Raw genomic sequence first — 72,089 nt, forward strand, 5'->3', positions numbered from 1 at the left:
CATTAGGCTCTGCTACTACAGTAATGTTAAGGTTCTTTTTTTACATCGAAGGTGAAGACTTAATTATGTATGTGGACCTTTGTATGGTTTTAATCAGTGAACTCTATTAGTTAACTGGCTCTCAGCTCACACAAGGGCATAGACTTCTTTGAATAATATAGCCATCTTACTGTAATCCTGAATGATTACTAAAGTAAGTCAGTGTCCTTAGGGAGGGAAATGCCAAAGTGGGAAATGCCAAATAGACAGATCAGCTATTGAATATTTTTAAGGCAAATTTACTTAGCTTTCTGTTTTCCAATGTAAGGAAGCAGGATTCCCTTATGGTTGTTAAAGTTTAATTACTTTAAATGAGTGGTCTTTACTTTCACGTGAAGATGTAAATGGGGTTTGTCCCAATCCAAGTGTATGCATGTCTTGTGGCTGAAGTTCCCTCTAATATAGGTAGGTGGTGAAGAAGGTAGGCATGTTAGTTATCTTGGATTTCACTTATAGCAGAGGTTATGGGGGGTTGCCAGGGGGTATAAAATGGCTTTTTTTTTGGCCAATGAAAAAAGCCTTGTTGTAAAAACAGACTGTAGTGGGAGTAGACTAGGGACCCAGATATGTGAAGATTAGCTAGAAGTAGTCTACAATCTATGTCTAGTTTATCTAGGAACAAAAAATAGAGTTATTTTTCAGAGCAGCATGTTGATTCAACAAGTAGTAAAGAAGGATAATACTCTAATGTGGGGGATATAAAAGTTGTAAACGGAAAAAAAATGCACACAAATAAGAATAAAATGTGTACTTTGCAATGTAATATTGTTCATTAGACAATTATTGCATTGAGAATTGAAATTGCGCATTGCAAACTTTTTAAGGCTTGTAGATGACCTAATCTCTTGGAGCAAATGTAACTTTTTCATTAGGTTATAATTACACAAGTTTTATTACATACACTGCGCACTGTCGCAATCAATAACATTCACAAACTTTCTTCCATTGTCAGAAGTGGTCACAAAGCCCATATTAAATTCATGCAAAGGTTAATTTGTTCGCACAAAGGCATACATTTTCCCATTGTGAATAATTTTTCCATTACAGACTTTTATTAGACTCCCACCTAGGTGTATTGATGATACAAGTTTCAACTAACATTTTCAGTGTGGGGATTATATATATTCCAGAGTGTATTTTTAAAAACTGTGAGGGGACCATTTACTAACTGTCCGAATCAGATTGTTTTTCTTTCTGATTCACATTTTTCACGCTAAAAGTCGCGGAAAAAAAGTTTAAACTTTTTTCAAGATTAACCATCAGTTCAGACGGCTAAAAATCTGAATCTGACACTTCGCCAGCTAACTGTATTTTTTCTCTTTCTCAAAAATACTACAGGCTGAACTGGATATTTAATAATTTAGCTTATTCTCTTATGAATTTTTGCATAACACAGGAATTATACTGGAGGTCTCTGAGCAATGACCAGCGTTTACATTTAATTATAAATTGAGTCAGTCTTCTTAAAGCAAATGTTGATATATTTTTCCATTTGTACCTGTAACAAAAAGCTTTGCATGTGTTTCTTTATACCGTCTTATTCAAGAGCTAAATATATTTTGACTTCACTTAGTTCACAAAATGTAACAAAGATAAGCACCTAAAGCTCCTAAAATGAATTGTTTAGATTAAACGCTTATTTATAAAAGTCGGAAACAGAGATGTCAAACACTTCTCGTTAAAAAGCATTTGTAGATATGAGACTTAAATGTTTCTGGTACATTGCTAGTCACTCTAAGGTGTGTATATTACATTTAACAGAGCACCACTGTAAAACACATAAACACGTCAATGTTAAGGCAGTCGCAGTATGGCACCAATTACATATCAGGAAATTCCACCCTTTTGGAAAACCTCAATATTTATTAGGGTGAAAATATTAACATATGACTTGATATATTATGAAAAGAACACTTAAAAAAAACTTGCATAAATACATATATTACACAAAGCCAGAAACATAGACAAACTCTATACAGATTCTTTTCTTTTGAAAGTTCCTGCTAGCAGTTCTGTTGCAGGATTTCAGCACTATAACTGTCTCCACTTTACACCAACCAAATCCATCAAGATACACTTTTCCTCCAGCTATTTGTTTGGGTGAAACAGTGTGAGAGTTAAAGAGGGTGACATTTGCAACTTTTAAGTGGAGCTGAAAAAGCAAAGGCAACATTTAAGGTTATACCCATGTCAAATTTATTTGTAAATGATTAATACAAAGGCTATCAACTGTTTTTCATCTTTGGTTGTGCTTTATGGTTTTTAAGGTTGAATACAAATATTAAAAAAGAAAATTACATAGATTTGTGCCTCCAAAATAAACTCACTGTCTGCTTTTCCCATAGAATAACTGGATTGGTAAAGGAAAACTATGTCTGAACAATGTAGGTCTCTATAAAAATATGTTGCAAAAAACAGCTCATATGTAAAACCCTGCTTCATCTAAATAAATCGTTTTCATAAAAATTATATATTATATATAGTAGTATGTGCCATTGGGTATTCCTAAATGGAAAATTGGCATTTTGAGTACTAAAGGCTGCCCACTGGGATGATAGGATTCACGGTGCACTCTAATATTTTTCATTTCTCAAAGTAGCAGAAAAGTATCGTAAGTGCAAAATTTTGAATTGTCACACTGAAACCTCTACTTTTTGTAGAGGTCACACAAAAACCAACATCAAAAATTTAAAAACCTCTAAAGTTTCAAAGCAAAGAAGGATCCTCTAGGGAAGGGACATCTGCCATTGACTTTTACCTGACCTGGACAGATTTTAGCTGGTGAATAGTCTGATTCATATTTTTAGTTGTTCTGTTGCATAGTAATTCTCTAAAAAGTCTAAACTTTTATTACTAAAAAATCCAAAAAGGAAAAAAAACCCGACCAATAGTAAATGGTCCCCTAAATATATTTATGATGTCTTGAAAGGAATTTGTAGCTTTTTTTACAAAAAAAATTAGTAACTTTCTCCTAAAGGAAGCAGTGTGTCATTTGTTAGGGTTTAAAGTCTTTCTATCAAGAAAAAAACATGTCATTCAAATTATTAAATACAATACAGAAAAACTCCCTACTTACCTTATTGGGGAAAACATGGAACCTCTAGGCTGAATTGGCTGATGGACTGGTGGTGGCCAAAGTGTTTGCTTTGTTTAGCGTACTTTAAATCAATTACAAGCTGAAACTAGCACTGAGGGCAAAGACAGAGTATTTCCTCTAGCTTCCTAATCTCAAAGTTTAAACTCAAGCTTAGGAGTTGTATTGTGCATTAGAACTATTACAGAATACAGATACATGTGTCAGGTATGACCAACCACAAAAAAGGGTTTGTTTCTAAATGATCATGTAATTTTTATGTTACATTGCCTCTTTTGTAATGTTTTGTAAACAATCAACAGGCAAAATCCACTTTTCAACTGTCTGAAAGCCAAAATCTCACTGTTGCTATAGGTAACTAGACCTATCATAAAAGTTGTAGCTTTTATTACATGACCTAACAAATGATTGTCTGAATCCTGTACATGAATGATAACAGACTTTCCTTTCCCATGTTCTTTTTAGACTGAAATACAATGCAATCTTGTTGCCATGATCACTGACTCTAGAAACCAAGAACTGGTTCCTTATAAGACTACATTTTTATCATTAATATTAAGAATACATCTCTGTTGAATCTTACTGCTATCTTCCATTCCAACCTCCAAACCACTTGCTTTTTGCCAAGAAATATTAAGCCCTAGCAGCTAGATAGCTTTTTAAAAATGTTACTATCATCACAAATTTACCCTCTTTTTTGAAAATGCCATTTCATTTTCCCATAAACTTTAATAGTGCTGTGAAATTTTCTGTCACATTAGCAAACTGTGTAAAATGATTTACAATAAACAGCTTTATAAATATGCCAGATTTTACAAAGCGATTTGTGGTGTTGTATTTTTTTTAAGATTTAATATATTTACTTAGTTTGAATATTATTTGATTATGAATATATGTATGTTTTAATGTAGCTCAGCTAAATATTATTATTTCTTTAAACGCTCATTGTTAAATCAGCCATAAGCATCTCTAAGGGGCAACACAGCAAATGTTGTGAGTTCAGCCATTTTGCTGTCAGCCTTAATTGGTAGCCCAAACATGCAGGACTAAAACACCTCAAATCACTTTACTCTCTGTAACAATATAGTAACACGATGTATTTAAATAATTTTAGACTCTTGTCATCTGAATTACCTGACTAAAGACTGAAGATGATTAGCAGAACAATTGGAAGGTAGCAAGATAGCAGCTCCCAGTAGATATCAGAATAGCACTTAATAGTAAGAAATCCAAGTCCAGCTTGGGACTCTTCCAGTTACATGGGAGTAGGAGAAACAATAGGTTACCTGAAAGCAGTTCTAATGTGTAGTGCTGGCTCCTTCTGAAAGCACAATGCACTGAGATGGCTGCCTACACACCAATATTACAGCTAAAATAATATATTTGTTGGCTCAAGAATACATTTTCAAACAGCAGAGGGTATTATTTGCTATGTAAACAGTGTAATTTAGAAATAAGACGTACACCATGAAAATCATGACAGAATCCCTTTAAAGAGGACTTGTCACCTTATGAAAAAATTCCTACTGTTATTTTTAAGTTGTCTAGGCATTGGGAAGGGGATTTACAAAGCTGTACCCCACTGTAGCCAAAAAGAAAGCACATTGTACAGTACATTGGTGCAATAAAATCTTGCAGCCATGGGCAGATATCACACTATAATATAAATAAAGCCAAGATTACTGCAGTGAAAACTGTGATGGCCAACAGGCTTGTAATAGCACAGAGATTCTTAAGTAAACAAAGATCTTGAGGTATTCATTTTCATATTCGTTCCATGATTCATTCCATTTGTGCTTTTTATAATCGTATTTTTAATTAAATTAGGAGACCTTCCTGCGTTTTTTAAAAAGTGAGGTTAGTCCTGGTAGAAAAAAACCATAAAACTGACACAAATTCAAATTTTCATAAATATGCCCATAAATGTCAGCAAGGTGAGCAAAAGAAATGAATAAGTTCAACTGAGACAGGCTGCGTTGTTTGTTTATTTAACATGTCTCACATTGTTAAAATATCCAACATAAATCCACTGATTCTAATAATATATTTCTAACAACAAATCCCAGTACACACTAACAATGTTTCATGACAAAACTGGATTATGTTTTTGATCAAAGTTTTGGCCTCTCAGTAGCATAATCATGTACATAAAAAAGCCAAACTTTTAATCTGTAAAATATATCATCTTTTTCCCACCAAAATAAACAGGCTATATGAGAAGTGAGACCTATGTTTATTTTCTAGCTGCATATACTGCCAGTTCTAGAGTTATAAGTGAATTGTTTTAAGATCGTGTTCCTGTAGTTTCAATTGCCAAGGGATAGATAAAACTCAAGAGCGAGAGGGAGGAAAAAACAAAATCTATCCGTGCCATCGACTTTGAGTATCCTTGGTGCAGGAAGTCAGGCCCACTGAGGAATCCATTATTATGCCTGCCCAGAGCACAGACTGGAGCCAAGCAACTTGCCTGAGAAGCTAGTAAAATTGTAATGCACTCTGTAGAGCGGTCGTGTCATATTCAGTTATAGCAAATAATCCCAGATGCCTGCAGAGCTAAAATGGAGCTGTAATGTGCTTGCCTCCTAACCCAAGCTGACAGCAATGATGTACGACTACCATTAGTGGAAAATATCACTTCAACTAACCCATGATCCAGCGCCGCTAGGGGTCATATTATCCATGAGGAACAAATTACTCTTTGAAAGTAAATACAAATTTCTTACACAGAATTGGGTGCAAAGCAGGTAGGAAGTGATGTGTTACCTATGAAAATACATTGCCAAGTAATAGCTGATAAAAGACTAAATGAATCACAGGAGAACAGAGTGGTGAGGCCTAATCTTTCATGGTACCAGGCTGGTGAGCACACACTCAAGCCAATAAACACATCCAGTTCACCTGTAATTGACAAATGTATCTTGTTCATCAGGGATATGCTCCAGTACAATGTTATTATCCAAGACATTATTTTAAATGTACAGTTACACAATTCAGTCTTACAAGTATCCTACTGATCGAAAAACAGAAGGCACGAAGGGCTATTTACTTCAGCAAGTGCAGTATGCAAAGTAAATTTTTACCGCAATTTGTCATGCTCATTACCCACAATGCAGATAATTCCAGGATAACTACAACCACAAGGCAAAGTCAATGCTGGGGAGGGATCCTATATTTCCACCTCTTTATTTCTGTAGCATCCCATCGGGCTTTATTATTGTAATACCGGAGCTTTCTTTTGCTTCGTGCCACTTCTGCAGACAAGGGGCTTTATCTGCAGAGGCTGAATTGGCAACAAAGTAAATTCATATGCACTATTTTATTTTGGGGTCCCTACAGGCCACATACATTGCTCTATGTATATTGCCCATAAAACTTTTCAGAAGACCTCTGTTGCTCATAATCGGGGGGGGGGGGGGGGTTGTATGTAAAAGGCATTTTTTTTTTAAATTTAGGCAATTTTTAGAAATGTCATTAAAAAACCTCTTCCTTTAGCATTCCTTTGTAGCTTGACAGTTTTGAGAAGAAAGACATTCATACCAAAGTTAGATTCATCAGAATGTGTACTTTTCAAAAATATTTGGTTTTCTGGGGTCTTTGCACTGTTTGGTGGTTTTGTGACACACTCAATACACAAACAAGGTGCTGTGTTTGCAAAACTGAATTGCCAGCCAAGAAAAGTCATATGTACTTTTTCATTTTATGCTCCCTACAAGCCACATACTTTGATACATCTATGCATACTGAGCATCAAACTGTTCATTAGATAGAAGGAGCAAAATGGCTTTGCTTTAAAGAAGTTGGAACCAGAAAGTACTGGTGGGTGAGGCTTATTATAACAGTAGGTGTGGCTTTTTGTGGCACACTGTGCTACTCACAGCACACCTAGGGGCAGATTTATCAAAACACAAGTTCGAATCCCGAATGGGAAAAATTCGAATTGGAAACGAAAATTTCTGAAGATCGCAAATATCACGAAAATGCTTACGAAAATTTTTTATTAGTCACGATAATATCGTATTGGCAATCCGAAAGTCACGGAATTTTCTTACCGAACCATTGCAAACAGCGGCAGAGCCTTTCCGAATTTTTCGCGTGGGCGCGAAAAAATTGGCGAGAATACGCTCGGAGCGTTCAGGTCTTTGTAAATCTCCCCCCTAGCATCCCTTCACTTTTTCCACCCAAGTTCAAGCACTGGGCAACGCTGTGTCAATATATCACAACGTGCAATCATGTGGGCACCTTTTGATGATTTGGGGGCAATTGGGCTGAAACTCTTCAGGGACAGGACTACATATTTTCTGGTTCTCAGCATCAAAATAAAGTCTGCATGTGATCATGCTGTGTATATTGACAAAGCACACTCTGGGAATCCTGGAGCATTGTTCTCCTATGTTAGTAGGCAAACTTGCATGTGATTCAGGAACAGAAGCAAGATGAAAAAATTGTTGCATGCGTCATTTGTTTGACGCGCACAACAAATTTTTGGATGCTGGTGTCATGTTTTTGTTGCACAGCGAATCTTCCTGTGCCAAATTTTTCTGGGCATTTTGAAAAAAATCTGCCAATGACGAAATGTGGAAGTTTGCCGCAAATCCATGCCTGCTGAATTATTTTGCCCATCGCTAGTTGCAAGCCAGATTGCTCCCCTGCAAAAAAATCTTCTAAGAGAGAAATGGTGTGTACATTTCCTCCTGACCCCCCCAGCCTGCACTGCGCCGCTATGTTAAAGGCTGAAGTGGGGGAGGGAGGACTACAATACAGAAGACCCCACAGTCCAGGCCCTCCTGCTACCGTGGGGTCTGCTGTACAGGTAGTTATGCCACTGGTTCAATAACTGACTTATATGTTTGCAGTGGATGTAGGATAGATGGCAAAATATAAGCAGTTCTATGCCATTTTAAAGAATGGGTGCTTATAATACAGGTATATATTTATATTTATTGTTCTGTATAAAATTGTTTAAATTTCAGTTAATAAAAAAAGAAATACAATCTATTTTGTACTCAACTACATGAAACAGATTATTAATCAGCCCATATGATCTAGGAAGAAGTGGATGAAAAAAAAAGTTAAATTACAAAGGGACATAAAATTTCATTAAAATTAATTCCACTTTGGAGTTTGATTGACAGGAGGATGAGGCTAGTTGTTCAAGTGGCGTACTTTGATTTTTAATATGAGGAGAATATTTGTCCTTGTACTTTGTGAAATGCCAAAAGTCTATCCCTAAATGCACAGAAATATAAGAAGTATGCTTATAAAGATGCACCCGACACATACCCTGTGTGCAAATGTGACATTTAAAACCACTTCACCTTATTTCCTGCTGACCTATTCTTTGCATATCAGAACAAAGCACGGGTTGCTAATATTAGTCACTAATATTTTTGTTACAGTATATTGTTATTATTGTAATTTGTTTAGGAAAAGGTACATTGCATGAATTTGTGAAATAATCCATGTTATGCTCTTACTTATCAACACTTCTGAGAATACCCATTAGAAAGTTATTATGCTTTAGTGAAAGAGATGTGGAACACAACCTATAACAAATCTTTTTCAATGTTTAGCCATGACAGTGATATATATGGTTTGTGTCTTGCTTGTCTGGCTAATTTAAAATGAAACAAAAACATTCAAAAGTTAAGCCAATGCTTTCATTATTAAGAAAAAAACAAATCAGCACCTTTTCTCAGTAACTCAGTGACTCAGATTGCTTTATTCAGCAGCACTAATTGGGGCAAGCAAGGATCGGATTGGGGTGTGCAGGGCCCACCAGTGCTGCCATTCCAGGGGGGCACTCCTCCACCCACCCATGATAACAGTTTCCCACAAAGATAGTAGATGCTCCCTTCCCATTTTTAATTGGCAGTATCTTTTTCAGCTTGAGTGCCCCTTTGAGGTCTAACATTCGGTCAAGTAACTTCTAAGCCCACAGCACTGTTCCAGATATATGACAGAATTTCCCCATCAGCCATTAAGTCTTAATTCTTACTCTCACTAAGATTCTGGCTGGACTTTTAGGACTAGCTAAGAGAGTAAAATGCATTTTTGGCAAATCTGATCATAAATGACTTCACACTGGGCCCCCAGACATTACACCTAGTCCCACAGCTTTGCTGATTCGGATGCTCCATGCAGTTAAGAATGGTTCTGGACAGCTAGGCTGGAGTGCAATATGGGGTGATCAAGCTCTTCAAGAAGCAAATACGGTTCGGATCACTTCAGCTTGCACCCTAATGTGAGCAGTAACTCTCACACACACAATAATGATATTAGTTTATAAGAAGCTCTAGTCCAGTGCTGTTCAACTGGCAGCCCCCCTCTGTGTGGCCCCCCACCTGTCTGGCTGCTTTGATGGCTTACCTTTGTGTAAGCTTTAAATGGTATCAGTACTGGCCCCCTGCATGGTTAACACCTCAGATTCAGGCTGTAAACCCCCTGTATAGTTTAAAAATATAATCCCCTGTGTTGTTCACACCTTTTAATCCCTACATTGTTCACCCCCTGCAGTGTTCACACCTCAGACTCAGGCTCTAATCACCCACATTGTTCACCTGTTCACACCTCAAACAGACTGTAGGAGCAGTAGAAACCCACAAATAAACCCTACACACTATAAAAAGAACATATACTGTGGTGGTACTGCAATTAAAAAGTTTTCTAATATATAGTTATTGTGCAGACTGTAGGAGCAGTGCCAGCATTGTGTCACTGTAGGCTGCCTGTGTGTGCCATACTCTGCCTGCCCTACCCTGCCTGTGTGTGCCATACTCTGCCTGCCCTATGCTGCCTCTGTGTGCCATACTCTGCCTTCCCTACCCTACCTGTGTGTGCCATACTCTGCCTGTCCTATGCTGCCTGTGTGTATGGCACACACAGGAAGCATAGGGCAGGCAGAGTATGGCACACACAGGCAGGGTAGGGCAGGCAGAGTATGGCACACACAGGCAGGGTAGGGAAGGCAGAGTATGGCAAACACAGGCAGGGTAGGGAAGGCAGATTATGGCAGGTTTTTGCTGTACTACCACCATTAATATGGCTATGGTCATGCAATAACATGGGTGTGGTTTCAAGTGGGTGTGGTTTTAAAAAGGGGAGTGGTCAAAACTAGCTTCCATTTTCGGCCCTCCACCACGGAGGCCGGAAAAATTCTGGCCTTCGGTACCACAGAAGTTGGACAACACTGCTCTAGTCTGTTAGGCCGTAGCCTACAGTGTGGTGACACCTAACGAGGTGATGCCATTTCCTTGTAACTCAGCCACCCAGAACCCCAGCAAGTTAATGTGGATGGGATGATAACGCATGACCTGGCACAAAATTAAAATAAATAGATCTCACATCCTGCATTCTTAAAATAGTCCAACCTTTTGTTGTGGGGCCTACACCCTCAGTTTCATGCTGATTTAAAATTTTTCATTAATGACCTTTAAAGGGAAACGAAAGTCAAAGTCACTTGGGGGTGCCAAAATGTTAGGCACCCCCAAGTGACTTTAACCGCTTACCTCGTACCCCGGGCTGGTGCCCCTGTTAGGAGAAAACAGCACCAGCCCGGGGCACCTGGAGCGCAGCGCTTCCGTCTTCCTCGCTTCCTTTTCCTGAGTGCCAGCGGTGGGCGCATGCGCAGTAGAGTGAAAAGCCGACTTTAACATTTAAAGTTCGGCTTTTCACTCTACTGCGCATGCGCGCGCAGCGAATCAGGAAAAGGAAGCGCCGGCAGCTACCCCGGGCTGGTGCTGTTCCTTCCTCACAGGGGCACCAGCCCGGGGTAAAAGGTAGGCGGTCAAAGTCACTTGGGGGTGCCTAACATTTTGGCACCCCCAAGTGACTTTGACTTTATTTTTCCTTTAAATTGGGCTGAATGATGTGACATTGGCACTAAAGAAGTAAAAATCTTACAGGTGCTTTTTGACTTTTCTAGGGATGGAATCTATGATATAGAATACTTTAGGGCCTGGGCTTTATTGCATAAGAGAGTCTCTTATTAAACTAAAAAAAAACAATTGCCAATTAAAACCTCAATAGGTCTGTTTAACTGTCAACATGTATTGTAACTTTGGGAAAAAGTAATGTAATATTTTGGAACTTTATGGATAACTTTAATGGCTTTACCTTGAGTATGCAGTGCAGTTTTGGACTCCAGTCCTTAAAGGGGAAGGAAAGGCTAAGTCACTTGGGTTGCTAAAATGTTAAGCACCCCCAAGTGACTTGAATCGCTTACCTTGTACCCCGGGCTGATGCCCCTGTTAGGAGAAAACCGCATCAGCCCGGGGCACCTGGGGCGATGCGCTTCCTCCTTCCACCTTCATTTCGCTGCGACTCCGAGTCCGGCGCATGCTCAGTAGAGTGAAAAAGCCGACTTCTCTGTTAAAGTTCGGCTATTCACTCTACTGTGCATGCGTGCAGCGAAGAAGGAAGGAGTAAGTGATCACTGCTACCCCGGGCTGGTGCTGTTCTCTCCATACAGGGGCACTAGCCCTGGGTAGAAGGTAAGCGATTCAAGTATGAGGTGAGACTGTTGAGGTTGGGGTTTTTGTTTTCTCTGGAAAAGAGGCGCTTGCGAGGGGACACAATTACTCCATAGAAGTACATTAGAAGGGGTTATAAGAAGATGGGGAAGCAGTGTAGGTGGTTTTTTACAGTGACGGCAGTGAGGTTGTGGAATGCCCTTCCTAGTGATGTGGTAATGGCAGATTCTGTTAATGCCTTTAAGAGGGGCCTGGATGAGTTCTTGATCAATCAGAATATCCAAGGCTATTGTGATACTAATATCTACAGTTAGTACTAGTGGTTGTATATATAGTTTATGTATGTGAGTGTATAGATTGGTAAGTATAGGTTGTGTGTGCTGGGTTTACTTGAAAGGGTTGAACTTGATGGACTCTGGTCTTTTTTCAACCCTATGTAACTATGTAACTTGTTTCCATGTAATACAGGTATGGGATCCCTTATCTGGAATCCAATTATCCACACTACTCCAAATTAATGGACAACCATCTCTCATAGAGTCAATTTAAAGCAAATCATTTTTTAAAATAATTTCCTTTTTCTCTGTAATAATACTTTGTACTTGATGGTAACTAAGCAGCATGAATCCATATTGGTGGTAAAACAATCCTATTGGGTTTATTTAATGTTTAAATGATTTTTAGCAGATTTAAAATATCGTGATCCATATTACAGAAAGATCTCTTATTCGTATAACCCCAGGTCCAGAGCATTCCAGATAATAGATCCTATGTCTGTGCCTAGCCTGTATTTCCATATTAAAAGACAGGTTTGGCCAAGAATTTTCATTTCATGAACCATGATTCATAATTATGAGCGATAGCAGTCTGAGCTCTCAGAACTAACATGCAAAGTTTCTAATGAGTTAGAGGGGATGATTTACTAATCCACGAATCCGAATGGGAAAAATTCGAATTGGAAATGAACATTTTGTGACTTTTTCGTATGTTTTGCGATGTTTTCGTAGCCGTTCGGACTTTTTTGTAAATTGCTGCAACTTTTTCGTAGCTGTTACAATTTGCGCGACTTTTTCGTATTGAGCGCTCATAACGGCGTGCAAAACTTTCAGACTTGATTTTGGAAGCCTCCCATAGGACTCAATGGCATTCTGCAGCTCCAACCTGGCCCAAGGAAAGTCATGATACTGAAGCTTGAATGAATCCGAAACTTTCATACTCGGCGCGATGGCTACGAAAAAGTCGCGACAATTCGTGCAAGTCGTAACGCCAAGAAAAAGTCGCGACAATTTACGAAAAAGTAGTAACGGCTACAAAAAAGTCACGACAGTTTACGTAAAAATCGCAAAATACCGATCGTTACGAAAAAAACGCATTCGGACACTTTTCGGACGTTCGTGGATTAGTAAATGTGCCCCTTAATATCACTCTATTTGAAACTCTCTTAACATGCAGAATAAAGCAGTAAATAGGAATTTACCATTTTTACCTCTGACTGCCATTCAGGTTATCCCTCTTTCCCCTTATTGAGGGTCAGCTACAAAGTCTGAAAATGTACTCCCTAAAAACAGCAGTATCAGGGCTATAAAAATAATAATTTTAGATGCCTTAGTTTTGCCTGAAATGTATAACCACTCATTGGTAATTAGTGCAAAATTAAATGCATATCTGATGAAACATATTGTGTACAATGTACCACTATACAACAAGCATATATTTCTCTGTGTATGAAATGAAGAGTTCAAATATTTCCTAAAGGATAGGGAAAAAACATTCTTCCACCCACACAAGCACACACTCTTTCTCTTAGCCTCTGTCTCCCTTTCTAGTCATTTATTTAGAATTAGTAGCACCATCTACAGAGAAAGTAAGATAATATTCTTAATTTATTATTGTCATTATTGATAATGTATGGCTGTAATGTAATTTCACTGCTATTTAATTTGGTCATTTGTAAAGTGCTATTTAAAAGTGCTTTTTTATATTCTTTTTTTATTGGATGCAGTGATATTTGTTTTATGACTTTCTTAATCTTACAGCAGAATAATAGCGCTCTGAAATGTTTACGGCAGAACTAAAAGTAACATAATGCTTCAACTGATGGCAATAAAATATAGAGATCTTGTGGAGTTTAACCTATTTTAAGGCACTGGTGGCGGCCGAGTCTTTAATAATCACTCAGCCATTCAACGGTGCTTATGTACATACACTAAAATGAAGCTGATTTCCAGGCAGTCAGTGTTATATGGGCAAGTCTCTTTATTAGCTGCAGTCCATACAGCCAGCATGTTGATATGTAAGTTCTAGAGTCTGGCATGGGGGTTAAATAAAACTATGCCAAAACACATCATCTGAAATCTAATTTGCACTTGAGCTGTACTGCAATAACTTTATCTTCTAAATGTCTCTCTTTTGAAGAGATTTTTAAACCCAAAATGTACAAAGTTTATGTTAAACTAGAACTTGAGTGGCTTCAACGGGTGGTTTGCCTTTAACTTACCTTATATTTTATATCATTTGCAATCCGTTTTCATTTTTTTATTTAGAATTTTGTTCATTAGCTCTCTAATTTGAAAATTAAAGGGGCAGTTCGCCTTTGGATTAACTTTTAGAATGATGTAAAGAGTAAACTCTTTGTGATTGGTCTTTCTTTATTTATTTTATTTTTTTAGTTATTTCATTTTTAATCCAGCAGCTCTCCAGTTTGGAGTTTCAGCAGCTATTTGGTTACTAAGTTCAAAGTTACAACCAGGGAGTGGTTTGGATGAGAGACTGGTATACGAATAGGCGAGGGCCTGAATAGTAAATAAAGTTACAAAAAGTAAGAATAACAATAAAACTGTAGACTCACCTAGCAATAGTTTTTTTGTCTTCTGGGGTCAGTGACCCCCATTTAAAAACTGCAAGGAGTTTAAAGAGGAAGGCAAATCATTTAAAAAAAACTATAAGTTATTGTAAAGGTGAAAAGTAACAGGGGCAGATTTATTAAAACTCTAACTTTTCTAATTTTTTCTTTTTAAAAATTTGAATAAACTCATTTCCACAAATGTCTGACATTTATTAAAAAGTCTGAACTGGAAAAGTATGTACAGGAAAAAGTCGCAGAAAAGTATTTTTTGAATTGTTGCAGTGAAACCTCTACTTTTTTCAAATTGTTGCACAAAAAAACAGTATCAAAAATATGACAACCTCTAAAGTTTCAAAGCAACGAATGGTTCTCCAGGGAAGGGAAGAGACATTTGCCATTGACTTCTACACGAGCTCAACAAATTTTAAGTATACTGTTTCCGCAACAAAATCGCATTTTGGTGCAAAAAATGTGAATCATAAAAAAAAAAAAGCAAAGCAATATGTTTTTGGTTGCTGGGGACAGTGACCCACATTTAAAAACTGCAAAGAGGTAGATAACAAATAGTTAAAAAAACAAACAAACTATAAAAGCTTAAACAGAAGACCAGTTGAAAAGTTGCTTAGAATAGGACATTCTATAAAACACTAAGGGGCACATTTATGAGCATTTGAGCTTTTGGGCTTGAGCATTGGTATTCAAAAACCATGTGACAGTTCACAAACTCTCACGTGGTTTATTCATCTGAATAGCCCGATTCGTGCAAATTGGGTTTTTCCTCTTCCTGCAGGCTAGAGCGTTTATAAATGTGCTCCTAAATGTTAACTTATAGGTAAGCATCCCCTTTTAAACACAGCATACATAATTATGAAACAACCAAAAATATTTTAATATACAAAATTAACTTTTTCCTTGACAAAAATGCATAACAAAAATCTCTAAGGGATATTGCCCACATTTAATGAACCCTGTTGTCTTATTACAAATAATGGCACATGAGTCAATATGTTAGTTTCCATAATTACAACTACATCGATGGAAAAAGCATCTTTTGAGCTGCTTCCTGTTTTGAGACTATTTAACCAATGTGTTTCAAGTTCAATGAGTAGTTAAATAGGACTTGGTGCAGAACTGGTCAGAAATGTCTCTATATGCAATAAAATATGATTGATCTTTATTATTTTTATTCAGTAAATTCTATAGTTTGTTGCTTGGGTATGTAAGTGGACGATATAGGATGAATATGCTCCATAGTTGCAGGGTCGTCTTATAAACATTCCTGCCAGGAGTGATGCAATGAGTTGTGAAAAAGAAAGAAAAGCTACTTATTTAAAATTCTATTCACACAACATGTTTTAAGTCATGGATTATTGCACATATATATAATCTAGTTCTCAGAGGCTTGTCAGATGGAGGTATTTGATAAAAAAAAGTCAAATATTTATTACATTGACCTAATAAATATTTGAATTTTTCATCTAATAACTATCTCTCACGCTCTCTCTCTGTAAATATACAGTAAATGTATATATAGTTTTAAAGCAAGAAAGTTGCAGGTAAAACTGAGTCCCTGTATAAAATGTATAATGAAGCAGTAGAATTTTTAATGAATCAGGGGAAAGTGAGTATAGGAGGTGGCATGGGGAAAACTTGGGCCGGGGAAACACATTTCTTAATGTACTGTTGACTGCACGTCTGCGTACTGTAATAAGAACACTGCTACAGACTGAGCAACCAACAAATGTTTTATTGCCCTTTGTTATCTAAAGAAAATAAAAACCTAAAAAAAAAAAAGAAAGAAAGAAAGTGAGTGTTGGATTGGTCAGACTCGGAATGACTTTGACGTAGTTGGCCAGCTTGAAGTATATGGCAATATATGGACAAATGTGTTATTGCTCTTTGTTATCTAAAGAAAATAAAACCCTTAAAAAAGTAATAAAAGTGACAGTAAGACTGGCCAGGGATGAATTTGACATAGTTGCAATATATGAAATATATGCACAAAAAATCTTAGGTTGGTTTGTTTGTTTGATTAAAGGAACAGTAACACTAAAAAATGAAAGAGCTTTAAAGTAATAAAAATATAATGCACTGTTGCCCTGCACTGGTAAAACTGGTGTGTTTACTACAGGAACACTACTATAATGTATATAATAAGCTGCTGTGCAGCCATGGGGGCAGCCATTCAAGCTGGACAAAGGAGAAAAGGCACAGGTTACATAGCAGATAACAGATAAGTTCTGTAGAATACAATAGTGTTTTATCTGTTATCTGCTATGTGCCTGTGCCTTTTCTCCTTTGAATGGCTGCCTCCATGGCTACATAGCAGCTTATTTATATAAATTATAGTAGACTTTCTGAAGTAAACCACACAACTTTTACCAGTGCAGGGCAGCAGCACATTATATTTTAGTTACTTTTATACACTTTCATTTTTTGGTGTTACTGTTCCTTTAATAATGGAAAAGTGTAGAGGACCCTCTACAACTTCACATTAGTGCTACAAATGAAGCTGCAGGCAAATTTCTTTAAACAAGGTTCATGTAAATCCATGACTAGCAAGATGCAAGCGAGGCAATATGCAGCTTTAACTGGCAAAAAAATGTCAGCTTTTGCTTGAACTTTATATCTGCAGGGAAACTATGGCACACATAATGAACTTAGAGAAATCTCCAAACTAAATAAGTATATATAACTTTGGTGCTGAAGTTATTTATTGATGAAGTGATTGAAGTATATATTTGAAGAAGGCTGATTTAGAATGAAATTGTATTGCCTACATGAAAGGTGTCGTACACAGAAATCCTGCAGTTGTTGACTATACAACAGATAACATAAAGGCCACAAGCAATAATAAAAATTCTATACTTTATCGATCCCTTTCTTACCATATCCCTTACACTTTAGCTGTAAAATATATCCCTAGGTCTTGCATTTTGAGTCTCTCATAAATACATTCATTCTCATTTCCAGCTTTAAGAAGTCAATCAGGATTGCACTATAGGATCTGACAATCCCTTCGTCTGCAGGAAGGAAGTTCCTAGTTGTCAGTTAAACAAAAGAATAATACACAGCCTCCTTTTATAAGTGTATACTTTACCTGTCATCCAACATCCCATTATCATGTCACAGCAGAGTGCACTTTTCCACAGGTCACTTTGTTTAAAATGACACGGATAATGCACATGTCAGCGAGATGACAGTTCTGACCGTCCTTCAGAGATAAAAATGCTAGATGAGCGCCTGTTCTTATCTATGCTACATGCCTCGGTCTATCATCTAAGTGAGGCAGAACATGATTTCTCCAGAGAGCACTTTTTTCATTTCCTGATTTTAAGGAAATCAAATAAGCACCATTTGTCTTCATCTGAATATGCTTGACCTGCTCAAATGATGATGTCTCGCATTTTATAACAGGCTACATATGCTGCATCCTGATTAGGTGCATTTAACATGCCTTACATCTCCTGTCTTTTGACAAAGCAGTGTAACTGGGTGAGGGATCCCTGGCTTCAGGAGATAAACACAACTGCCACATTATCTTTAGAAATGCTATGAATGACATTTATAGAAACTGACAAGGCTGAGTATGTGTGTTGGGGGATATCCTGCCTAACTGTTACAAAACAAGGAATATACCAATTAAAAGCATGGCATTTCAATATTGGTTAATATTTTGTAAACAGCAATTATTTTGCTATTTCTGAATAATTTTTGTATTCTGCATGTTCATAAACTTGGCATTTAGTAGATTGTATGGTAGAATGTGGTTGCAAATCCAGACTAATGTTGATCATGTGTATTTTTTTGTGTGTATTTTATTCCCAAATCTTTTTGAAATTATTTAAGTGAATTATATAAGAAATTATATAGTAGTAGTCCCACCCATTAACTGCCAGATTATTATTTCCCATAATAACAATGCTGTTGTTTCCACAGCATTAGGAGCTGTCTGGGGCTGATATATTTCTTTATGTCAAAGGGGTGGCATTCCATCCTCATGACCCCATGTTAGAGATAACTTTGCACTGTAATGTTTGCAGAAAATCGCATTGTTAACTGGGAGATGTGGTGGTTATTTTTTAAAAAAAGCTGCTTCCAAATCATGTATTGGCTGCAGGGATTTAGGGGTCGATAATAAAGTCTGTATACAGCACATGATCCCAGTCCATGGTGATACAATGTGCACACGATCAGGCCAAGCCAAAAGCCAGTTGGGGGAGGTGGGGTAGTGGGGTTAGGTGTCTAACAAGGAAACATTAAACATCACATTTAATGAGATCAGATTGGGAGCCTGAAATCCCTGCCAAAAGAAGCTGTGAGTATAGGGAGTTTCATTTATTGATTATGCCTTTTCTAATTACCGTACATCTCTGTAGATGTTTACTTCTAAAATATTCACCTCTTCATTCATGACTGCACTGATTTGTAGGGTTACTGCTTTGCTTTGCTAACTAGTTATTTGAAGTACTGATTAGGTGCCCAGAAGGTAATTCTTTTTGGGAAAAGTGAGGGGGGGGTTGCAAACCTTTACTGTTACTTTTACCGAAAACTGTTACTGTGTCTCATCCAACTGCATTAAAATTGGCGGTATATTCTCAGGCATATGTATGATTTTCCATTATGATTTGTCCACTGTCTGTTCTCTCTCCTCCAATGCACACTTGGGGAAGTGGTGGCCCCGGTGGACCCTGCATAGGCCAGACCAAACCTGCATCAAGATGAACTCTACTAGCCCCCTTTGTGTCTCTTAAGGTGAGGGGGTCAGTCTTACAGTTTAAGAAACTCAAGGAAGTTACCACATGAGCCAATGGGCAATCTCTGTCTTGCACAGGAACCCAGAACTTATGCATGTCTTTCACATGCCTGTCTGTAACACTAGTGGGGCATAATCCATCCTACTCTTTCCACGGGTACACATAAGAAAGTAAGACCGGATGCACAGTGATCACTTCTAAATAAGTAAATTACAGAATCTTCTATATCTATATCCTAAGATTGAAAATATTCAATTCAGACATCAAAAACCTGTCATCACTATATTACAAAGTATAGTTTGCATGATGTATAATGGAACAGAGGAACTTGTTTATTCTCAGAAACCGGGCTGTAATGCAAAAGTTATCTATATTTCTAGTCTAGTCTAGTTAGAACAATATTATCTTTTTTTCACTTACCTTGCAAAGTCAAAGAAGTTCAGTGCATCAAACATTCACATTGCAGCATCCAGAGCTCCCACCTTGAGGGATTTTGTACTCACCATATGGTGCCTGTTGTCTTCCATATTGCCAAAAGCATAATATAACTTATAATAAAAACTAATACATGAAAAAGACTGTGAATGGAATGCAGTATTTTATCTGCATCTATCCCATCAGTTCAAGTACGATAAATTGCTATATGGGGACATCCCATTTATATTGTATTTTGCAACTTGCTCTTTTTTGCAACATAGTAGAAAACAACAGTTTAATTGGTTATTGACACATTATTCGTCAAGCTACCATTTTTAGTAATATGAAATATGACTAAAATCCATAAATAGTACAATACACACAGCTTAATAAATTAGAAAAACCATATTATGTAAATCATTACAAACTCATAAGAATAAACACGCAGCCGATAAGAGTATAAAGACAACTTGTTGCACACTCATTAAATATACAGTATACATGTTACTCAAAAAAATAGAGCATAACTCTGTGCAAAAAATAAAGAAAAATACATAGTATGCCTCTCTGTGTGAAGTTGTAGGAATGTGAGTTTGGAATACAGAATCACTTCACAAATATCAGAAAGTTGCACATTGTCTAGTTTTGCTAATCCACCATAGGCAGGCAGCAAGTAGTCTGAACCATGTGACCACTGGAACTCCTTAGCTTGGGTGAGCTAGCTAGGGAACAGAATAGGGGTTGTCCATCTGCTACCTTCATCTTTCCCCTCATGAATACAGCCCCCAGAATAACATCCCATTCTCCCAGCATTCATTCCCATACAGAGTCTGTATCACAAGTAGAGATGTAGCGAACCTCACAAAAAAAGTTCGCGAACCCGTTCGCGAACTTCTGCCAAAAAAGTGCGAACTTTTGCGAACTTTGCGAACCCCATAGACTTCAATGGGAAGGCGAACTTTAAAACCTAGAAAAGCCATTTCTGGCCAGAAAACTGATTTTAAAGTTGTTTAAAGGGTGCCACGACCTGGACAGTGGCATGCAGGAGGGGGATCAAGGGCAAAAATTTCTCTGAAAAATACGTTGTTGACACAACGTTGCGTTTTGTGCTGTAAAGGGCAGAAATCACACTACATTTCTAAACTTGTGTAATAAACTGCTTTTACAAGGACTATTGGGTTACAGCAGATGAGATCAGCAGGACAGCTGTCCCTAGCAACTACATACAGAGCAGTAGAAAGTAGATTACTAGTCAGCAAAGCTACCTAAACTGCCCCTCAAACCCCTGCACAGCTCTCTCCCTATGCTAACTCATCAAGCACACACAGGCAGAATGTAAAATGGCTGCTGGGCTTCGGTTTATATATGGAAGGGAGTGGTCCGGGGGTGGTCCAGGAGGGAGAGCTGCCTGATTGGCTGCCATGTATCTGCTGGCTCTGGGGTGAGAGGTCAAAATTTGGCTCCAGCTAAGGTGAACCCAAAATTGCGAACATCACTAAAAGTTCGCGAACTTGCGAACACCCGATTTTCGTGCGAATTAGTTCTCCGGCGAACAGTTCGCTACATCTCTAATCACAAGCAGTTCAACTTCAGGTCTCTCAGCTACTTCCTCATCTAATGTTAAGTTCTGCCCCCTTTTTCTTTGCTGAGTTCTCCCTCTCTCTCTGACAGCGAAGATGAGAGGTGTTGCCTCTGCTCTAATGGAAATCAATCAGGCATGCACACCTCTTTGACCATCTTTACAGTCTGAGAGAGAAGGAGAGGTCTGCAAAGAAAGGGGGCGGAGCTTCACGCTAGACTAGGAAGTAACAAGAAAGCTGCTTGTGGTGCTTGTGGTACAGAATCTGTATGAGACTGAGTGCAGGAAGATAGGTATGCTATTGTGGGGGCTGTATAGAGTAATTTTAGAATGATTCTAGAAAAAAAAAAGGTTTACTTATTCTTTAAAGAATAAAAAGGGGAAGAAGCAAAAAATTACAAAATTAAACAAATATAAAACAGAATAATAAAAATAATAATTCTGAATCAAAATTTCAATATCCATATTACAGTTCAGATGGATTGATCTAGGCCATTCAAGCTCTGGATAGACAGGTATTTCTATATTATGTACTCAAGATAAAACAAAAACTTTGCTAAAATTCTCAGACAAAAACCTATATTGAATAATAGATGCTGGGTCTTTATGTCCATAATCCATAATGAATTATACATTACTGGAATAATCCCATAAAGAACTGCAATGCTGAGAATATTGGTCTATCCCTGTGGCATATTCTCAAATAGTTAGTATTTTATCAAGTGAATTATTATGCCAAAGTCAGGATATCAGAATAGATAAGGTCAAACGTCCAAAGCAAATCCATGTTGTGAATTGATATCAGAAAATGCTTTCATTTAATTTAAAAAATTCCGGAGACAGTTTTGATGAATGATAGAAATAAAAAAAACCCTCACCTTGTAGATCTTTTCATGGCAAGAAAATGATTATAACAAAAAACACGTAGAATATCATTTTTGCAAGGATTTCATAACAGATGAACAACCAACAAGAAGGCGCTTACCTTTTCCTCCTGATCACTGTCACTGTCACACTATGGGAAGAGAAAAACAAATGGACAAAATCAGCACTTTTTCTATGTTAGATTAAAAGAATTCAAAGCGCCAACATGATATAATAGTGACAAATGAGGGTACCTATTAAACCTGTCCACTCTTTCAATCTTAAAACAATATATACATATTCAGTAAAAATACTTCTTGCTGAATTATGATGAGTGGTAAGGTAACCTGCCTTGATAACACTATTACAAGACAAAGAGCATTGGACCTCAGCCAAATAGGCTTTAAATGTGCCATGAAAATGATGTCATGTTTTTCTTTTCCACAATATCTTGAATTCTTGCGGCCCTTTTGAATTAACACTAATAGACCAAAGAAGGAACTGTTGTTGGAAAACTGATTATGGTTATCTGCGCTCCATTAACTTAAGCTTTGAATTGTCAAACATTGGCTCTCTAGAGCAGTGCTGTCCAACTGGCGGCCCGCGGGCCGCATGCGGCCCGCGACCCCCCTCTGTGTGGCCCCCCACCTGTCTGGCTGCTTTGATGGCTTACTCTTGTGTAAGCTTTAAATTGTAACAGTACTGTGATTAACTGCCCCCCCTGCATGGTTCTCACCTCAGATTCAGGCTGTAATCAGGCTGTATTGTTTAAAAATGTTTTGTTCACACCTTTTAATCTCTGCATTGTTCACCCCCTGCAGTGTTCACACCTCAGGCTCAGGCTGTAATCACCCCCATTGTTCCCCTGTTCACACCTCAGGAGCAGTAGAAACCCACAAATAATCCCTGCATACTACAAAAAGAACATATACTGAGGTGGTACTGCAATTAAAAAGTTTTTTTAATATATAGTTATTGTGCAGACTGTAGGAGCAGTGCCAACATTGTGTCACTGTAGGCTGCCTGTGTGTGCCATACACACAGGCAGCATAGGGCAAGCAAAGTATGGCACACACAGGCAGAGTAGGGCAGGCAGAGTATGGCACACACAGGCCAAGTTTGGCACAAACCAGCCAAGAATGGCACACACAGTGAAAGTATGGCACACGCAGGCAGGGTAGGGAAGGCAGAATATGGCACACACAGGCAGGGTAGGGAAGGCAGAGTATGGCACACACAGGCAGGGTAGGGCAGGCAGAGTATGGCACACACAAAGGCAGGGTAGGGCAGGCAGAGTATGGCACACACACAGGCAGGGTAGGGCGGCAGAGTATGGCAGGTTTTTGCTGTATTACAACCATTAATATGGGTATGGTCATGTGATAACATGGGTGTGGTTTTAAGTGGGTGCGGTTTCAAAAAGGGGAGTGGTCAAAACTGGCTTCCATTATCGGCCCTCCACCACGTAGGTCGGAAAAATTCCGGCCCTCGGTACAACAGAAGTTGGACAGCACTGCTCTAGAGTAACAAAATATTATCATGCAAATTTTACATGTAATAGATGTTAGTAAATCAAGCTATAAGTGTACACTACACATTTACTGGTGATTGTGTGTGAGCCCTATGTGCCTCAGTCTTGACAGATCACTATGTTATCCCACTGCAAAATACTTTACTACTTTTGAGATGGCAGTAGGACTGCTCTTTCACAGAGGCTGTTAAATCCCCAAAGAGTAATTATCAGTTTTAATCATTAAACTATATATACAAGAGCATCAGTCATGAAATCAATGATTTTTCTCCCTAAATGCTTTCTACTACTACATTTCCTAACTTATCTATGCATACGCAACTATCTTTGTAATGGCCACCATACAGTAAGCATACAATAATACAGTTGCCCAATTTGTTAAAAAATTATTTGTTAAAAAAATAAAATGATCATTTAATGTAAACAAATGTACAAACATTCATTACTAACTTGCTTATTCCAATTTAAAAAAAAGACCTAACAAAAACTATATTTTTTATAAAGAAATGTGATCAAGGATAAAAATAATAGCAATAGTATCTGTTAAGTCTTTATTTTGTATTGTTTATCATTATATTTATGTCCATGCCATAGTAAATATATGGAATATATACTTTAAAGTAGTAATTAGTGAAAGTGTTATCATTACTAATCCTTAAGAAAAAAAACTGAGTACTCTGGTTTTACATTTCAAAAATGTACAGGCAGGTTAATTGGCTCCTGATAACTTTATGTGAATGTGATAGGGAAATAATGTATATATTGGTGTAATTCTTTCCGGAAATGTTTCTGTGGTATATAAATACCAGGACATATCTTGCATAGATAAAATATTCTGTATTTCCGGCTATTAAAATATCAGATCTGGATCTACAGTTAGCCAATAGCCATAGGCCCATAAAGGAGAAATTTACATGAGGCCTACCATTATTCTTTAGGTGAGAGTTAGGGCCTCTCACTTTTGGTTTAAATTCAGTGCTATAGGTGGAGTGTACTGCATCTTGCAAATAAATAAAGGCTCTCAAAACATTATTTTGTATTTGTATTTGCCAAGCATGTAATAATATCAGGTCTCAGGTATGTTCTAAACCTAAGGGGTATTCTTCATTTAATAAATGTTCACACCTGTTCTGAATTAACAAAGCTCCATGTATCCTCAGCCCTCCCATATCCCAAAGTGCAGTTACTAACCCTTGGGATGACACATTAGCTCTTTTTTTCAGCTAATCCCTAGATTGGCAGCATTCCCAAATGTACATATTCTAGATTTATAAAATATAACAGAAAGAAATCTATCACTTGAACACCATTACTCATCCAATACTATGTTGCATCTGTATGCCACACAATGAAGAATTTCATTCTAAAACAAAAGATTATCACCATGAAAACCTGACTTGAATGCAACATGATGAATGGCAGTATAATAAATATTGTGATATCTGGAAAGTTTGGAAACAGATGGCGATATATGCCCACTCTTCCTCTTTTTTTTTTTAGTTGAAGGGATGGTTCACTTTTAAGTTAACTTTAATATGTTATAGAATGGGCAGTTATATAATGGGGGTCTCTGACCCCTAAAGGCAAAAAACTATTTCTCTGTGAGGCTACAATTTTACTGTTATTTGTTATCACTTATCATTCTATTCAGACACACTTCTATTTATATTCCAGTTTCCCATTCAAACCACCGACAGGTTGCTAGGATAATTTGGACCATAGCAACGAGATAGCTGCTAAAATTTCAAACTGGAGAGCTGCTAAAGAAAAAGCTAAATAATTTAAAAACCACAAATAATACAAATGAAGACCTATTACAAATTGTCTCAAAATAGCTCTTTTAACAAAAAAGGTCAATTAAAAGGTGAACAACCCCTTTAATCTTAGTTTTATACTGAGAAGCAGATTAATGAATTATCACTAAAGAATATTCAGTTCCAGTTATCCATAACAATTTATTATATTTAATGCATTAAAATGAAAATTGACTAATTATATAGTATATTACTAATTATATTGTTTCATTCCAATCAAATTGTTACAATCACTCTGAAAAAGATGTTTGAGCTTGAATGAATTCAATGTTGATTGATTGAATCCATTAAGAAAAAAAACATTTAACTACCAGAATATGTCCCGTTTTGCTTCACCAGAAAATTTGTGAATAAAAATTGGCGTGAGCGTAATTTTTTGTTGTACAGAAAATTTTCTGTGGAAAATTTTGTAGCCCATTTCGCAAAAAAAGACACATTAATGAAAAGCTGAATGAAAACTATACATTCTTTTACACATGTTTTTTCAAGGCGTGAATAATGTGGCACAAATTACATCACTAAGCTCCAATTATAGCATATGACATCACTAAGCACCGTTTGTAAGCCTAAAGGTATATTAATGGCTCTTGTGTAGTATGAGACTATACATTTCTTATTGAAATTCTTATTTATGATCATTTATGTAATCATTTGTTCCCAATGGAAGTTGTAGTTATAACTGAAAGTAACCTCCTGAGTGTCTTTTACCAGCTGCATATTACAAACAATTCTGAATGTCTCAGCAATAATTTTTCTTTTATGGTTATTCCCTTAATAAATCACTTTTTTTTTTTTAAGTTTTGGTGTAATTAGAATAATCCACAATTTGTAGCGCTAAAAAAACCATGATTCTTGAGAATAAAAAAAAATATATACTTTAGAAAATGGTCCCTTTGTGTTTATCATTTATCTGGGGTTAAAGACAATTATACCCTAAAGAAATATTTTTGCCCAAATTAACGCTGCACCGAAAACCATTGCAGTGTGTAACATTTTTATTAAAGTTAAAATGTACAATTGTTTTTACCAGCAAGTAAAGTTTAACAAGCCTTTTTCACCCCCCCCCCCAATGTTAGTAAATATTGCCCTGCATTTAAAACAAAAATCCATATTGTGTCCTTGCCTTTTAAACTATTGTTTGGCATATCCTGTAAAATGTGTGAATGAGCAGACAAAGTGTTAAGCTTCCTGCCTCCCACAGTCCAGTTCTAATTTCAAGGTCCACTTAATTCTGCATCAAGTAATTACAACTGTACCCAGAAGCCCCCAGTCTCCAGAGTTAAACATATGGCGAAGGACTGAGACCTACTGGTGTCCATTATGTAAGCAGCACGGCTGCCAAGACGATTAAAAATGCACAGGCTTCCTTCCCAGCACGCACAATGATTGACAGCTTCACGATTTGGTCAGTCACTGTGTCTGCCAACAGTTTCTCCTGTGCCGGAGCCCACATGGCGCAGTCAGGAAACACTTCCATGTCTGGTATTAAATTCTCTTACTGACCTGAGGACTGTGCCATGGGCTCAGCAGGAGCACGGCATCTAATTTACAGCTCCATCCAATAGATCCCCCAGTGCCAGCCTCTGGCAGAGACGGATGGTGGTCAGCCCATCCAGATCATAAATTATGCAGTAGCAATAAATGTACTTAACAAGCAGCACACACAGTTTTCTGAGCTTCAGCTTCAGGCACACTTTGTAAAAAAGGCAAGAAAATTGTCTATGTGATAGCTTACATACAAATAGCTTTTTATTGCCAGCAAAGAAGAGACAAATGGATTGATGTCTGCCCACTGTTTGTATTGCACATGTATCATTTAATACTAGTGTACTTTGCTCAAGCAGTAACCTCATTCCATAAATAAAAAACAATCATTCTAATAGCAGAAAAGAATGTGTTAACTGCAGTATTCTTGAAAATGAATTCAGGACTAGGAATTTAATGTGCAATATTCCTTTCAGTGTGAAGAATTCCCTATTATAGAAAGGCACTTATTTTCATATATAAAACATGAATAAATAACAATAGGCCTGTCTGAAAATGTGCAGATTCTTACAGTGCAAGGGAAATAAATTCCATTTTGCTTTCTTACAATGGTTTTGCATTTGCAGGCATCTGAAACTTATAAAACTTTACTAAATGAAGTCTGTGAAGTGAAACTAGTTATTCAAACCCAAGGAAAGCCTCCAGTTTGGGGTCCATGCTTAGTGACACATATGTAACACGTTTGAGTAAAGCTGGGCAAACAGTTGAAAAATCTGCTTCCAAACATGGATCTTTGCCGTATTTGGCCACCCAGGTAGTAGGCCATATCAGGTTGATGAAGTAGCCCTTCCCAAAAGAATTTTCAATGCCTTCCTAATTGATATCTGACAAACCCCTGCTTAGATATAAGTCCTGTAAACCAATCATTTTGATATGAACCTTTGGGTGTAATCCATGAGTCAATAAGATGCCAACATGGTCATGAATTGGCGCTAGTACATCAAATCTTGTTTCCCTTCATTGAAAAAATTGCAAAACCACCAGAAATTCTGCAAATGCATTAAAGTAGAAGGAAAGGTAAAAACTAAGTAAGCTTTATCAAAAAGGTCTATGTAAATACAGCCATAAGCACTCACAGATAGAGTCAAAAGAAACACAGGATTTCTTGTCTGCTTCTTTGTGAACATGTTCTTCGGTATCAGACTTCCTCTCTTTTAGGGCTCCTTCAGGTTTGGGGCAGGAGTCTGTTCAGTTCCCTCCTCTTTCCCTCTCCCCCTCCCTTCTCTTGCTCCCCCCTCCCAAAAGAAATGCGTGATCTGGACTCCGACGGCTATACTGCAGCAGGAAGCTACCAAGACCAAGCTAAAATGGCAGCTGCTATCTGAGGGAGCTTCTAGGGCTCTTTACTCAGGTATAGTAAAGCTTTCTGCTGAATAAATATAGTGTTCTAGATAGCACTAATGTGGTAAATCTATTGGTAGTAAAATGCCAAAATGATTTTCCTTCTCCTTTAATAATGATGGAGAAAAACTTGAAAATATGTAGAGTTAAAATCCTAGTGGGCATTTTTTGCAGAAATTTTTTTTTCAGTGACTTTTTCAGCATAGAATATATTGGAGTATATGGGTGTTTATTTGAGGGTCGGCTTTATTTTCCTGCAAAACACATTGGGCATTTTGCCACTGCATTTTTCACTAAAATATTGGTGAAATGAGAAATTTTGCTGCTAATCCATACCTGTTTCACTAATCGATAATTGAAAATATAAACCCATATTTGGCCTCTTTTAGCATACTTAAATGCAGGGAAAAACCCTGCACCATGTACCCAGGTGAAACAATTCTAAACACCATTCAGAAAATGTTCTGTGCAATATTGCATATAAGAAAGTTCTCAATCTAATCTCTAATCTCTATATCAAATAAAAGTCCAATTCCTTTTAAATAATTTATGTGTCTGTATATATGTAAATAGAATCATGTGGTTTGGGCCCATTCTTTATTCTAATCATGGAAGAATGCCTAGTTTAATGACAGTCCGTTTTATAGGTGCATAGCACCAACTCTACTAATCATCTGGCTAGTCTATCAATGACAACTAGTTTAGCTGTCCTCAAGGGGAATGTCTTTGTGGAAGGATATAGGAACATTAGTTCTACGTATCACTTACTTATGTATCTTTCTGACATCATTATGTGATAAATATATTGGGAGTAATGTACACCAATTGTAAAATGAAAGGATAACAGGCCAAGTGTATTTATAAAGTCATGGGACTCTGAGGTAACTTCTAAAATCCCCAACTTTTTCAACAGGGGGGAAATGACTAGGGCATAGCCCATTATTTGCTCATTTTACCTCCTACCAAGTCAGTAGCAACCCAATACTATCAACTATGATCACTCTTAAACAGATAATTCGCAAGGGGCCGAGCACATTTGGAAGTCAATGTCCCAAATTCACCACTCCCCCCAGTAGACTGATAAGGAGCATGTTCTGCAAAGCTGAGAGGATTAGGATGAGCCATCCAGCCAGTCTAACTCACCAACTAAACTCAATACATTTAGTTGGTGCTGTCCTTGCCAAATGGCTGACTATTCCCTGCTCTGCCTTACTCTAGAACCTAGAGTACCCTCCTGTAATGTATCCAGCATTCATTAATCTAGAAAATCCACACTCCCAGTGCTGGCCCTGTCATGCAATCCCTCCTCCTAAACTATGTGGAAATCCTGGCCTTACTTTAATTTTGAAAATACACAATTTCTAACAAATCATGTGACACAAATTATATCTCTAAACTCCAGTTATAGCGTATGACACTACTAAGCACTGATTGAAAGTACAGGTATGGGATCCCTTGTTCGGAAACCCCTAATCCAGTTCTATATTGCGGAAAGGCTGTCTCCCATAGACTCCACTATAAGCAAATAATTCTAATTTTAAAAATGATTTCCTTTTTCTCTGATACCTTGTACTTGATCCCAACTAAGATATAATTAATCCTTACTGGAGGCAAAACAAACCTATTGGGTTTATTCAGTATTTAAATGATTTTTAGCAGACTTAAGTTAGGGCAATCAAAATTACGGAAAGATCCCTAATCCGGAAAACCCCAGGTCCCGAGCATTCTGGATAACAGGTCCCATACCTGTATATAACTTACAGCATATTAATAGTTCTTGTATAGTATAAGACTATATTTCATTGTAATTCTTATTTATGATCATATATATTATCTTTTGTTCCCAAGGAAGTTGTAGTTATAAACTGAAAGTAACCTCCTGAGTGACTTTTACCAGCTGCATATTACAAACTGTTCTGAATGTCTCAGCAATAATTCAGTCCTATGGGGGAATGTAATAAAATTCGAAAAAGATATGGACAATGCAAAAAACAATCCTCTATGTGAATAATTTTCCTTTGTGCAAATTTAATATTGCTTTGACAAGCCCAGAAACTGTTTAGTGCCCCATCTGCCAGTGGAAGAAATATTGCAAATCTTATAGTTTGCACCGGTGCACAGTGTATTTAATAAAAGTTCTTACTGAAAAAGTATGTTATTTAAAGTATATTATATGCCATCTTTAAGCCGAATTTAAAAATGAACTATGTACAATGTAAATTTGCAATGAAATAAATGTCCAGTGAAGACACTGTGAATGCAAATTTTACTTTTTATTTATGCAAAAACGTGTTTTATGTTCATGACTTTTATTATATTTCCCCCCTAGTGTGCATGATAAATGACTAAGATACATAAATATATTGTAGTGATATCAACATATTGCATAGATCTGTCGTATACCACAGAGAACTTAACTTCTCAACATCGCTCATGACCCACAGCTTTCTGGCTGCAGCAAACAGGCTATTTGTTTCACTGTGGAATTCACTGAGACAATTGCCCTTTACAAAATAGTCCCAGTGTTTTGATTACTGCAGATTCGGTTGGGTGATAAAACACCAAAGGCAGCTGTTTTCTGTCCCACAGTTTAATACCTATGTGGTTAGATTGGAATTTAGGGATTTTCATTACTAAAATAAAACCTTTTATTCAATATAAAGTTTCAAATGGTACTTTATGATTTTTCAAATGGTTTCCGGAGGAAAACAACGTACATCAAATATGAATACCCATGCTCTGTTCTTTAAAAATACTTCTCACAAATTTAATTTCAAAATAGAAGTTTAAAGTACCATCATTAAATTATAGTGCTCTATGTGTACCTAAATGCACTAAGTAACACATAATAGTAAATGAGAATTTAATTATATTATTTATATATATATATACAGTATATAAAAGGCATAGTCAGGATCATAACTTGGTGACCTCAAAACAATGGTCAGGAGGCCCTCCACATAGTAGGCTAAGTATGCCCTAAAAACCACAGACACGCGCAGCATAAAAACAAACAATAAGCTCTTATGTGGTCTTCTGAGTTATCAGGCAGTGCCAAGATAGAAACAGAGTTCATTCCTTCTTCTTTCCACATTAATGTTTAGGTCAGTAAACTCCTTAGTAGGAAATGCCAAGCTGCATGAAAGCTGTATACATAATGAGGAAATATAATGGGTGAATATGTCTAGATTTTCATAATAGGTATGCTATGCTGAAGGTCTGTAGATGAAAAGGAAGCATAATCCAAAAAGTAAATGTATATAGACTGGTTATGTATGAAATGTTTATAGCCAAAGAGCAACATATAGGCATTTTAACAAAGAAACACTTAAAAAATGCAACCATACAATGGTTAATGTTTTGGCCCTTATAATACATAGATAATAGCAGAAAACCAAACTTGTACAGTCTTTCTTCCTTTGTGCACTATCCATAGTGCAAGCCTATGACTGAGTCTTTGGTAGCACAAAATGCATTTATTGCAACTCCATAAAAGGTTCTCACTCAAGGTACCCACAATAAGACTTCATATTACAAGCCTTGTTGTAGGGTCTCTTAAGCACTTGCCATCTTATACAAATACCAGGTGACATTCCCTCACTGGTGTCTCAGAGCACATTGGGTATCTAAGCCCAAATGGAGTCCACTAAAGAAAGACGGTGGTGAGACCCGTATCACAGTAAAGAACAGTTGCTTCAGAAAATCTACAAAGCTACTCCAGTAATTCTATGATTTATTAGTAATTCTATTATTTATTAGACTACTACTTATTTATTAGAAAATAAGAAAAGAAAATAAATTGTATGGAGAATCAATCCTCAAAGGCCAACATTTTCCCGGGGCGACCATACATTTTTAGAAAGTCTTGAGTGTTATTGTGTATCATTGTTATGCCAGATTTGAAGACCTTATTGGAGTCTACCCTTTGTTTTATTTCAATTAAAGGGGGCTGTAAGAATTTGGTTATTGAGTGCCTTAGTAGATCTATGGGTCTTTGGAAATGGCTTGCCCAACAAAAAGGTACATAAATCTACTGGTATGGGTTTGTGTAATATCCTGCTCAGTAGTTCTGATACTGCTGGCCATAGTGGTAAGATAACTGTCCCAAACCAGAATATATGAGGGAGGGTGCCTATCTCCCCACAGTTCCTTCAGCAAAGTGGTGGGTGGTCAGGAATAGTGATAAGCAAATTTTTGTAGGGATGTCTAGGAGGCGGGTCAACCTAACATTCAGAGTGTTTGATAGATTTTAGAGATTAACCTATTCTATAGTTGTTCCCGCTTAGCTATTAATTCAAATGATGTAGAAGGGGCTTTGCATTGTCACTACATTGTAGTCTGCTAATGTCAAATACACATGACAGGAGGAGACACAGGCATACAAGATTTGCCGTCAGACTGACCAACTACAATCTAAATAGGGTGTAGGGGACAGGATGAAACTGCTCCCTAGGAGACCTTTACCTGCAGCAATGGTTGAGAAGTAACTACAGAAGTGTTATGTGTCTTCTTTCTTTTCTTTTTACAATACATGAATAGAAAGACAGAATAAGTTATGGGTGGATTGAAAGAATGCCCACAATTATATAAATAGTGTGTCTGTTTAGTAGGAAGATGGTTCTACCTTTTTGTGGCAGCATTCCAGAAAGACTGTGATAAAAACCATATAAAGATCTTAAATTCATTCATTTGATAATTTATCTGGTAACAGGGCATTAAAAATGTAATCTGTATATATAGCATTTTTCAAATTCTTTTAGGACAACCTTTACTAGGAATGAGTGCATTTTTGTGGGGAAATTTGCATTTTTGCAACTTTGTGCTAGACTATAACAGGAAGAAGTGTGGGAGCAAACGAGAGAACTTTGTTTATTCATTGGCTGATGTGACCTAAAATGAATTGTATGAACTAGAGGATGACCCTTAGGGGTATATTTATCATGCTGTGTAAAAAGTGGAGTGAAACATTACCGGTGATGTTGCCCAGGGCAACCAATCAGCAATTATTTTTCAACAGTTAGAAAACCAAAGCAAAGAATCTGATTGGCTGCTATGAATAACATCACTGGTAATGTTTTACTCCACTTTTTACCCCTTTTATACCCCTTAGTCTTTAAAATGGCAATTTTCTATTTAGGATTATACAGTAGCACATACTGCTAAAAATTAAAAATTTTTTGAAAATGGTTTATTTAGATAAAGCAGGGTTTTACATATGAGCTGGTTTATGCAATATATTTTTATAGAGACCTACATTGTTTGAGTGTATAGCTTTTTCTTAAAGTTATTGAAATTAAATCATTCCTAATGTAAGGAAATATGTCTTTGCTTTTTCTTGTTTTGCTTTTGGTTTCTGCTTTTGGTGAGAAAGGGAATATGTCCTGCACTTTCTAAAACACAAATAGCTGTGCAGCTGGAAAAGTCATGCTTAGTTAAATATTTACATAGATTTACAGAAAAAAAATAAGTTAATGTTCCAGTATTAAACTGCGTTAGAGACATTTAAATTCTCTTCTTATAAAAAGAAAAAAAAAAGCAATGCACATATTTTATAGTAGTTGTCCAAGCCATACATAAAGCAGTTTCTTTTCTGCCTTATTATACATTTACAGGGCAAACCAGCTAATTTTTAAAATTACTCAGCTATTTTATGTACTAAAATTCTATTACCTAGATTCGCATCTTTCAATTCCCTCACTCTATTACACACGCAGTGTGCATCTGACAAACATAATGGATTTTTCCAACAAATTTTACTAGCTTCCTGAATATTAAAATCTCTTAGGAGGTTAAATGTCCTATGTACATGTTTGTGGATAAACCATCTAATGCATTTTTCTTGACCAACTAATGGACTGTAGCAGTGTCAGTAAATCAGCATTGCTCAAAATTAATTGAAAATATCATCCACTCAGATTCCTGTGGATTCTCTGTAATGTACTGTATATCTGCATTTTTGTACAGGGATTTTTAATGCTCATTTAAATCTCAAATTAAAACATGTTTTACACTTTTTCAATCAAAGGGGTGAAGATATCTTTAAAATGTAAAAGACTCTGTCCTAGAAAAATATTTCAAAATGATGGAGTAAGGATATTGGGGCTTTAAAATAGACTTAGGAATTACCAGGGGCCACTGCAGTTTTTTTACTAATGTAGTAATGAGTGAAATTTTTCGCCAGGCATGGATTTGTGCCGAATTTCCACAAAACATGTTACAGTGTTTTCCAATTTTTTTTGTTATTTCGCGAATTTTTTCACAGTCTCTTTACAATTTACAATTAATACAAACTAAAGGACAAATACTAGAGCACAATTTTCAATACTGTGTACTTCATGTTGAAATGAAAAGAGTAACCATGTGACCAAGTTTTTTTATTTATTTATTTTTTTAAAGTTAAAGCTTCATAGGCAGTTTCCTAGGTTCTATCTGGTTCTTTGATTTTTTACAGGCAGATTTACAAACAAGTGATTCACTTACTGCCTTTGAAAGTATGTACCGTATATACTCGAGTATAAGCCGATCCGAATATAAGCCGAGGTACCTAATTTTACCTAAGAAAACTGGAAAAACATATTGACTCGAGTATAAGCCTAGGGTTTCGCGCGCAACGGATGCAAGACACTTACATCTTCAAATCCATATACTCGAGTATAAGGCAAGTCCTAGTTAATAAACTCACAAAGGAATTTAGAAAATTGGTATATACCATCTTACATAAGAAAGTTGATCTGTGGCAAGTTTATCCATTTGCTTCATGTGCCAAATTGGTGAGATTTAGTGGTGAGATTTTAGTGGCTGTCAGTGGCCCTAACAGCCACATGACACAGGGTCCTAGGTTAGCTGAACTCACAGACTGCACACAGAGTGCAGAATAAATATGTTTCACACACTGAAATACAAACTAAAAAACAAAAATACAAAATACAGTCAACACCAATACTAAATACAGTGACACCACTTGGACCCAGTTTAACAGTGCTCCCCATTAAGGTCTTGCTATATTTCCATGAAAAGTTGCACTAGGGGTTCAATCATAGAAGTGCTTGACACTTAAAGTAGGGACATGTTGGCAATATAATATATGACATACTGTACTTGGTCACATGGAGAATATTTAAATATATTATATTTACAATTAGCAAGAGGAAGAAAGGTTTTAAAAACTTGCAGTTTTATAAGCGCGATGTAGGAGACGTTTGTGCGACTCGCGTGATGCCAGCTTTTCTGTTACAGAGTAACAGGAGGCCGGGGTGCACAGCATCGCGGCCATACATGCATCCGTCCGTGCACAAGCGAGCATGCGTCAGTCCACGGGGGGTTCGATGTGATTGGGTTGGGTCCATCCTTGCGATCCGTGCGAGGTGACAGCTCTTCTGACACAGAGGCAGTAACAGGCAGGGGGGTGAGCAGCATCGCGGGCGTCCATGCATTCGACCGTGGAGGCGTGGGTGTAGTGGTGCGATGTGATTGGGTCGGGTCCGTCCATGCATCCGTGCGGCTCGCGAGATGACAGCTCTTCTGATACAGAGGCAGTAACAGGAGGTGGGGTGCGCAGCATTACTGACTTCATACATCCGTTCATGTGAGTGCGTGTTAGTGCCTGCGTCCATCCACGGGGGAAGGGGGGATGCGATGTGATTGCCAGACTCTTACTTTCAAATCCATATACTCGAGTATAAGCCGAGGGTGCTTTTTTCAGCACATTTTTGGTACTGAAAAACTCGGCTTATACTCGAGTATATACGGTATGTCTTAGTATGTCTTAACATCCTAAGGCTAATGCCACACAGAGCGCTTGAAAATAATCCTATGCCTGCACCTGATAGCATTGAACACTCTTGGGTGCAGGCACATGTAGCACATATCCACCAAAAAATGCGAGACTTTGCATTTTCCGCGGATATGCCTGTACCCGAGTGTATTCCATGGTTTCGGGCACAGCACACGGTAGGAAGATTTTACAGCAGGAAGGCATATTCTTGGCAAACATTTTTTGGCTTGTCGAGAATATGCTCCATATGGCATTAGCCTAAAGTTTACGAAACAGAACAGTTCTCATAGGATATGATCTTCTTTACCACAGATTGTACCATGGTTGCCCTGAATGGTGCCATAAATAGAGCTACTTCTGGACAATCTAGTCAAACATGACTTCAGTAACAGTGACTTGAGCCAGGGCAAACAGGCCACTTCCAGAAAAAATCCCAGGGCACAGTATTATGAACCATAATAATTCCATTTTCAATGTGTTTTCATAGCATAGAAATTCTAATTTTTATATAAAAAAGTATATACAGAAGGAAGATCGAAAAGTGGTGCCATTTCATATGAAACTTCTCATGTCAAACACTTCAAGGCTACATCCATTCTCCCAGAAACACATCTACTTTGGCAGAGTAAAAACATGACAAGGAAGCAACGTGCCTACAAAATAAAGACCTCATCAGGCCTGGACTGAGATTGAAAATAGGCCATGGCATTTCAAGTACACAGAGGTTCAAACAGCCCAAATACACTGAGGTCCAAACAGCATCTTACAGCATCTCATCTGGCATTTGCCAGAATTCACAGATTTCCAGTCCAGGCCTGGACCTGATAACATAACTGCTATGGAAAAAAGAGGGATGTGTTGTACATCACTCAGAAACGAAAGGCTGATGCTAAAGGAGAATGCCAGTATAAATCAGACTACCAATCCCTCTGTTAAAATGCCCAGAAGTGATGCAATCTGAAGACACAAGGAGAACAGACAGATAAATAAATGGGCCATAGATTTAACTCTTCAAATTGAAGTTTCCTTCCCCCGAGATTAAATCTATCCTGTGTAAATGGCAGATGCAGAAAACCCAATGTTAGACCACCAAGCCGCAATGGAACACTGAATTAAACATGGTCATTGGATATAGTCAAAATGTAAAGTAATTGTACTAAAGTACAAAAGAAAATTGACCCAATGTGCTGCAGGAGATTTGTAATGCCGGAGCAGCATATTTTAATGTTTCCAATGCAACAAATGAGGAGGCACAACAAATGACTCTACACGACCAAAGTGCTGCCTGTTGTCCGTGATTGCTGTGAGATGTCTTTTTTATATTTTTGTCCTGTATGCAGCAGCTAATGTGCTGTAACCGCCTAACACAACATTTCAGTTTCACTTAATTTATATATATGTACTTTTCCACAGAGAACAAAAAAAGTCTGCTTCCTCTAGCAGCTGTTTATCCAATCTGAAATAAATACACTAATGAAGAAAATAAAAGGAAATCACATTATAAGTTAAAATAAAACAAGCAAACATTTTTTTTTCAGTGTTGTGATCCATAAAAATCACCCTAAGCCTTTTTCTCTTTTTTCAACTCTGTCTGTGAAGCCAATTGCTTTGATTGCAGTGATATGAGCATGCTGAAATGACTTGCCCTTGCTTGTGAGGCAAATGGAACATGCTAATAGAACTCATCGCATTACCCGATGCACAAGTGCCATAGCTCATTACCTTAAGATAAAAGGATATCATTGCAGACGGCAAGCAGAATTGACTTTCTGAGGCCCGACTTGATGATGATTTAATCAACTGCTCTCTTTCACTTCTCATCCCTATGCCTGTCGGTTTCACAGGTGCCTTTAAATGAGACACTCAGAGAGTGAACGAGGGGAAAGAAATTGCTGTCATTACTTTTCAAGAAAGAAAGTATGCAAATATGAGACAGAAAGATTGTGTTCATAATTGGTCTGCTAAGATACAACGAACATGCCTGACAGGTGAGGGCAAATCATTTGTATGTCCTCAGCAACCATCCTAACTCTAGGATCCCAAGCCTGAAAATCACAATTACCTTATAGAAAGCTTTACTCGGGAGCCTGAAAGGATTGAGACAGCAGAAGAAAATATAAGATGATTTAAAATATGACAACATGTATAGCACATTTTAATAACTTATATCAGATGTCTCTATTGGCCTTCAGTAATGCTGTGGGACCAAGGTCGGATGCCTCATTGTTTATTTGCAGTAGGTGCCTATAACCACCGCCTTTCAAATCAGGAGGAGCTCTTCGCTACTCGGATGCCATCAGGACTTATAGGGGCTGATTCACTAAAGGTTGATAAAACGAGCGCTTTTTATAGCATGCGTTAAAAATTTTATTGCTTCTTATTTTTTAAGACTTAACGCTCGATTCACTAAAAGGACATGTGTCATAATTAAGAAGCAATGTTGTTTGCGTTATTTAACTTGCAATGAGCGTTTTTCTTGCGTTATTTTCTGCCGTGTGCGTTATTTCCCGCTGTGCGCAATATATTTCGCTGCATGCTATATTAGCGTGCAATATTACGCACGTAACCATTAGTGATGGGCGCAATGTTTCGCCAGGCATGGATTTGCATCGAATTTCCGCATTTCGCCTTTGGTGGATTGTTTTGCGAAGCGGATGAAAAAATTTGCCGCGGAAAAATTCCCAGCGCGTCCAAAAATTGTTGCAAGAATAGTCGCACGTCCCAAAATTGCCGCAAGAATATTCGCGGGCATCAAAAGAATAGTCGCATATCCAAATTGTCGCAAGAATAGTCGCAGGCATAAAAAAATATAGTGGCATGTCCAAATTATCGCAAGAATAGTCGCAGTAGTCGCAGGCCTCAAAAGAATAGTCGCACGTCAAAAGAATAGTCGCGGACGACAATTTTTTTTCCGTGCAACATTTTCACCATTTCGCTAATCTTTGGAAAGATTTGAGAATTTATTGCCGAAGCAAAACGGGACAGATTTGCTCATCACTAGTAACCATTACTTTAGGAAAACTACTGTTCTGAAAATTACCATTTCCCTGAAAACTGGAAAAACTTGAAAAAACTTGAAAACTTGAAAAAATTCCACTGCAAAGTCCATGTTGTGTTGCCAAAAGCTCACGAACCGCAATTTTCTTTAAGTACCACCTGCCCTAAGTAGGTGTTAAAATTCGCACAGACTAATGTGATATTTAGCGCGTTTAATGCTTCATATGTGTTTGTGAATTATGCGTTAGTATTATTTCTATTCGCTAATTAACGCAATGCGAGGTAATGCAAGTGCATTTTTTTGTGCATGCGATATGCATCTTAACGCATGCGAAATGACTTTGATGAATCAGGACTTCATTATCGCATGCTTTTCAACGCAAAAAAGCATGTGATAAGCGTTATCAACCTTTAGTGAATCGGTCCCATAGAGACCCAAAGCGAGAGTTCTGAGTAGTCAAGGGAACCAAATTGTGAGACAGGAGGAACAAGTCAGAGTAGTCAAAGGACAGGCCAAGGTCAACAACAATCATACAGCATGGTACAGAATCGAAATCCAGAAGAGTAGTCGAAAACAGGCAAAGGTCTGTTAAGGCAGCAATAGAGCAATGGTCAGAAACAGACAGGAGTCATAGAGAAAATTAGAACAGGAATGCACCCAGGAACAATCTAGAATTGACCTACATTGGGCAATGAGTACAGGATCGCAGGCTCGTTAAATATTAAAATTTTGCAGCAAAAATGACATCATACATTGTGTGCCGAACAAAACCAGAAGGGCACACATGCGCAGAAGATGGCAAGCATCCCCGCATGGGAATCGGCGGGTCCCAGTGGTAAAGGTATCTTTACAGTAGATAGTTGACCCTCTGTGACATTAAATCTCAAAGGTAAACCTAAGAAATGTATTGTTTTAAGCGCAAGCAAAAAGAAATGTCTCTGTGCTATTATTTTAGCTTAGATTGTGATATTTTATTGAAAATTTAGTTCTCACATGGCAGATTAATGGGGTTAAGAAATAACAAAAGTAAGTGCAAACAAAGAAAAACCGTAGTCAATGGGAGCAGGGCTCACATGGCTCATTAAGTAAGTGACAATGACACTGCCATATAAAAAGAAAATATAAATAGACCTTTAAGCATAATGCTTCAGCTGGAACAGTATACACATTTTAACTTGACTGAGAGCAAGTATTGCCTGTACAAATCCTTCAATGACTTGTCCCATAAATTACAAACATGTAAAAACAAAGGCCAACAAACACATCAAGCATTTGCCTCAAGAATACTATCTTGACTTTATTGCCATGCATTATTGATGTGCGCTTATCACTTGTATCAGCCACTATTATTTCTAAAAGATTAATTGTAGTGCACATATAAAGGAGATCATTTATTTTGCAAAAAAAATGCTCTTTTTTGTGTAAACTAAAACTAAGAATATTAGCATCTCTTCTAAAAACCAATGATTCATGGCCTTCATAGGGAAGCAGGGCATGATGCCCCCTCCATCTTGTTTATGAGTATTTGGTGGGACATTAGGGAAGGTTTAGTTTTCTCAGGCTTGGAAGTTATTTGCTGGGGGGGACCATACTGAAACAGCAGGGGTTCAGGTCAGGCTATTTTAATGCAGCCCTGTTGGCATCCCACCCCACCCTCCTTAGTGTGTATGCCTAGATGCTTTCAGCTAGTAGAGGTGGCCTACTTGGGAAATCCATCTGGCATGTTAAGTAGAGGAAGTTCCATTGATGCAGAGGACTTGGTCAAAGACACAGTAACTAAGTTAATCAGTAAGATGTTAAAAAATGTACAGGATTCAAGCAGTGGTTGGAGAAACAATTTTAGGAGTTCTTGTCTGCAGGGAGCTACAGTTCTTTAGCCTGGCTGGTTAATGGTTATACATGCTATTTACATTGATATTTTATTACTTAATGGCTCAATTAAAATGTTATTTATATAGTACAGGTATGGGACCTGTTATCCAGAATTTTCAGGACCTAGGGTTTTCCAGATAAGGGATCTTTTCATAATTTGGATCTCCATACCTCAAATCTATTAAAAAGTAATTTCTTTTGCAACAAAGTCATTTATTTATATATGTGTAAGTGTTAATAAATGTTCTGTGATCTTTTCATCCTATGTCCTAGTGTATACTTGATGGGGTAAGTTACATCTGGGAGAGGTGGTGGAATATTAAAGCTGCCCTGGTAATGAAATATATTTGTATAGCTGGTATGAAGACATTTTTGCAACAGAGATTGATCCTATGGAGGAACTTCAGAAACATCGCTTATCAGAGAAGTACATTTATACTGAAACTTTCTAACACACACTCAAAAGTACATGTTAGTGAGACTTTCTGAGACTATTATTTTTCAGCTTATAACTGTATTTTTTGTTGCAGGAAAATAAAAAGAAATGCAGTCAAAAAGGCAGGATGTGTGGTACAAGTTATGTAAAAAGGCCAAATCCAATTATTTGGGACCATGATCCCACCTACCCCCTGCCCCCCCCACCTCCAGTAAGGGCCTGCTTGCTGTCAGAAAAACTACAATTCCTGTATCTATACCTTTCAAAACAGATATAACAGAAATATTCACACTTTCTATAAAGAATTTGTTCAGGTAAGCCACCCACCGTGCTGGAAAAACAGAGAAGGGTGTGGGCAGTTTAGAGATGGTGAGAATTCAATTTTTAAATAAACCATGAGTCTTTATTTCCAAATACTCATTTATCATGAAGGTTATTTTAAAATCTGTAAAGAAGCGATTAAATGTTGACTGATCCAGCACATTCATCAAGTACTTGGACTTATTACTTCAAATGCTTATGTACCAAAAATGCATATGTGGTGATTACAGATTTTATCCAGCTGCCAATACAAAAATGCCTCTCGAGACTACTAAGGATGAACAAAAGAGACTCTTCCAAAAATGAAAGAGAATTTAGGACTTCATAATTTCTCTCAAACGCCAACAGAAGAATAATGTACTCAGTTGGCATCTAAACAAAGAAACCATCTGTGGAAATAAAAAGAAAACTACGTATCTAGTCATTCACCTCTGTTCATGTAACCTTTTAAGTGCAACCAGGGAGCCCAGTATATGACTTAGAAAAATAAATGGCTGTTGCTTTTGTATGTCTGCATGACTCATGTAAAACAATATTCTGTCTAGAAAGTTTACTAAATAATAATAATGCAGGCCGTGATGTAAGTATAGTATATGCTAATATAAATTATATAAACTATAGTTATAAGGGCTGCATAAATGCGCCAATGAGGTCCTTACCTATGGGACTTTTCAAACCTACCTATCTGCCAAGTTTTCCCCAGGGCCCAATACACAGACCAATAAGATTTAAGTCTATAAAAGGATATAAAGTGTTACTGGCCCATGGATGTCTGTTCAGTGGTCTTTGCATTTACACAGTGAGATAACCAGGAGTCAAATGTAATTCATGGCTTTTTTACATATATCTTATATAAAATAGGATATTAGTGCCAACAGAATAGTCTTTTAGTCTAAACTGGATGATCAGACACCACATTTTAATGTAAAAGAAAAACAATTCTGTTCTGTTGGTATTCCTGGATTATTAAAAGGCAGGTATATCCTTTGCAATATTAGGGCACTAAATACTGTTTATGCTGACACTACTTTTTAGTGATTGTTTAAATCAAGAAATAAAGTATCTATGTATTATGTTATTTCTTGCACTAATAAGTCATTTAAATTACTTTTTGTTTTAAACCACCTCTCCAGCTTCTGGGTTGTGCCAAGTCACTTCGTGCAGAATTTATTTAAAGGTGCACTATAAACCTTTACTATAACATGAAAAAACAATCCATATTTTCCTAATGTTTTTTCTTATATAAATCACTAATTATTTTTTTTCCCTTTTCTCCCCCACTCTGTTGTAAAAACTTTTTACTGGAGATATGAGCTTTGTATAAAGAAACCCCCTTTATTCCATTATCCAGTTATACAGAGGGATTAGCTGCAGCCTGAAAATGTGTTTATCTACCTATTCCTCCTCAAAGGCAGATGCATTACATATATTTTTTTCAGCACACAGATGCATTTAAATGAATGTTAATAGGACATGCAAATAATGTTAGTGCATCCTATCACTACAAAAATGTGGCATGCTCTTATCTATTAACATAGCACAAGATACAGCAGGCAAAATTTACCTGTAGAATTTGCATACAGGCAAGACAATAATCACATATGATGAGACATCATATTTCAGCTATTCTGGAGAGAGTTTGATTTTCTATGTCCTGCTGTAACACAGCAGTTCTCATTATGGCCCATGTGAGAGTGCCTGCATTCATCAACTACATTATTATTCAGTGCCACACAGGCTGGATGCTCACTATACTCTAACTTCTCTAATAATAAGAATAACCAAGGCATTTAAAGCACATACACAACATCTGCTTTGTGATTAGCCTTTCTAAGGCTCAACGTCAGATTTAGGCATTGTTTATTCTTTGTTTACAATAAATTTCTAAAGTTAAATTGGAAAAAAAGTTGCTGCTGTAAAAGAGGTACTTCTTATGGTATATTAATGTTTACTAGCCTTCTCCTTCCTCATGGGAAAGAATGAAGGATGACTGCCATTGAAATAGTCAGAAACAACGGGGCCAATTTGATGTGCTGCCATCAAGGGCCTTCTCCAAGCTGAACACCCTGATGGTTTGTCATGCAAAAATCACTTCGTAAAATGGGTTTCCTATCCTCCTGCCTCTGCTTCCATCTGCTGCTGGGCTGAGGCACAGCCGGTTGCCTGCCTGTCACAGCATGTATTAAAATTAGCTGGGGAGGAGGTACTCAGTTGTGCTAATTACATTTTAATCATTGGAAATGTGTTGGCAAATCAAGCCTTGATTGCCATCTCCGAGCCTGCCTCTTCCAGCAGAGTGAAGGGGCTGTCTGCATTAGCTAAGACCTGCTGGGCTTTCTCCTTTCAGAGAAGATAGAATATGGTGCCTGCTGGCTCACCACAGAGACTGCTTTGGCACATTATTAAAAAGCCACAAGGCTTGTTGCAAATCAGCACCATGTGAGATATGCTCATTGTCAAATCCCTGGGTATCCAAGTGACTTGGAACTTTTATCTAGACATTTAGTACACTGGTTTATCTTGTTGGCTTGCAGCAATTCTGCATACAATATGAACAAGACAGTTTCAAGTACACTGCAGCTAAGTTGGGAATAAACATTTACATATTAAGACTAGTGAAATTATTTTCATTTATTGTATGGCTGGAATATGTTACCAGGTGGGGGAGTATTATGTAATGATTAAAACAGTTGGTTTCAATTACACTTTACCAGCATTTGCAGGTTAACTGCATATACATATATGCTAAACCCAACGATTTTGATTTATGCATATCTATTTCAAATACTGTAGCATTTACATACAAAAATCAGCTCTTGAGAACTACCCAAAATCCTAACAAAACTATTTTCAGGGCCTCATCCATGCCCAAACATCTAGCAGTACAGGCATGAAGTGGGGTCCAGCAGGGTGATAGACAGTTCTTTTCAGACCCCATCTCTTCTGCCCCCCAACTGAGCGATTATTCCAGTGACTGAAAAAGAGATAATATATTCAGAATGTATCTAGTCGAATTAAGTCTAAAACATAGGAGGGCTAACTCCTCAGGACAAGACTCTGCAGTCTCATACTGTATATCATGACCTGGATGAATGAGAATCTTCATAGACATATATCCAGTCTGAAAAGCCTTTGTAGATTTACAAAGTGCAATAACCTTAGACTGTGGCAATATGTATGGAGAAGTGTAAGATGTTTTGTCTGAAATGTGCAGTAGATCTCAAGATCTTCCCGAACAAATTTAATTGCCTTTTATGGGGAGGTGAAGTAAAGCCTTGAAATTGGGGTGACAATGCTAAAGCAGCAATTTTGCTAAAGCTTAAAGACAAAAGGATACTGGTAAAATTAAGGAAAGGTCTAGGACATAATAGTTGTACTTGGACAGAGAATTGGATGAAGGACAGATTACATAAAGTGGTGGTAAATTATATAATTTTTGAATTTGATCAGTGTTGTTAGTGGAGTACTGCCAGGGTGTTTTCTTGACCCTTTGCTTTTTAATTTGTTTAATTATGACCTTGAGGTTGGCATTGTGAGTACTGTCCCTCTTTTGTGCTGATCATACTAAATTGTGCAAAACTAGTTCCATGCTGGGTGTTGCCACTTTGTAGAGAGATTTGTCTAAGCAGCAAAATGGCAAATGGGGTTAAATGTTAAAATAAAATAGGTTATTTACTTTGGTAGACATAAAATAGTTATACATTAGTGGTAACTGCATCTCTCCCATTTTGCTTCATGAAACAGCGAAAAATTCACGAAACATTACTTTTTTTTTACGTGTGCAGATTTTTTAGACACAACTGTGACTTTCTTGACAAAATTTTGCACTTGTTTCGTGAAATTTGCCCATTGCAAAATGTGGAATTTCGCTGCTAATCAATGCTTAATGAAAAAATTAGCTCATCACTATTATACATAAATAGTAAAATGTTAGTAGCCTCCCTAACTAAAATGCTTGTGGATAACAAGCTGTATAACTCTATACAGTGCTGTCTTGCATAAAAAAGAACTTAAAGTTGAGGGATAAAAACAAGATTTTGTGTCTTTATGGATGCTTGGTATGGCCTCACCTTGAGTATGCAGTGCAGTTTTGGGCTCCAGTCCTTAAGAAGGTTATTAATGAGCTGGAGAGAGTGCAGAGACGTGCAACTAAACTGGTAAAGGGGATGGAAGATTTAAACTATAAGGTTAGACTGTTAAGGTTGGGGTTGTTTTCACTTAACAAAAGGTGCTTGTGAGGGGACATGACTCTTCTTTACAAATACATTAGAGGATATTATAGACAGACAGCAGGGGGTCCTTTCTCCCTAGAAAAGATCAAAGAACAAGAGGTCATCCCTTTCAACTTGGGGCAATTAACTTTCATTTGAAGCAGCGTAGGTGGTTCTTCAGGTTGAGGGCACTAATGTTGAGGACCCTGCCAGGTGATGTTGTGATGGTAGATTCTATTAATACCTTTAAGAAAAGCTTGAATGACTTCTTAAACAAGCATAATATCCAAGGCTATAGTGATCTTACAATCTACAGTTAGTTTAGTATAGGTATCAGTATATTAAGTTATATATTTGAGAGTATAGATAGGTCTGTTTATGTATGTGATATATGTCCACTGAGGTTTATTTAGTGGGATTGAACTTGATAGATTTTTGTCTTTATTTAACCCTAATTACCTATGTAACTATGTAATTGTGGGGTTAATGAGAAGAACCAGCTAATAAAGCAGATGGTTTGCCAAATAGAAGAGAGGAGAAGATCAAGAAAGATAAAGCTTCCCCGATGGTGGTCTTATTGGGAGAACCTGACAGTAAGTGCAAGAGTAGCCCAGAAGCTGAAATTTCAGAACTTGTTTTAAATTTAGTGTGAGAAATTTATATGGAATGTTTGGTAAGGATAAGTAAAACAGAGGAAATTAATGTAGGTTATTTGTGGTGATATATACATTGAGTGATATTAGCAGATTAAACATGAATGGGGCTCATTCCCCATGCAGGTTACAAAGCGCAAAAATAGGGCGCAAGCAGCCATGTTTTTGCACTTTGCCTACTGCATGGGGTATTATACAAATAGCCAAAGGCCCCTGCACTCTGCTTTAGAGACCTGCAGGCTGTGCTTAGTATTGAGTGTGGCCTGCATTAAGCCATGTTAAATTATAAGGAGGCAGGCACGGGGGAGGCACGTAGGAGTCCTCCCCTTTCACTCCCTACCTGCCCTACCTTGTGGGTCATTTAAGGTGCAAGGTAGGAGAGGCAGGCAGTAAGGGCAGGGCTAGCAGCGCATCCTGACACTGAGCTCTTCACTGAGTGCCAGATTTGGTGCTTAGTACAGAGCACACTGTACTCTTTTTGCCGAAAGAGTTCATGTAATACTGGTAACTAGTGATAAGCAAATCTGTCCCGTTTCTAAAAATTTGTGAAACAACAGCAAAATTTGCGAAACGGTGAAAAATTCACAAAACGTGTTTGTCGCGCGGTTTTTTTTTTTGTCGCCTGCGTCTTTTTTTTTTGCTGCCTGTGCCCATTTTGACATGCCCGCGACTTTTTTTTGATGCGCAAAAATTTTTCAGTGGCAAATTTTCTCTGAAGTTTTGCGAAACAATTCGCCAATGGCGAAATGCAGAAATTCGCTGCAAATCTATGCCTGGCGAAAAAATTCGCTCATCACTACTGGTAACACCTAACTTGGATGACCCTTTTGATTAAGCAGCACCGGCCATAAGCCAACTAACTTTAGCTTTAAGCCATGTAAAAACAACTGGTGTATCTGATGGGGAAAGCCACTACCACAGTTAGGGCTGAAGGATATTTCTAGAAACATGGTTTAGTGAAACTTATCTGTGTACGTTTAAGCAAATGGCTTTCAACATTAAACAAAGTATAGAATGGATTAGAATGTCAAGCAAAGGATCTTTGAATCTTGTAACTTATAAATCTCCAGTGACTGAGGCCAGTCATTCTGAGATGCAATTGCAGATTAGGGCAAGATTTGTTGCTTGTGGTTAAATCTTTGCTACCATGGGCAACAAATCTCCCTAAAATGGCTTGCTTTAACATAACATTAGGATCGCTGCAAGTAAAACGCATTGATTGAGGAAAATTTCCACCCTTTGCATTTTTCTGCAATTAAGCCAGATCGCCACTAGTATTAAGTTTTACCTGCAACCATTCTAATGTTATACTATGGCAAGTCATTTCTGGGAGATTTGTCACCCATGGTAGCACAGATTTAACCTTGGGTGACAAATCCTACCATGTGGCATTGTCACATCACAGAGCATGTGACTATTATCTGACTATCTTTATACATTTTGTTCTACATGTGGTCAGTTTTAATTAACCATGTCATGCCCAGAGAGATGCAATTTCTGTAACATAATTTAAGTGAATCATATTTGCCTGTCTTAAGTGGGTTGGGCAATATTTTGCTTTTGTTAGATTAAGTTAGATACAACTTTTGTTGTATTTAAAAAAGAAACCAGGGCAAGATGAATTAATAATGGGTACTTTGGAACTAAACAGCACAAGCACTAAGACTAATTTTTTCCTGGATCACATTTTGTCCATTGAGCTCAATGGGGAATTAACACAATATTGTGCATATCCTGATATCAGACCAGCACAGTGTTTATGACACACAACACATTTTACAATTCTTCACTTAAGCAGGCCAGTTGGAAGAATCATGGCATACATGAGGATCAGGGGATTCTAGAGCCTGCAGAGAATTCCCAGCCCGTCTCAAGATGATTCAGAAAAAATATGCCAACAGCACATGTATGCTGCAAAAATCTGTCTAGGTTGGTTCTGCCCATGTTGCAGAAGTAATTTTGACTGGCACATCTGATGAAAGAACAGATTTGGAAACAGCAGTGTGCATAACCCTAGAGGGTTTTTTTCTTGGCTAATATTCCAGGCACCTTATGGCATGAACATCTCTGTAAGAGAAGGGGGGCACTAAGAAGAACAAAAAACAACGCAAATGCATATGACACAAAACTGTACACAATGTATAATCATCAAATGAATGGGGCATAAGCTAAGTCCAACACCCTCCCTTAGGTTTAAATTAGGCATTACACTGCAAGCCAATGAAGAAGAAGTTAAAAAGAAATTAAATTATATGAAACTTATATGAAATTAATTTTAACGGCATAACAATAGTGTTCCTTGCCACTGCACAGTGGGTTCAAATGTCTGAATATACTTAAATCAGAAAGAGGCAGGTTAATATATGCTGTTTGATGTCCAGTGATTCATGGATTTTATGGCACACAATACTCACCAACTGGATTAAAACCTGCCATTAGAAAGTCAAGTAGTTTGCATGTCTATAAGTAATGGCATAATCTTGTCTATAAGGCCTAGAGGCCAACAGTAAGGATTATTGGATTAATTATGTGCATCATTAATATCTGCCTTAGGGTGGTCCCCCCCAGGATTTGTAGATTGTTTTGCTAGTTTTAAGCCACTTGACATAGTTAGAGCACAAAAATATTACAAAATGTAATCGGGAGTATGGTATGTTAACAAATGATTGGCTATAATACATTGCAATGAATGCACACATGCAAATCACCATGTTTTTACCCAAATGTTTTCCCAGAAATCCATCATAATAGGAAATATATTATAGTGTTTGTAAATGTGCATACTAATTTGTTGTGAATTTTTAATCAAAAAGTAAAACATCCAAAGTTATAGGCAAGGTCAAGTCATTTTATTCTACAGTGCCTGTTTGTGATGTTGCCGCAATCCAAACCTGTTCATTCTATTAAAGCCAACCTCTCCCTACATAAACCCTTTATCAGTGGTTCTCAAATTGTAGGGCATGGCCTCCTTACTGGTGGTAGAGGTTTGTAACTAGGGCAGTGATCCCCAACCAGTGGCTTGGGGGAAACAAGTTGCTCACCAACCCCTTGGATATTGCTCTCAGTGCCCCCAAACCAGGTAGTTATTTTTGAATTCCTGACTTGGTGGCAAGTTTTAGTTGTATAGAAACAAGATTTACTACCAAACAAGATCTCTAAGCTAATAGTGTGCATAGAGGTTACCAAATAGCCAATCACAGCCCATATTTGGCACCTCCATAAACATTCATAATGCTTGTATTGCTCCCCAAGCCTTTTTACATTTGACTGTTCACGAGTAAGAAAGGTTAAATAAGAACAAATCCAAAAACATCCAAACTAATACATATGCACATATGTCCTAATTAATGTTTGGTAATGCTGCAAGAAACCATCTAACCCCCCACTTCCACTAAATGTCCAATTGAATCTGATATTCAACTAATGGTAGAAATTATATTTAGAAAAGTTTGAGGCCCTCAGGAAGGCCCTTCTTCATGACCTTCAAATTATTTGCCTTACAATTCTGCCTCTTTTTTTGTCCTGATTCTTTTTAACTGGTTTCTTTTTAGGCCCTCTATTATTCATCATCGTATATCAATATAAAACACATGCAAAGTTATGATTTTGATACTTTTTAACACTTCATTGGATGTTCATGGATGTTTCATTATTTTTACTGCCCCCTTTAAGTTATTTTTAAGTTGTGATTTATCATTCATCCCTTGGTCATACTTGATTTTAAAACAAGTTACAGTACATTTCTCAATGTCCTTATATTAAACTGAGTATTGCACTAACTCAGCTACAGCCCCAGGTGTTACTCCAATAAGAAAAAAAGAGACTAGCAAGCTCTATCTCCTGGGAACATATTTGAGAAACCTTGTGTTTTTCAGAAATGTCATATCACATAAATGCCATAAACAATGAGTGCCTTTTTATGGCGGATTGCCTGCTATTATAACATGATTGTAAAATGATCACTAACAGGACCCTTCAGCTAGTCTTTAATAATTGCCAGATGCTGATTCTGATCTGGAGACCTTGTTTTTTTAAAAAAAGATTTGGTTGACCTGCTGTTTCTATTGAAAGTTCATTGGTCCCATGAGGATAAGTTGCGAAACCCCAAGAGGCCTCAATTCAGATAATAGAGACAGGGAAATTAAACTCTAAATAGGGAACTGAGATGCAAGGTGCTGTTTAATTTGAATCAGATGTTATTCATAGTTAAAACATCTGCCATAAAACATCACTGACCTTGTAAAATCGTGCAATTCACCTTCAGCCAAGGTAATGCTCTCTTAATGCTATGTGCAACAAATTAAAATGATTACCATAAATTTTAAATGCTACTGTATTGACATTTTCATTTAGAAACAATTGGCACGCTTGAAATACCTCCACTGGCAGTTTGAGCTGCATTCAATTACTGTGCCCACCTTGTGCATTCCACAAAAAGCTTAGGAAACAATTATTGCTTTTTAAAAAAAGGTATTGCACTGCGTATTTCATTTTAATGCACGGAGATTGGTTTTTACAATATTTTTAAAGACAGGTTCATAATTTGTTTTTAAGGCCAAACAATAGCTTCTTAAATATGTTATATTATCAAAAGGAATTGGTTATACAAAGCTTTGCAAATCCAGAATCAGTTCTATGAAAAGATTTCAGTTTTAATGGGATAAACCATGACATAGGTTTTTCTCATTGCAGTAAATCTGGTGTATAAACTTCATCTCTTAGTAATGGGACATCTTCCAAAGGTTTATTAATGTGTCCCCTCAACCCCCTCAACATTTTTACTACTGGAAACAAATCAACCATGCTGTTTTGTCTGTACTGCAATGCAAATTACTTATTCATGCTGGAAATGGCCACATAGATCAGGTGAAATCTGTCAGCAACTCACAGCATGGGTGTTTGCAATCAGAAAAATGCTAGGTTGAAGAACATATGGATATAGATGTAATATTTCACATTTAGCTCACAACATTTAACTCTATATGCTTACGGCCTACATGACTGAAAACCATATGTTAGGTTAAAAGAAGGGGGCCTCTGTAACACTTGTGTTAGAATTTGTATATCATTTGTATGTCTGATATATACAACTTTTTATTGTGCAATGCTGTGGAATGAGTTGATGATTTACACTATAAAGACGTATTATTTATGTATCACAGCAATTAGACCACTCCATAATGCATGGCCTATTCCAGAATATAAAAACAGTATTTGGAAATCATCAATTGATTCAGGCTCCAATATATATATATACTATCATTGTCATTCTTTTTTTCCAAATCTTTCTTTATTGTTTTACATTTCAAAAGGAGGGGGGGGGTACAGAAAGGAAGAGGGAGGGAGGGGAGGGGTTCAACAATTTGTTACATAGTTCTTTATCCTTCATTTCTTAGCCGGGTTAACAGCGAGTTTTGTTATACAGAGGTATTAAAATTACATCCTAAGTCACTGCGGCCTATACCAATGACCAGTTTTTAAGTCCTTTTCCTATCTAAGTGTCAAAGTACCAGGGCAGTTTCTACTTTAGGCTTTTACCCAATTTAACCATGGGTTCCATATACTGAGGTATTGATGGATCTTATTATGTATCAAAGCTGTAATTTCTTCTAATTTCCTAGTTTCTTCTACTAGGTTGACCCATTCGCTAACCGTGGGGGAGTTTGTTGATTTCCACCTTTTGGGGATGAGTGCTTTTGCTGCATGTAGTAAATGGAGTACCAGTTTGTCCTTTACCATTGCATTGTTGTTGCTGTCGTAGTGAAAGAGAAGCAGAGGAAGGTTTGAAGGGTGTATAATGGTATTGGTAATTCTGCTGGAGATTTCACACACTTTATTCCAGTATTGTGACATAGCTGGGCAGGTGAACCATATGTGTTTGAAAGACCCTGTTTCAGAACCGCATCTCCAGCAAAGGTTACTAGCGTTTGGGAAGAGCTTATTTAGTTTCTCGGGCACATAGTACCATCTAGTAATTACTTTATAAAGCATTTCCCGTATTCTTGAGGCTCTGGAGGCCTTGTGGATATTTGTTAGAATTTTTTCTCTATAAGTAGGGGGGATGTTTATAGATATCTCTTTTTCCCATGCCGCTAGATATCCCAGTGTAGGAGGGTCTTGATTTAACAGCATAAGTTTGTATGTGAAAGAAAGTGGTCTTTTGGGAAGTTTCCGGTCCTCTAGTGTTTTTTCCCATATGGTTGTTTGGTTTCTTAATAATGTGTTCTTAAATTTATTTAGGTAATGGTGTAGCTGGTTATAACACCAGGTATCTCTGGGGTGGGTTCCCCAGATTCTTTGGATATCTGCTAAGGTTATGATTTTACCTTTTTTGTAAAAGTCGTTTATTCTAGTTTCTCTGTCGTCATATTTCCCCCATCTTGCGAAAACTTTGTTATCTAAACTAGGAGGGAAGTCTGGGTTTGCAATCAAGGTTAGAAATTTGGGGAATGGGGAGGTTGTAATAAGCTGTTCTTTGTGCTTATTCCAAATTCCTAGTGTTGCTGCTATAGCTGGGTGTAGTAACATTTCCTTTGGTATGTTTGAGGGGTGAGACCATAATAGGTTACTTAGAGGGATATTAAATAATGCTTGTTCTGTTTCTACCCATTTTTTTTTCTCTTTATCCTTTAGGTGCCAGTGGAGAGTACGTACTAGGTGGATCGATACGTAGTACCGGTAAGTATCTGGGACTGCCAGGCCCCCTTTATTTTTTGGGAGAATAAGGGTTTCATATTTTAGTCTGGGAGTCTTATCGTCCCAAATAAAGTTCGAAATGATTCTCTTTATAGAATAAAAAAATAATTTGGGTAGCCTAATAGGGATGGTTTGGAGATAATAGAGAATTTGTGGCATTATGGACATTTTGGTTGCCTGGATTTTCCCAAACCATGAGAGACCAAGTGTTTTCCAAGTTTTCAGTTGCTTGTCCACCTTATCTATTAGTGGGATAAAATTTGTTTGGTAAAGTTTAGAAAGGTCGGCTGTAAGCCAGATTCCAAGGTATTTTATCTTGGTGGGGGACCACTGAAAGGGAAAGTTTTGTTCTAGTGTGGATTTGGTTGAGTTGGGAAGATTAATATTCATAGCTTCGGACTTACATTAACCTTAAAATTTGAGATTTTACCAAACCGCATAAGTAGTTGCATTACATTAGGTAGTGTTATGATTGGTTTTGTGATGATGAGTAGCAAGTCGTCTGCAAATGCAGCACTTTTGTGTTCAGTCTTGCCCATTATTAACCCTGAAATATCAGGGTTTTCCCTAATATGTGCTAGAAGGGTTTCCATTACCATTACGAAAAGAATTGGGGAGAGGGGGCACCCCTGCCTGGTTCCATTGCAAATGTGAATCTGAGGGGAGAGTAGGCCATTTACTCTAACACGGGCCGTCGGGTCCTGATACAATGCCATGATTCTGTTGATGGTTATTTCCCCGAGTCCAAATCCGGTCAGGGTGTGCCTGAGAAAGGGCCAGGAAACCCTGTCGAAGGCCTTTTCTGCATCAGTCGTTAGGATCATTGCTGGAATTTGTCTCTTTTTAGCATAATGGATGAGGGAGATAATTTTGTATGTGTTGTCTTTCCCTTCCTGACCCGGTACGAAGCCGGTCTGATCAGGGTGCACTAGCTGGGCTATCACTGTTTTCAGCCTATTTGCTATTATCTTTGCATATATTTTAATATCCACATTAATAAGTGATATGGGCCTGTAGCTCGCACATGATTGAGGGTCTTTTCCTGGCTTTGGAATAACAGTAATGTGGGCCTCTTTGGCCTGTGCTGGGAAATTGTTGTCTTTATTTATAGCGTTGAAATATTGGGACATAAAGGGAATGAGTTCACTTGAGTAGACTTTATAGTAAAGAGAGTTAAAGCCATCTGGACCTGGACTCTTATTGGTCGGGATGGATTGTATGGTTTCTAATATTTCTGTAGAGGTGAAGGGCTCATCTATCCATTGTTGTTGTTCTTGGGATATTGTAGGGAGGTTGGCTTCTTGGATACATTTTTCAATGGCTACTTGGTTAGAGATTGGGTCTTTTGGTTTTTGGAGACTATACAATTCTTGGTAGAATTGTTGGAAGCTAAGTGCTATCTGGGGGGAGGTATGATAGAGGGTTTGGTTTTTGTTTCTAATAATGGGTATATACGAGTTTGGTTGTATTCTTTTCAGGATACTAGCAAAATGTTTGGTGCTTTTGTCGCCTAGTTCATAAGTTTTTTGTTTACAGCGTAGGTAGGCCTTGTAGGAGTATTGGTCCAACAAGGCTTTTAATTGGGTCCTTGCTTTTTCTAGTTGGCTCAGGGTATTGGCAGCAATTGTTTGTTTGTGGGTTTGTTCTAGTTTCCCTATTTCTATTAACAGTGTTTTAATTTGGTTTTCTCTTTCTTTTTTAAGTTTGGAGCACAATGCTATTAGTCTGCCTCTTAGGACGCATTTGTGTGCCTCCCAGAGAGTGGCCGGCTTTGTACCAGGAAGGTTGTTTTCTATAAAGTATTCTTCTATCATTGTTTTTATTTGGTCCTTATTTTTGGTGTTTAGTAGTACCGTATTATTCATTTTCCAGTTGAAGTCTGGCTTTGTGGAATTGGGAATTTTGAAACCAACTGCGACCGGTGAATGGTCTGAGAGGGTGCACTGTGTGATTGTTGCTGTATTGCATAAATGGAGCCACTTTTGGGAGGTGAATATATAGTCTATTCTGGAGTAGCATGAATGTGTTTTGGAGTAATGTGAATAGTCAATGTTGTTTGCATTTATGCTCCTCCAGATATCCACCAGCTGCAAGTTGGTTAGGGATTTTTTGACTTTCTTTAAGCCTTTGTAGGAGATGTTACTTTTTTTGTTTGAGGTGTCAACCAGGGGGTTGAGAGGCATGTTGAGGTCGCCTCCCAAAAAAATAATACCTTCTGCAAATGTTTCTAAAATAGCTAGAAATTTACTTATAAAATGGACTTGGTTCGTATTGGGAGCATAGACATTGGCAATTGTAACTGTAGTGTTAGCCAGTTTACCTTTAATTAATAAGAATCTCCCTTCTGCGTCCTTTTTCTGGTCTTGTATAACCAGGGGGAGATCTTTGTGGACTAATGTCATTACGCCACAGCTTTTTTTGTTTGGGTTGTTGCTAACAAATATCGTTGGGTAATATTTGTTTTTAATTAGGGGTGCCTTGTTTTCCTGGAAGTGGGTCTCTTGGAGCAATACCAGCTTTGCTCCTTCTCTTTTGCATTCTCCCAGGATTTGGGACCTTTTGACCGGTTCGTTGAGGCCATTTACGTTATAGGATATTATTTTGCATTCCATAAAGATTTGTGTATTAGTTTTTTACTCATTATGGCTAGATCAACACTCCGGGTACCTTTTAGAGCTGGTTTAGGGATTGTACAACTCGTTGTTGCCCTTTTGGGGAAGGGGGTACAGAAAGGAAGGGATGTTAACTGGGGGTACAACTGGGTAACTAATAATTCCCTTATAGCCATTCCGAAAGGTGATTTGTGGTCTTTCCACCTTTGGGGTATTATAGTTTGGCCAAATTCCTGGGGGGTTGTGATTGTCAACCGAGGAGAGCGTTGCCTTGTTCCGCTTAAACAAGAGATCTAGGTCTCTGGCAAGCCCTGTAACCTTTACACATAATAGTGGTGGGGTTTAACATAGGTTAAAGTTAAAGTGTAACCTATATAGGTGAGACAAACTTAACTAAGCAAAACCGAACTATATTAGAACATCTTAAGACATTACAGTGTTTTAGTGTAGATATACTACCCGATCAGTCGTCTTGAGTAGCTGATAAGAAAGTTATTGTGATGGCGTGAGAAAGAAGTCAGTTGAAGCCTTCTTTTGGTGAGCGCAGTCTTTCTCTTGAGCTTGTTGGTCGCGGTGTTCTAGGTGTTCTTTTGGGAGTGCGCGTCGGTGTCCACGCTCCTTGTAGTTCAAAGTCCATCTGCTGGCTCGGGTTAGTCTCGTATGCCCATCCCGGCAATTGCAGAGTAGGGAGTTGGAACTTTTGCAGGAAGGTTCTGGTGTCGTCTGGTGTTCGTAAAGCTGCTTGATTGCCGTCCTTGGAAGCCAGCAGGGCGAAGGGAAAGCCCCATCTGTAGGGAATGCTTTTTTCCCGGAGTGCATCTGTCACTGGTTTTAGAGCTTTCCTTTTCATTAAAGTGGATCTGGAAACATCCTGAAACAGTTTTATTGTATTTTCTTCATATGTGATGTTGCTCAAGTCTTTTGCTTTGGTGAGGATTTCCTCTTTGAGCCTGAAACTGTTAAGGCAGCATAAGACATCTCTAGGGGCATTTAAGGGTGCTGCTTTTGGCTTTTGAACTCTGTGGGCCCTCTCGATTTCGATATCTGCCTCGGGTGCCCTGTTTAAGAGTCCATTAAATATCTGTAGTAGGGAGGGGAGTATTTCCTCGGTTTTAATGGATTCAGGTAAGCCCCTTACCCTAATATTGTTCCGTCTGCCACGGTTCTCTAAGTCCTCGAGTTGCCTTTGCATTTCTGCCATCATCTGAGATTGTGTAGTTATTTGAGAGTGTAGCACTTTTTCGTTTTGCAAAAGTTTAGTTTGGTTAGTCTCAACGTCATCAGTGCGCGTTGCAATGTTAAGCATGTCTCTTTTAATGTCTTGCAGCTCCTCTTTCAGCGTCGCGGCCATATCCTGGAGCATCGATTTTAATTCTGCGCGGGAAGGAAGGTTCGCCAGGTAAGTTTGTATATTAGTGTTTTCCTCAGCTTCGCTTTCTGGATCTGAGGTATCGTGTGCTTCTTCGGTGCAGCTCTCCCTATCCGCGCCTGCAGGCGCCATCTTGGGGAGCGCCCGATCGGCTTTTTTGCGTACAAACAGAGGAGCTAACTCTTGTTGTGGCGGTAAATGTTTTCTTGCCGATGCTCTCTCTGTCTCACCTCTACTTTTGTTGGTTTTCCCCATGTTTCTCTTTGTTGTACAGGGTCTTGCCGTTCTCTGACCTACGGAGCTCTAAAGTCAGGCGGCCATTTCCTTCGGTGCCAAGCCACGCCCCCTATCATTGTCATTCTTAATATAAATATATATATATACTCATTTGTTCCAAGTTATGTGACATTATACATCAGGAACTGATTGGAAAGTGGTTGGTTAGGATTCAGAGGGTAAAACTAAAACTAAGCATTGAAGAAGTTAAATTCTTTCTGTGATAATATAATGATTTGTACCAGTGGACAAATGCCTAATGCATACTCTACTAAACGTTTTGGCAGAAAAATTATTCAGATTGGGCTAATTTTATTATTATGATTATAATATAGTATGGTAATCTATCATTGCTTGACACATTTACCATATATTGCACGGAAAATATTATTTAACAAAATGTATGTGGTTTGGCCAGGTGCAGTAAACCATGGGAACCAATCAACAGGTAGCATTTACTGGTCACCCTATTAAAGGGGTGGGGTTATTGCACCTGGGCAAACATTGTGCATTTTAGTTCATATCTAAATTCTATTTCATACTTTGAAGGGGTGGTTTACCTTTACGTTAACTTTAGGCATGAAGAATGGCTAATTCTAGGCTAATTCAGTTGGGCTTTATAAATTCTTTTTTATATATAATATTATGTTTTTTTAACTATTTGCCTTCTACTTCTCACTCTTCTACTCTTTCTAGTTTTCAAATGTGGGTTGCTGACACCAACATCTAAAAAACAAATGCTCTGTAAGGCTACAGTTTTATTGTTATTGCAACTTTGGATTTCTATCCAGGCCCAATCCTATTTATATTGCAGCCTCTCACTACAAAAAAAGGCTAGTTAGCTAGGGTAATTTGGACCCTAACAATAGATAGCTGCTATAATTTTAAACTGGAGAGCTACTGACACAAATAATAAAAAAAAATGAAAAAACAATTGCAAATGGTCTCAGAATATCACTCTCTCTACATCATGCAAAAAGTTAAAGGTGAACAACCCCATAAATGAATTTGCTTACTAAAATTAAAAAAAAAAAGATAATTACACTGGCAAACATACATGGGACGTTGGTATTTTGGTATATAGGTATGGGACCCGTTATCAGGACCTGGGGTATTCGGGATAAGGGGTCTTTCCGTAATTCGGATCTCCTACTTTAAGTCTGCTAAAAAAAATTATTTAAACAGTAATTAAATCCAATAGACTTCAACAAGGATAACATCTTAGTTAGGATCAAGTACAAGGTACTGTTTTATTATTACAGAGAAAAGAAATCATTTTTAAAAATGTGAATTATTTGAAATAAGCTTTCTGGATAATGGGTTTCTGGATAAGGGGTTCGATACCTGTACATTTAACGTCTTGGTAATGCTGTTTGCCATTTAATAATAAAAAAATAAAGCATATTAATTGGTAAAAATAGTGACCACAGTTGGTCTTTTCTCCCAAGGGACTTAAAGCACAATATCAACAACAGAAAAATATCTGTAATGTGGACAATTTGTCCCTTGTGACAATAAAAATTCATTTTTGTTCTTATTCACGCAAATTTTCATTTTAACAGCACTGCGGAATATCTAGGCACTTATAAATATGAGTTAATAATAGTAATTTACCACTTTAATTACATTCCCCGTAAGTATGCCGAGACACCAGAAGATTAGTGGAAGAATGCAATAAAAGTTAAAAACCAGGAAAAAAAAAATTCAAAGTACAAATGGCAATATTCAATATCAGTTCCTGAAGGCACTGCACACTTTTACAGGAAAAAGTGACAAGTTAATAAATTAGTAGCTCTTGGCTACTTATGGACAAAATGGAAATAGAGCAGCTGCTTGCCTTATAGGATAGGACACATGATTAATATATTTGTTTTAGCATACAGCAGAGAGGACGTTTGGCTCCTACGGTTTTGCTTTGCTAGCAAGAGTTACAAGGGATCAGCCAGTGGCTGATTTATGTGAAATGCTCCGAACTGCATGAGAACACTCCACAATCGTAATTGCTCATGTTTTGCAAGGTAAACAGAAAAGTGTTTTTAGAAGATGTACTTTATTATGGTTGACTGAGTTTTCTGTTTTAAGTGTCAGGCACTGACTCATGTATTAACAGATGTGAAAACGAACTCCCCATTCATTTGGTTGTTTTTCACCTGAGATGGGTAAAAGCATTGTTTCCATATCCTTCTCTCAATCAGGCGTGTTCTTTTGGGTCAATGGTCAGTTAGCACATGTGATTTTGCCAGTAGTTCTCCATTTTTTTCTGAATTATTGAAGCAGAAGAAAAACTACTATATTTTTAAATCGTTTCACATTATGTGCATTATAAATTGCAGATAAAAATCATTCCATCCTATGGGACAAAGTCCCAGTCCTAGTTCAGCAGACTAATGTAAAGACTTGTGAAGAAGTTTTTCAAGCCAAACACTGAAACTCACACAACACAATATGTGTTTTCAAATCTTTTCAGTCACAAGAACATGCCATAAAAATAGTGATTGAATGACTACTCCCTGGTAATAAAATTATTTTTTGGCAACTTTTGATAAATCTGCCCCTAGAGCCTCTACTGTAGCTTGAAGAGCTAAGTTTGAAGATAACATCTCATAAGGGCCTTCTTTTCTTAGAACCACACTGCTATCAATGGTACTGTATATAAGCCTCTGGGTTCCTCTGCTGTTTACCAAGTAACTAATCTATGGCCTTTTGACCTTGGCCCTACATGGATGATTGTGGCACAATGGTTAACATTGCTTTTGCAGAGTGATGGGTAGTGCTTCTAGTCTATGCAATGATTACTACAGGGATGGGGCAGGTGGAATTGCATGGGGAAAATAAAGCAGGCAATAAGGAGCGGGTCGGGCTAAGGGTAAGTGAGTATGGGTCGGGCATGGACCTGTGCTGGTCTCTAGTGCTGGGGTGAATTCCAGCCACTGTGCTATCTGCAAAGTTTTTAATGCTTTCTCCACGTTTATGTGGGTATGCTCTAGTTACTCTAGTTTCCTCCCACACTCTAATATATTGTATGAATGTAATAGGGATAGTGACCTTAGGAACCAATCTCCACTTCACAGGGTTTAGTCTGTATGAGGTTCTATTTTCTCATCTTCTGTAAAACGCTGCTGAACATATTGGCTCTATATTAATAAATAAATTATTATAACATAAATAAATTAAACTATGGCTCCCTTGAATCATAAGGCAGTCATTTAGCAAGTGTGCCGTTAGTTCTCCATTGATTAGTAAGAAATACTGTATGTATATTGTAACTGGTGCAGGATATTATGTACAACTTTTACCTTACATGTATTCTTGTTCCATGAACAAGAAAGTAAGTCATTAGTCAGTAATGGTTTTAACCATTAGCTTGCACAATTTCACCATTGAATCCTACAAAAAAGTTTTGATTTTTAACTCAATTTGAATCAGTAATGATAAAATTAATATTCTGTGCAATAGAAAACAAAGGCTGCAAAAAACTTTTCAAAGATTTACTTATAATAATGCCAATATACAGCAAGTAATTCATTCCTTTATTTCCTTTGTTTCATTTCAATGTAGAAACGTTAACAGAGTATTTCTCATTTTGTTTCTTCCAGACATGCCTAATGAAGATTAGAAAAAAGCATCAATCATCTTTTCCTCACCCCTGTTATCACAATTATTTAATCATGTCTTGAACAACGGAAGGGTATTACTTAGCACTGTCTGACATGGTTTCACAGATTCATTGGGTGGTATCCTATGCACAATGCATCTGCTAACTCTTGTACACTTTTAGAAACATCTCATTTTCAAAGCAGCTGATTCATGCTGAATTTCAAAAGAAAACAGCAGGAGCAATCTACTTTCATGTATGTCTGTCTAGGATAGAAGAGTTCAAAGGCAAACCAATCAGGCGGCTGGAAATCACTGGTGCCCTTAGCTAAAGTGAGGGGGATTAAACATACAGAGTATACTGTAATATACTTGAATTTTTCATTTTTTTTATAAGCATATGATGAGATTAGAATGGATATACTAGTTGTCAGTTTGAAACTTTGACAGAATTGGGCTCACTAGAAACAAGTATTTTAACATAAGGCAGAAAGGGAAAAAAAGGAAAAGAGGAAACAAAAGAACAAAAGAAAGTTTCCTTGAAACTGCTCAGCTAGTAAGTTGCTTTCGGTACATGCAAAGGCAATGTTTAATGTGGTTTCTGGCAGAAACAGATGGTGCCTAAGGGCAGCTTTCTGTTGCAGTGTTCCCAAGGGTCAGGCAAGAAAAGATGGAGGCAGTTGTAAAGAGAGAATGGGGATTATTTTCTAGTAGCAGGTAAAACCCATTTGTCACAGCAACTCCAACTGGGCTTTCACTACAAAAGTTAATATCTGAAACCAATGAGGCATTCTGCCCTATGATTTCAGAGAGAGAAGAAAGAAAAGAAATCGCTCAGAGCTATCATCCTTGTCTTTCAGACAGGAACACAGCAAGCTTTAGCTTCTTGTAAAAGGCGTGTTTTTTATATTCCCTTTCAAATAGAAAGGAATGGTTAGAGAACCAAAAGCACCTAATGGTGTTAAATCTTAAGGGTATATACAAGACAACAAAGTCAAGGAGATGTCTTTCTATTTCACTTTCTTTAGCGGCATGAATAATCATGCAATATGAATAATGTTAATGCCTAGTGAATAATAATTTACAGACATTTTGACCGATTTTAACAATAGTATGCAGAATCTGTAAGAGTATTTGACAAGTAAAACTCATTGCACATTTATTGCATGAAATTCCATTGGGTTTCTGCTGTACAGGGGTTTGTACCGCCCTATGCCCGGGCCTTTTAGCCTCACCTTAAATCCAGCCCTGATTGCAGCAGGGTACCTCCATGATCCCTCAGTGCCCAATTCAGTTGTGCCAAAAGAATAGGACAAACACATTGCCTTACACAACACAACCCTGTATTTTTCACTCAACACTTTGAAGCCATCTCATGTATCTGCCAGTACAAGGGTAAGAATTCCACAACTTCACAGATCTTACTGTAAAAATAACAATATTAAGATGGGACCTCCTTTCTTCTAACTGGAATGGATGCAGTTGTGTCTGCTGGAATGGCCTACAAGTAAATGAAGCATTAGAGAGATTATTATATGATCCCCTTATATATTTGTACAGATTTATTATACCTACCCTTAAGCCCCCCTGTTCCAATGCAAACAACCCCAACTTGGCAAGTCTTTCTTCATAACTGAGACTTTCCATACCCTTTACCAGCTTGATTGACCTTCTGTGGACCCTTTTTAAGTTAATAATATCTAGTTATAACACTGGAAATCAATATTGCACCTCATATTCTAAATAGAGTCTTACCAAAGCTTTGTAAATGGGAAGAAAAGAATTACCCACTTCTCCCACTATTCAATATTCATATTAATACAGCACAAAACCTTGTTTGCCCTTGCAGCTGCTGCCTGGCATTGCTTGCTACAGCCAAGTTTATTATCTACAAGGACTCCAAGGTCCTTCTCCATTATGGATTTGCCTAGTGCAGTCACATTAAGGGTATAAGTGGCTTGCATATTTTTACATCCCAGGTGTATTACCTTACAATTATCGACAATGCCAGTTTGTCATGATTGTACTGCTAGGATGCCAGTTCCATAGTTAATATATAAACATGCAATAAAGTCTTCCTAACAACCAGACACATAAGAACCTTTGCAGTCTTTATTTTTGGTTGCCTGATCTTCTGTGATCTTCTGTCACTACATTAAAAATTGTCCCCCCCTCACTCCTTGCAGCTGTAAACTAGTAAAGTTGGACTCCAGATGGGGGCAAAATTGTGACATTTACTCAATAGAGGTATGGGACCTGTTATCAAGAATGCTTGGGACTGTATTGTAGGTAGGTAGGCAGGTAGGTATTGTTTTATAATAATAATATATAATAATAATTTTGAAAAATTAGTACTATTTGCTTACAATGGAGTCTATGAGAGATAGCCTTTCCATAATTCGGAACTTTCTGGATAACGGGTTTCCGGATAATAGATCCCATACCTGTATGTGCATGCACATGTGTATATTGAGGGAGTGCCCAAGAATGGCCCCATGGATCTGGGATCATGCCATAGCATGGAAGTCGCACTAGGAGAAGCATTAATGTGGTCCAGTACAGCATTTGGCTGAAGGATGCTTTTTTTTTTTCCTGACACTATATTTTCCACCCATCTAGAATGCAGGTGTTATCGGCTCTGTCTTAGACCTAGAAGCATAGTATGAACCTTGACTGATGAATGTATGCTGTTGTCTATTTTGACTGATACAGAAATCCTCTACTCTTTAACCAGATACAATTCATCCAAAATATGAATGAAATTTTAATACAGTGACTTGAACACCTTTAGTTTTTTATCCGACACTGAACTTGATAAATCTGATAACACAAGGGACTTTTCAGGTATACGCAGCACTGAAGCCACTGCTTTAAAGTTTAGTCATTCTGAATGTAAAAGCTTATATCAGTGACAGGTTGACAGAAAGAGCTGTTTTCATTTCCATTTCACAGACTTTTACGTATGAAAGCCATGAAACATGTCAGGCCTTCTAAAAGTCTATGAAGACAGAGATGGCATCTGCTCCCAACGGGGGGCTCGTCTCTCTGGCATCCCTGTAAAATGTCCTGATTTTGAGCGGTATCTGACATTTAAAAAAATATTGCTGGGGTTTTTTGTTTTTTTTGTGCCAGGCAGAGACTAGCATCAAGCGTGTACTATAAATGCTCCAAAAATCTTCAGATTGACACAGTGTGGCAATAAATAATATTACTTATTAATACTGCAACCTAAGATTGATGAGAAAGATTGTGATCATTTTTAGGGTTGAATACCTTTTAAATAGAGATTCAACCTTAATGTAATTTTCAAAACGTCAACTGTAATTCTTTCTATAATGAAGCACACATTGAAGATTAATCTAGTTGACAACACAAGTCATTCATAAATCAGCCATATTAGATGGCCTGTAGAAAGCCTATGTGCTTTGGGAGATGATGTAGCTTAATTTCTGTTATCTACCATATTAAAACATTATATTTTCAAAAACGCCTAACCTGAAGCTTCACCACTGGTACTGTCTGTTTGCTTTCTCATTATAGATATACTGTATGTAAATGTAAGCAAAACTAAAAGTCCAGCATTCAGATAAGTTTTAAAAACTCTGTGACTGTCAAATTCATATTGTTGTAATGGTACAGAAGCTGTGGTCTTTAACTGTGTTTTGACAGATTCACAGACGTCTGAAACATTATTTTAAAGAAGTCACTATCTTTTCATTTATATCCCCGATCAGCTACACTGTGCAGTCCAAAGAGCATTTTTCTGCTCAGTTGCATAAACTTTTTGCTCCATATATTTGTTCTTATGCAAACTAATATTAGAAACTGCCTCTGGTGTACTGAGACTAATACATATGGGTTTTAGTGAATTGAAGGTAATGTGGCTGCTTCAAAAATGAAATTATTTCACTTGGAAATGAACTTTAATAACTGATTCTCTTCTACAGTTTATTTTTAATGCTGGCCAAATGGTCATTATATTGCATATTTTAAGTGAACCAATTTGACTCTAATCAGTACCAGGAATACTGTATCTGCAGGCTTCTCTGCTATCTTGCACTTATTTGAAACATGTACCAATGGTAAAATTCTCTTAAAAAATCAAAGATGAAAAGTTATTTCCACATGCAGTAGTCAGGCAGCAGCTAATTACATGACATGAGCATTGTTATAGGTTGAATAGGAATTTGGTAAGTGTCAACATTATAAAAAATATAATCTCTATGTACCCATCTCCATTTCCAGAAAGAAGGAGGTAGATACCAGCCGCCTCAGCAATTTATTTTTGCCCTAAATGTCTGATTTATCTGAACCTGGTTGCCACTGACCTTAACATACCTGTTGCCTATAAAAAAGCTGTTTCAGCTCCTACACTTTGATCAAACTCTGCTTCTTTTTTGGTTCTTATTCAGGTAGTGGAGCTTTTTTGTGGAGATGGCAAGTGCAGGTGCTTTACATTGCTTGCTAAAAATAGCAAAGTACATACAGCTTCCTCTGTGAAATGGGAAGCGTAGACAACATTTGTAATATCTATTTTTTCAGGCAAAAATGAACAAATACCGGGATACCAGATACCTACAGTATGCCAACCCTATACAACTTAAAATTAAAAAGGAGCAAGTGATGAAACTGTCAACATAATCACTTCTAGTGATGAGCGAATTTTTTGGCCGGCATTGATTCACAGAAAAATGTAGCATTTTGGCACATTTTTTTCATGAAACTGCAGCAAAAATTTGCCACAAAAAATGCTGTAGGGGGAAAATGCCACAAGGTAAAAAAAAAAAAAATCACTACTTGTTTTATGTAATTATTATTAGAAAAGTAGACATTTCAATAAGCTTGAACAAAACTCTGGAACTTGGATTTCAGTGTTGTGTAGTGCACATCACATCAGGGCATAAACACATTTCAAATGTAAAGATTATAAATTAGAGGAAATCTCTGTCATTTACCACTGGATGCGATTTAATTACACGTTAAGTGAAAGGTCACTACGATCTGTGAAAGCTTAGATGGATTGCATTTTATGTTCAAGCACAAAACATAATCCCTGTGTTTTGTTTTTAGAATATCTAATTAGTAAATTAACGTTTACCACCACAGCAACTTGATTAATTAATGTGATGTTATGATTAACTCACTTATTGCTTAATGTAGAATGTATTTGGGGAGCAAATAAAAATGTATGCATTTCTCATTAAAACAAATTATTCACATCCCCCCTTGTACGCTCCTGTGGGAAGCCTAAGGTGCTCTTTTGCCCTCATACATATTTCATGTTTTCAGATATATAAAGTAAAAAGCTTGGTGATTTGCAAGGAAATGCCCATTCCTTTCAGCTCCAAGGTTCTCATCATGGCAAAGTGGTTTGTCAACCATAATTACTTCCCAATTACATGGTCAAAATATTATATTAAGAGCACTTTGTTTTCTGATTGCAGCCCTTTGATCAGGTTACGTCGGAATGTGCCGGCATTGTGGGCCCGCATGATGTATGATCGCTGTCAGTGTTGAAATAACAGTAAATGCGTCTGACTAGGCCCCACCTGCTAAGCAGTATGTTCACAGTCCCTCAGGCAGAGCTGCACACCGCTCAGCTAAGAAAACTTCCTCCCACTGAGCAAATGGCAGAGGAACAAAATATATGTGCACAGCGATGAGGAGAGAAGAAAAGTGGGAAGCTGAGGACGTGCATGTCAAGCCTCATTTAACGGAAGCCCAAAAATGTGTCTTACTGTAAAAACAAGCACAGGCTGTTCACACTATAAATCACTACCCCAACCAATTGTAAAAAAAAAAAAAAAGGCTTTTTAAGATGCAAGCGTTTATTTTTATATCTGATTGTGGGGAAAGACATCCCTCCTAAATAGCTGTTACAGCGCTAAATTAAACATCTTAGATTATTTAAACATGGCAAGGCAGCCATTGTGTTTTTCCTGCCCAGTACATGGCCTACTGTATATTATTATTACTAGCAGTTTAAAGGAGAAGGAAAGGCTATGTGTTGCTGTATAATGGATCCTATACCTGTACTAGAACTGAAGTGGAATTATATTAAAGGACAAGGAAAGCCTAAGTCACTTGGGGGTGCCAAAATGATAGCCAAATCGCTTACCTGGTGCCCCTGTTAGAAGAAAACTGCACCAGCCCGGGGTACCTGCAGCGAGCGTTTCCTCCTTCCGTGTTTCTTCTGCCGGCGAAATCCCTGGGCCGGTGCATGCGCATTAGAGTGAAAAGCCGACTTTCTTGTTAAAGGTCAACTTTTCACTCTAATGCACATGAGCAAGCACCAACGCGCGGAAGCGCCTGCTGCTACCCCGGGCTGGTGCTGTTCTCTCTTAACAGGAGCACCAGCCCGGGGTACAAGGTAAGCGATTAAAGTCACTTGGGGGTGCCTAACATTTTGGCACCCCCAAGAGACTTAGGCTTTCCTTGTCCTTTAATATAATAAAAGATTCAGTTCTAGTACAGGTATAGGATCCATTATCCAGGAAGCTCCCAATTATTGGAAGGCCATCTCCCATAGACTCCAATTTCATCAAATAATTAAAATGTTCAACAATTATTTATTTTTTTCTCTGTAATAATAAAACAGTACCTTGTAATTGATCCCAGTGATCATTTATCACTACTGCAGTAGTGATGAGCGAATCTGGCCTGTTTCGCATCGCCAAAAAATTATTGAAACTGTTAAAAAAAATGCTAGACAGCCAAAAATGTGCATAACTTTTGACGCAACTTTTTTGACATGACCGCTACTTATTTGAAACAACCATGATTTTTTTTAACGCAACCTTTTTTACATGACCGCAGCTTTTTTCATCACTTGGCAAATTTTTGTCACGCCCATGTCTGGTGAAAAAATTTGCTCTTATATTTTGGGCAAATTTATTATGCTGTGTAAAAACGGCCAGGCTTCGCTGTGTAAAAACGGCGTAAAATTGGCATAACTGTTTTACACATTTTTTCTTCCGCAGGAACTTACAGAAAATAACGGCGTAAAATCTGGCGTTCGGAAGGCGATGTTCTCCATTTATTTTACACAGATTTTTATGCTGTTTTTTGGCGAATTCATTTTACACTGCATAATAAATATGCCCCTTAAGGTATGGAGATCCCAATTATGAAAAGATCCCTTATCTGAAAAAAACAGGTCCCAATCATTCTGGATAACAGGTCCTATACCTATAACCAATTATCAGGTGCCATTTACTGGTTTGTTTTCATTACTTTACCGTCCCTAAATGCTCACAATAAATACTGCTGACAAGTTTAACAGCCCCCAATTTAGAATTGGATATTTGATTTCTGAGATTATTTCAGCAGGATATCCTATTAGAAAAAGCCAAGGGTATCTCTATACTGCATCATGGTAAATCCCAAGAAACAGAAAGAGCTACAGGTAGAGTAACCTTTTTTGGAAGATATATCCATAATTTATATCTATAATTTATATCTTGGGCCATATTTATCATAATGTGAGATCAGAGTTCCCCATTAGTAACAAGTGTCCTATTCTTGAAACTGCTGAAAAATTTGTGTAACAGCAAAAATGCATCTAGCGTGCATCTTGTTTATGTACGCAACTTTTTTCTCACTCCAAATATATTAAAGGCAATGGGGGTTTTCTGTTGCAGTGACATTTTGTGGCAGTTTCACAAAACAATTCACCAATGGCAAAATGTAGAATTTTGCAGTAAATCCATGCCTGTAAAAAAAAAATCACTACTCATCACAGAAAAACTCAACCACTTTCTATTAATTCCTTTTAGAAGGGATTTAATCAAATAGTGAATTCTAGCTTTCACCGGTTGATAAATTCGCTTCTAAAAATCCCATAGGAATAAATAGAAAGCGGGTGAATTTGTTTGTGGAACCTTTGATCTCACATTTTGATAAATCTGCCCCAGTCTGTTGTATTGTATATCTCAACATGTTTACATAAAAGCAAGTGAAATGATTATTATCAACCATATCATTATACAAAATCAGAAAAATGCTGTGAAAATCTTCTTTTGAGCAATCCCTTTAAAATGCAAAGTTTGTATTTGTAGTATTTCACTGTATGTAAGAGAGAAATTGCTAATGTAAAAAGGACAACGGAAGCCTAGTAAATTAAATTGTGTCATGTGATTTTGCTGAAAAATATATTATTGATATTAAAACTGGGAATTATGTTATTTTCATTGTTACAGTAAAACACATAGGTAATGATGACTGTTCTTCAAATATGATAAGATAATTAAATCACAAATAAACAACAAATAATGCAATTTTACCTAGTCTCACAAATATGGGAAAACATGTCGACACTAATATATTTCTCTCACTATAAATTGTGAAAGTTGGTGTGAAACTGCAAAAATGATGAAGTGTTTAACGATGAATAAATACATTTGATTGCTCTTATTGTCAAATCTATTGTGACTTTGCAGATGCATCCTCATTCTGTTGAAAATACCTGTGTATGCTGATGCACCAAGCACAGCAAGACTCATACAACCTCACTGCAACGTATGCGTCAAAACACAAAATTAAAGGACATGTAAACCCTACATTTTCCTACCATGTTGGTAGAGATGTAGCGAACTGTTCGCCAGAGAACTAATTCGCACGAAAATCGGGTGTTCGCAAGTTCGCAAGTTCGCGAACTTTTAGCGAAGTTCGCAATTTTGGGTTCGCCTTAGCTGGAGACAAATTCTGACCTCTCACCCCAGAGCCAGCAGATACATGGCAGCCAATCAGGCAGCTCTCCCTCCTGGACCACCCCCAGACCACTCCCTTCCATATATAAACCGAAGCCCAGCAGCCATTTTACATTCTGCCTGTGTGTGCTTGATGAGTTAGCATAGGGAGAGAGCTGTGCAGGGGTTTGAGGGACAGTTTAGGTAGCTTTGCTGACTAGTAATATACTTTCTACTGCTCTGTATGTAGCTGCTGGGGACAGCTGTCCTGCTGATCTCATCTGCTCTAACCCAATAGTCCTTGTAAGGACTGCTTTTATTTTCTGATAACTGTTACTCTAGTCTTCTTTTCATTGTGTACTGCAGCTCCGTCTGTGTGTGTTGGAGACAGGTGTGCTGCACATAGTAGTGCACTAAGCACCAACCACACATTGAACCGGCTGTAACCTTTACACGACTTGATTGGCATGTAGACGCCGGACGTTTTAAAGCAGTTTATTACACAAGTTTAGAAATGTAGTGTGATTTCTGCCCTTTACAGCACAAAACGCAACGCTGTGTCAACAACGTATTTTTCAGATACATTTTTGCCCTTGATCCCCCTCCTGCATGCCACTGTCCAGGTCGTGGCACCCTTTAAACAACTTTAAAATCAGGTTTCTGGCCAGAAATGGCTTTTCTAGGTTTTAAAGTTCGCCTTCCCATTGAAGTCTATGGGGTTCGCAAAGTTCGCAAAAGTTCGCACTTTTTGGCGGAAGTTCGCAAACGGGTTCGCAAACTTTTTTTGTGAGGTTCGCTACATCTCTACATGTTGGGTGCATCTCCCACACCATATGTACTGCATATATCCCCTCTGTTCGCCAGCACCATCACATTTTCCTAAAACAAATAGCAGCTTTTATCCGGCAGCCATTTTCCCTGCTGACATCATCAGTGACATTTACATCTGCACATGTGTACTGCAAAGATAATGCAATGAAGAATACAGGATTACACAGGCAGAACTTACTTTGACAAAAAGTCCTGCTTGGATTGAGCACTTTAATAGTTAAACTGAGCTCAGGAGAGGAGGTTAGGAGAAAAAAAAAACATGTTTCTTCAGCAGAGTGCACAGCTAGAGGAGAGTTTCTATGGAAACCAGCAGTGCCATCTCTTCATTGGCTGCTAGACTACAGATGGTGTGTTTGGTAACCAGAGAAGAAGTGAGCATGCTCAGTTAGCCAAGAGCCAAAGTCTAAGGGAGGGGGCCGAGTGGGTTAGAGGAGGAGAAGGAAGCTCAGATGATTAAGCGGATGCTGCAGACTTACTATTCACCTTTGAACACCAGGGGGCCCATTTACTTACTCACGAACGGGCCGAATGCGTCCGATTGCGTTTTTTTCGTAATGATCGGTATTTTGCGATTTTTTCGGAAAATTATCGCAACTTTTTCGTTACCAATACGATTTTTGCGGAAAAACGCGAGTTTTTCGCAGCCATTCCGAAAGTTGCGATTTTTTCGTAGCGTTAAAACTTGCGCAAAACGTCGCGCCTTTTAAGTTTTAACGCTACGAAAAAAGCGCAACTTTTCGCTCAAGTTTTAACGCTACGAAAAAATCGCAACTTTCGGAATGGCTACGAAAAACTCGCGTTTTTTTCGCGCAAATCGTATTGGTAACGAAAAAGTCGCGATAATTTCCGAAAAGTCGTAAAGGCGCCGAAAAAATCGCAAAAAATACGAAAAAGTCGCAAAATGTTCGTTTTCCAATCGGAATTTTTCCAATTCGGATTCAAATTCGTGGGTTAGTAAATCAGCCCCCAGGAGTGGCAGGTATTTATAGATTTCAAAGAGGCTGTTCTCATATTACATTTCGGTGTGTGGTGGTTTATATGTCATTTAAAGTAACTATACCATTACTGTACATAATTAAAAGGTTTTTATACCATTTTATGTGAACAATGACGCACGATGAACAGGCCATCTAAAGCCACAATGTGCCATGTAAATCAAGATAGAGCATGAATTACCTCACTTTACGATGTGCACTAAGACATGTCATAAAAAAGTCTTCTACTTCCCTAGTAGTACCTAGTCTACTACCCTAGTGTTCCATGTGCAGCAAGATACACCATAAATAGACCTTTTACTATCTGTCTGTACCATGTCTACCGTAGCAAGATACACCATGTATAGTACTACCCAAAGTGCTTCCCCTCTGTACATTTTCCCATAGGTCTGTGGGTGCTTGCTTTGGTGCCACCCTACTCTACCTCAGGAGATACAACATTCGATTTGAACTTGTTCATAAACATGGTA

Source organism: Xenopus tropicalis, chromosome 2, assembly GCF_000004195.4.
Source record: "Xenopus tropicalis strain Nigerian chromosome 2, UCB_Xtro_10.0, whole genome shotgun sequence".
NCBI lineage: Eukaryota > Metazoa > Chordata > Amphibia > Anura > Pipidae > Xenopus > Xenopus tropicalis.